This window comes from Octopus sinensis, linkage group LG1, assembly GCF_006345805.1.
Source record: "Octopus sinensis linkage group LG1, ASM634580v1, whole genome shotgun sequence".
Lineage (NCBI taxonomy): Eukaryota > Metazoa > Mollusca > Cephalopoda > Octopoda > Octopodidae > Octopus > Octopus sinensis.
Window position 1 is genome coordinate 11,180,207 of NC_042997.1, and position 57,974 is coordinate 11,238,180.

The window sequence follows — 57,974 nt, forward strand, 5'->3', positions numbered from 1 at the left end:
AGTTTATGAACCAATTACTATTATTCAGTAGAATGGAAGACAAGACATTCATAGGTCAAGAACAATATCTTCCAGTAGCTGCACAAACTAAAGCCAAGTGAGCCTCTATGTGGTCACACGAGCAGTTAGAAATAGCAGCCAAATTGTTCCCTAAGCATACTTCGTCTTAAAAATAAGAAAGACATTAGATAATGCAGTCCCAGAAAAACTGAGATGGCCACGGCTAGAACGCTTTTGACCATAGATCCACAAGATCATGGCTGACCTGAGCTAACAAACAACAACTGTAGCCAGTTACGAAACAAATTTAGTTTATCTTCGGACGCAACGCCTTATATCCACTACGATTCAAACAAGAAACAGGAACACATCATGTTAAAATTATTGTACAAAAAGCTTCTCTTTTTTTTTTTTTTTTCTTTCACACCCCTCTAAAAAATTAATTTAATTCGATTCCGTTCAAGTTATCGATGACGGTTCACTAATAACCGACAATTGAAATGAATTTTCGGGCAATCTTTCGTCGATAATGTGTAGATCAGCCAACAACAAATCAGGGATTTTTTAAAAATGCAATCAAATGATATTCCGAATCCCAACTACAGAACTACCTGTAGAAAAAAGTAAACAAAAACAAAAAAACGGTGTTTATGTTATCAAATAAAGATTAAAAGAAAGCGATAATAAAATCAAATATTTTAAAATATCACCATCAACAACAACGATAAAGGTTGTTTATTATGTTTGACAATAGAAAATATCTAAGGTGATGTTATCTATTGTACACACATTATATATATATACTATGCATGTGAGTATTTATATATGTATACAGTTAAATGCCGATACTATCGGATGACGTTTTAATTCATGACATTTAGCAAAGTGAAACTTATTCCAACGTACCGTATTGCAGCAACTGATAACAGAAGATACATTCTCTACAATTATAACAATAATTTCGAGGTTAACCTGCGAGTATCGGTAACGCAGAAAATTAGTTATCAGTCGAATATTAGTCCATGTTGCGCCTTGCTGGATCTTTTCATCCGAATGTGTTACTATGATAATCTTATCATTTCAAGTGTTTCTGTGCGCAAGTGTGTGTTGTGTGTGTGGTAATGTGTAGTGTGTGTACAAGGCCTCTAAAATAAATTTTGTAAAGCAGAAAAAACAAACGACATTCACCCACATGCCGGACGATGTCCTTTCGCACTTCAAGAGAACTGCGAGGTGGGTTTCTCTAGGAAGGTCCCCCATCAAATATTCACGGATTTTCTATGGCTCGCTGAGCCCTAGATCAATGTACATGCTGAACCTAAATTTTATAGGTCAGGCGCGCGAGTGCATGCGTGTTTGTGTTTCTGTTTGCAGGCGCGACGGTGTAAAGGCTAGCTTCCCAACCAGGTGGTCTCGGGTTCAGTCTGGGAAAGTGACCAGTGTGTATATATCAGCGTGTGTGTCTTGGTGTTTGAAGTGTGTTTGTCCTCCACCGGTATTGGTTTGTTTACGCCCCCCGTAACTTAGCTATTCAGCAAAAGTGTTGACAGAATAAGTAGCAAATTTATTTGTTCGACTAAAATTCTTCAAGGCAGTGCCCCCTGCATAGCCAGTTTAATTAAGGAAACAAGGTAAAAATGTGTGTGTGTGTGTGTAATCGACACTGAGATGTAGATGAATCGCACTTTCTTCCTCATATTACAGTTCTCCATATTACAAGCTATTTCGGTGCTCGTCTATCTATCTATCTATCTATCTATCTATCTATCTATCTATCTATCTATCTATCTATCTATCTATCTATCTATCTATCTATCTATCTCTCTGTCTATCTATGTATGTCGTTTTTGGATTTAGTTTGCAACATTCTTTATATGAATTCGTGTGTTGAAGCATATTTTATTGTGTCTGGGGAGAGTCATTCTCTTTTAGCGCCTTATAGTTTAACACACTCACTGGCAAAATTTCCACTCAACGGACAGAGTCAACAAATCTTGAAAAGGTTGAAAGATACAACGAACATTTTAGAAAAATAAATAAGTAAATGAGAGGAAATTTTACCGGTGAGTGTTAAGTTATAAGGCACTTAAAGAGAATGACTCTCCCCAGACACAACAGTATATATATATACAGAGAGAGAGAGAGAGAGATTTTGGGTTGGCAACTAAGTTCCCGCCGTTTTTTTTTATTTAAATTTTTTAAATGTTTAATAAAAAATAATGACTAATTATATACACACACTGTGCTTGAGGAGACCTATTGAGTCAAGTACATCAACATCAAAAAATTAAATGGAAATTGTAGTTGTGATACCTGTGCTGGTGGCACGTAAAGAGCACCATCCAAACGTGGCCGATGCCAGCGCCACCTTGACTGGCTTCCGTGCCTGTGGCACGTAAAAAGCACCAACCGATCGTGGCCGTTGCCAGCCTCACCTGGCACCTGTGCCAGTAGCACGTAAAAAGCACCCACTACACTCACGGAGTGGTTGGCATTAGGAAGGGCATCCAGCTGCAGAAACACTGCCAGATCAGACTGGAGTCTGGTGCAGCATCCTGGCTCCCCAGACCCCAGTCGAACCGTCCAACCCGTGCTAGCATGGAAAACGGATGTTAAACAATGATGATAATGATGATAATCAATAATGTATTCGCCCTTGCTGTTTACAACTTCTTCCCAATGTTCAACAAGATTTTCAATACCTTGTTGGTAGAAATCACCCGATTTCAACTTGAAAAATTAATCCAACCAAGCTCTCAATTCTGCATCAGTATTGAACGAAACTCCGCACAGAGCATTTGAAAGAGATCGAAAGAGGTGGAAATCCGTTGGTGCCAAATCAGGATAGTACGGCGGGTGCAGCAGCACTTCCAAGCCATGCATTTGAATGGCTTCCTTGGTCATATTGGCGATATGAGGGCGGACGTTTTCATGCAGCAGAAGAACTCCATGCTGCTGATTAGGTCTTTTCTCTTGAATAGCTGTGTTGAGTTGTTCCATCTGTTGAACGTAGCATTCTGCGTTGACCGTTTGGTTCCATTCAAACAATTTGTAATGTATAATCCCTTCCCAGTCCTACCATACGCACAAAATTGTTTTACACGGATGAAGATCTTGTTTCATGCGTGGTGTCGCTTCTTTACTGGGGCTAAGCCATTCTTTACGCTGCTTCATATTGATGTACAGGCACCATTTTTCGTTGCCAGTAATGATTTGGTAAAGAATTCGTTGCTTGTGTCCATGAGTTGAGCGGTGACAAGCAAGCAAACTAGCAAACATTGGGGCTCATTGATTTTTGTTGTTGTCACTCAAAGCATGTGGAACCCTTGCTCCATACTTCTGAACCTTTCCCATCGAATGAAGATGCTTCTCTATAGCAATGTGGGAGTATTCCATTTTCTCTGCCAGTTCCCTTGTCGTTTGATGAGAATTTTCGTGCAAAAATTGGTTTAATTGCTCTTCATCAAACTCCACTGGACGGTCAGAATGAGGTGCGTCTTTGAGGTCAAAATTTCCATTTTTGAAGTTGGCATACCAATCACGAGTGGTTCTTTCAGCTATGGCACCCTCTCCATACACAGTACAAATGTCACAAGTAGCTTTTGCAGCCTTAGAAACTTGATTAAAAGCAAAAAGGAGGTGTCGAAAATGCTCGTTTTTCTTAACTTGACATTCCATTTTAATGATTTGAAAATAAACAAAAATCAACTAAACTTAACTAGAAAGAAAAGATTCCAAAATGATTCAAAAATAGAATTCTCGAAAAAAATAGATTCCCAAATTTAAAAACGCAATAAATTCCAAAATTTAATAAAGCGGTGGGAACTTAATTACCAACCCAATATATATATATACATATATATATCATCATCATCATCATCATCGTTTAACGTCCGCTTTCCATGCTAGCATGGGTTGGACGATTTGACTGAGGACTGGTGAACCAGATGGCTGCACCAGACTCCAATCTTGATCTGGCAGAGTTTCTACAGCTGGATGCCCTTCCTAATGCCAACCACTCCGAGAGTGTAGTGGGTGCTTTTACGTGCCACTAGCACGAGGGCCAGTCAGGTGGTATTGGCAACAGCCACACTCAAATGGTGCTTTTTACGTGCCACCTGCACAGGAGCCAGTCCAGTGGCACTGGCAATGACCTCACTCAAATGTTTTTTCACGTGCCACCAGCACAAGTGCCAGTAAGGCGACACTGGTAACGATCACACTCGAATGGTGCTTTTTACATGCCACCGGCACAGAAGCCAGTTAGCCACACTCTCTCTCTCTCTCTCTCTCTCTCTCTATATATATATATATATATATATATATATAATGCAAATAATTAGAAAATGGAGAAAACCACAGATTAACCAACACGTCGATTGGACCACATTTATAACTTATTTTTAATACAAAGCATGACATAATAAAATAGATGACATAACATATCTTATGGTCGTTACTGATTGGATTGCCAAACTGCTGTCTATAAATAAATGCGAGAATAAAGCTCTTCATCTTCATAGGGCATTCGAATTAAGGCAACGGATCTTCACAGAGTGAAAAACAAGAGCATACTACACAAACAAAAGGCAGAAGAAAAAGGGAAGAAAACAATATGTTAAGAACAAATAATTACCATCAGGGTCTACAGAGTCAATAGGTTCCTACCAATGATGATGATGATGATGATTTACTGATAAAAACACCTTTAAATATTTATTTATGCACTTATAGATAATCTTTATGTTGTGTTGGTTAATAATTCACAAGAGTAAATAGGCAATAATAGTAGTAATGGTAAAACAATAAAAACGAGTCAAAAGTGTAAATTTGTTCCTTCAGTTCTTTTTATTTTTTCAGTCACTGGTCAGCAGCCATCAAATCACTCCTTGTCCTTATTTTATGTCTGCTCACAAATTCTGCCTTGTCAAGTGGTGGAGAAGCAGACACACACGCACATGCACACACACTCACACATACAACCCCCCTACCACACACTCACAAAACAGTTCTCCACACAGTTTGCGTCAAGCAAATTCACTCACCATGCATTGATCAACCCTTCCTTAGCTGTAAAAGGCATTTGCCCAAAGTATCATCTAGTAGGAAGGAACATGAAACCAATGGTTGCAAAGCTAGTACGTTAGCCACACACTACAATGGAGAATAATGGTATCTTTTTGAAAACGTTTTTCAGTCAACCCCAAAACACTCATGGTGGTACTATTGTGAATGACAGCAAGGTTGAGGCACTGGAATATGCTAAGCATCTTCAAAAGCAATGTACAAATAATATAGATAGATGTGATTCCAATTATGACAAAAACAAATAATATTGATTCCTGGCACCTGTGCCGGTGGCATGTGTAAAAGGATTCGAGCAAGGTCGTTGCCAGTACCGCCTAACTGGCCCCCATGCCGGTGGCACGTAAAGACCACCCACTACACTCTCGGAGTGGTTGGCATTAGGAAGGGCATCCAGCTGTAGAAACTCTGCCAAATCAAGATTGAAGCCTGGTACAACCATCTGGTTTGCCAGCCCTCAGTCAAAATCGTCCAACCCATGCTAGCATGGAAAGCAGGCGTTAAATGATGATGATGATGATAACTATTCCAAAATAAATAAATGTTATCTATTGTACTCTTTTTAAAAACATTTGATTGGCTTGTATAAACAAGAGAACCGCATTCATTATCTTTGGATCAATGGATCAGTTGACCTGTTTGAGCATCGATGTTATTAACTCTAACCACTTTCTCTGAAAATTGCTGTCCTTGTTCCTTTGCATCCATTACCCTGCATCAATAGTGCAGGCCAGTAATGCTGACACACCACTTTGAACAATATAATCAGAAGAGGCCTTGATGTGACTGGCTTCCCGTCACAACTGGAGCCAGTAGGTCTTGACTGCAGGGATGGTAAGTGCTCTGACAGAATAACCCTGTTCCCATTAGAGAGAAGCGAATCCCTAATTACATGAGCCTGACTGGCTGCTAGCTACTTCTGCTGGTTACCATTGAGACCTCAGGTGTTCATGGACTTTGAACTGCTGATATCCTCTGAAGAATCAGGAGAACAGTGGTCAAAAGATAAAGATCCCAGTGGCCTACCTAAAAAATGAGCACCCGCAAAGTGGGATGGCTGTTGCAGTGAGTGTCAGAGGCCATTCTCTGTAGCAATGTTTTTATAATTATGTCAGCAAGGCACAGCTGAACATGCCATTTGCCTCCTCCCACCCCATCTTTTATTGCTTAATCCCCTACCATTCTTTTCCTTTGTTTCCTTGGTGAATTCGTTTTGGGTTGTTATTTTTTGTTTTTGCTAATTTTGATCTTTTATACTGCTAATATTTTTTTCAATCTTTTCTTTCAGTGTAAATTAGAAAAAGAAAATTTGAAGGAGTGGGTGAACAAATTAAAGGGAAACAACTTTTGATATGATAACAATTTTTGCATCAGAAAATATATTCGTTGTTATTGTTTAGTGTCAATTCAACTGTGGTCAAGCTTATGATTTAAGAAGTTTCAACAGCAATCATCCCTTCTTTTACTTACACATTGTGCAACTAGAATATACAATCAATATGTCCATATTTTTAAGACACTGGGATATGATATAACTTTGGCTGGTGTCTAACTTTCTTAATAATATATTAAGAGACCTTCAAAAAATTACTAAAAACTCCAGATAAATATACACACGGCTGAAAGCGGGCTAGTGAAAGAATATTAAAAAGACCTCACGTTAATTGTGAATTGGTTCCAATTACTGGATTAAAACCATAAACTAGCTCTTTTTCCATTGTGAAAACAATACACGGGAAATATAAATACAAACAATTGTACATACCGTATAAAGCAGATTCACATACAAATATTTGCATTCATAGATCTAAAATAAGGCATGCATAGATCTAAGATAAGGGAGGGGGGAATTTCAAATTTTGTAAACGACAACGACGTGTATAATTTAATATATATTTTTATTTTTGAATAAAATTTTGCAGAGATACTTTTACGTCAAGGGTGTATATATAAAATTTTCACCACAAATTTTACCCATAAGATTTTCGAAAATTTTCACAAAAAATTGTCCGAAAATTTTCACTGAAAATTTTACCCCAAAATGGCTTTACATACTTTGTGATTTTGTCACCGCTGGCCTTCCATACTTTGTGATTTTGGCACCACTGGCTTTTCATACTTTGTGATTTTGGCACCGCTGTCCTTCCATACTTTGTGATTTAGGCACCGCTGGCCTTCCATACTTTTTGATTTTGGCACCGCTGGCCTTCAATACTTTGTGATTTTGGCATTTTCAAAATTTTTCAAAAATTTTCAGTGAAAATTTTTTTCCAAAATTTTCCCCAAAAATAGATCCAATATTTTCATCTAAAATTTTACTCGAAATTTTTCGAAAATTTTGACTTAAAATTTTACCCAAAAATTTTTCAAAAATTTTCACCGGAAATTTTACCTAAAAAGTTTTCGAAAATTTTCAATGAAAATTTTTCGAAAGTTCTCAACGCAAATTTCGCCAAATATTTCTCCAAAATGTTCACCGAAAATTTTACGCAAATATAGAATTATGTTATTGCTAAAAGTAGATTTTTATGTGGCTGCTTGCTATGTACATATAGAGTGAATTCTGGTTTACTACTACTGTCAACATGCCTCACCATCCACGATACACAAGATTCTGCTTTACACTTAACGACTATGACGATGTCGACGTTTATAGACATCAGCATATGGAGCATATTCGTCACGTTTTTCCCAAAATTTTCACCGAAATTTTTACCCAAAGATATTTTGAAAATATTTGCCGAAAATTTTCCCCAAAAATTTATCGAAAATTTTCACCTAAAATTTTGCTTAAAAATTTTTCGAAAATTTTCACCAAAACTTTTCCGAAAATCTTACACGAAAAATTTCCCCAAATTATTCCGAAAATTTTAACCGATAACGATTTAGACGTTTATAGACTTCAGCATATGGAGCATATTCGTTATATTGTTTATCGTAAATTTTCAACCGAAAATTGTTTAAAAATTTTTCACGGAAAATTTTCCACAAAAATAGATTTAAGTTATTGATAAAATTAGACTTTTATGTGGCTGCTGCTACTACTTTCTGTGTATATATAGAGTGAATTCTTGATTACTACTACAGTCAAGGTGCCTCACCATCCACGATACACCAGATTCTGCTTTACATTTAACAACTATGACTATGTCGAAGTTCATGGTTTTTCGAAAATTTTAACGGAAAATTTTACCCAAAACTTTTTTGAAAATTTTTGCCGAATATTTTCCCCAAAAGTAGATTTGTTATAGCTAAAATGAGATTTTATGTGGCTACTTTCTGAGTATTTATAGAGTGAATTCTGGTTTACTACTACGGTCAACATGCCTCACCATCCACGATACACCAGATTCTGGTTTACAACTACGACGATGTCGACGTTTATAGACTTCAGCATATGGAGCAAATTTTACACGAAAAATTTCCCCAAATTTTTTCCGAAAATTTTCACCAAAAACGATGTCGACGTTTATAGACTTCAGCATATGGAGCATATTCGTTATCTGGTTTTTCGAAAATTTTAACCGAAAATTTTACGCGGAAATTTTTGAAATATTTTCACGGAAAATTTTCCCCAAAAATTATTCGAAAATATTCACCGAAAATTTCACCCAAAAATAGATTTTTATATGGCTGTTTCGGCTGATTTCTGTGTATATATTGAGTGAATTCTGGTTTACTGCTACAGTCAAGATGCATCACCATCCACGATAAACCGGATTCTGCTTTGCAGTTAAGAAATATGAAGATGTCGACGTTTATAGACTTCGGCATATGGAGCATGTTCGTTATACAGTTTTTCCGAAATTTTCAACGAATATTTAACCCAATAGTTTGTTGAAAATTTTCACCAAAAATTGTTCGAAAATTTTCACAGAAAATTTTACCCCAAAATGGCTTTCCATACTTTGTGCTTTTGGCACCGTTGGCCTTCCATACTTTGTGATTTTGGCCCCACTGGCTTTTCATACTTTGTGATTTTGGCACCGCTGGCCTTCCATAGTTTGTGATTTTGGCACCACTAGCCTTCCATACTTTGTGATTTTGGCACCGCTGGCCTTCCATACTTTGTGATTTTGGCACCGCTGTCCTTCCATACTTTGTGATTTTGGCACCACTAGCCTTCCATACTTTTTGATTTTGGCATTTTCAACGTAAAATTTTACCAAAAAATTTTTCGAATCTTTTGAAAACATTTCCGACAGTAATTTTTAGAAAATTTTCACCGAAAACGATGTCGACATTTATAGACTTCAGCATATGGAGCATGTTCGTTATATGGTTTTTCGAATATTTTCACCGATAATTTTAACCAAATATTTTTCGAAAATTTTCACCGAAAATTTTGCCCAAAAATTTTTCGAAAATTTTACCCAAAAATAGATTTATGTCAATGCTAAAAATAGATTTTTATGTGCCTGCTGCTTTCTGTGTATATATAGAGTAAATTCTGGTTTACTACTAGTGTCAAGATCCCTCACCATCCACGATACACCAGATTGTTCTATACACTTAACAACTGTGACGATGTAGAGGTTCATAGACTTCAACATATGGAGCATATTCGTTATATGGTTTTTCGAAAATTTTAACCCAAATTTTTATCAAAAAATTTTTCGAAAATTTTACCAAAAAATTTCCAGATTTTCACCACGAATTTTACCCAAAAGTTTTTCGAAAATTTTCAGCAAAAAATTTTCGAAAATTTTCACCGGAAATTTTACCTAAAAAGTTTTCGAAAATTTTCAATGAAAATTTTTCGAAAGTTCTCACCGAAAATTTTCCCCAAATATTTTTCGAAAATGTTCACCGAAAATTTTACGCAAATATAGATTTATGTCATTGCTAAAAGTAGATTTAAACGTTTATAGACTTCAGCATATGGAGCATATTCGTTATATGGTCTTTCGTAAATTTTCACCGAAAATTGTTCAAAAATTTTCACGGAAAATTTTCCCCAAAAATAGATTTAAGTTATTGATAAAATTAAACTTTTATGTGGCTGCTGCTACTACTTTCTGTGTATATATAGAGTGAATTCTGGATTACTACTACGATCAAGGTGCCTCACCATCCACGATACACCAGATTCTTCTTTACACTTAACAACTATGACGATGTCGAAGTTTATAGACTTCAGCATGTGGACCCTATTTGTTATATGGTTTTTCGAAAATTTTCACGGAAGATTTTACCCTAAAATTTTTTTAAGTTTTTGCCGAAAATTTTCCCCAAAAATTTTTCGAAAATTTTCAACGAAAATTTTACCCAAAAATTTTCACAAAATTTTCACCGATAATTTTCCCCAAATATTTTTCGAAAATGTTCACCGAAAATTTTATCCAAAAATAGATTTATGTTATTGCTAAATATAGATTTTTATGTGGCTACTTTCCGAGTATTTATGAATTCTGTTTTACTACTACTGTCAAGATGTTTCACCATCACCGATACACCAGATTCTGCTTTACACTTAACAACTATGATGATGTCGACGTTTATAGACTTCAGCATATGGAGCATATTCGTTATATGGTTTTTCGAAAATTTTCACCGAAACTTTTCCCCCAAAAGTTTTTGAAAATTTTTGCCGAAAATTTTCTTCAAAACTTTTTACGAAAATTATCACAGAAAATTTTATCCAAAAACTTTGCGAAAGTCCAGAAATTTTTCGAAAATTTTTCGAAAATTTTCGCCAAAAATATTCCGTAATATTTCACAGGAAACTTTTCCCCAAATATTTTTCGAAAATGTTCACCGAAACTTTTACCCAAGAATAGATTTATGTTATTGCTAAAAAATGATTTTTATGTGGCTGCTTTCTCTGTATATATAGAGTGAATTCTGGTTTACTATTACTGTCAACATGCCTCACCATCCACGATACACCAGATACTGCTTTACACTTAACAACTATGACGATGTCGACGTTTATAGACTTCAGCATATGGAGCAAATTCGTTATTTGGGTTTTCAAAAATTTCAATGAAAATTTTACCCAATAATTTGTTGAAAATTTTCACCAAAAATTGTCCGAAAATTTTCATTGAAAATTTTACCCCATAATGGCTTTCCATACTTTGTGATTTTGGCACCGCTGGCCTTCCATAGTTTGTGATTTTAGCTCCGCTGGCTTTCCATACTTTGTGATTTTGGTACTGCACGTCTTCGATACTTTGTGATTTTGGCACCGCTGTCCTTACATACTTTGTGCTTTTGGCTCAGCTAGCCTTCCATACTTTGTGATTTTGGCATTTTCACCGAAAATTTTACCCAAAAATAGATTTGTTATTGCTAAAATTAGATTTTTATGTGCCTGCTGCTTTTTGTGTTTATATAGAGTGAATTCTGGCTTACTACTACTGTCAAGATGTCTCACCATCCACGATACACCAGGTTCTGCTTTATGCTTAACAACAATGATGATGTCGACGTTTATAGAATTCATCATATGGAGCATATTCGTTATATGTTTTTTTCGAAAATTTTATCCAAAGATTTTTTGAAAATTTTTGCCGAAAATTTTAACCAAAAATTTTTGAAAAGTTTTCAATGAAAATTTTTCCCAAAAATTTTGCGAAAATGTTAACCGAAAATTTTACCCAAAATAGATTTATGTTATTGCTAAAAATAGATTTTTATGTGGATGCTTTCTATGTATATATAGAGTGAATTCTGGTTTACGACTACTGTCAAGATGCCTCACCATCCACAATACACCAGATTCTGCTTTACACTTAACAACTATGACGATGTCGACGTTGATAGACTTCAGCATATGGAGCATATTCGCTATATGGTTTTGCGAAAATTTTCACCGAATATTTTACCCAAGAATTTTCCCAAAAACTTTTCGAAAATTTTCACTGAAAATTTTACCCAATAATTTGTCGAAAATTTTCACCAAAAATTTTCCGAAAATTTCCACTGAAAGTTTTACATAAAAATGGCTTCCCATACTTTGTGATTTTCGCACCGCTGGCCTTCCATACTTTGTGATTTTGGAATTTTCACCGAAAATTTTACCAAAAAATTTTTGGAAAATTTTCACTGAAAATTTTACCCAAAAATTTTTCCCAAAAATTTTCCGAAAATATTCACCGAAAAGGATGTTGGCGTTTATAGACTTCAGCATATGGAGCATATTCGTTATATGGTTTTTCGAAAATTTTTACCGGAAGTATTAACCAAAAAGTTTTAGAAAATTTTCACCGAAAGTTTTCACCAAAAATTTTTCGAAAATGTTCACCGAAAATTTTACCCAAAAATAGATTTATGTTATTGCTAAAAATAGATATTTATATGCCTGTTGCTTTCTGCGTATATATAGAGTGAATTCTGGCTTACTACTACTGTCAAGATGCCTCACCATCCACGATACACCTGGTTCTGCTTTACACTTAACAACTTTGACGATGTCGACGTTTATAGACTTCAGCATACTGAGCATCTTCTTTATATGGTTTTTCGAAAATTTTCACCAAAAATTTTAGCCAAAAATTTTACCCAATAATTTGTCGAAAATTTTCACCAAATATTTTCCGAAAATTTTCACTAAAAATTTTACCCAAAAATGGCTGCCCATACCTTGTAATTTTGGCTCCGCTTGCCTTCCATACTTTGTGATTTTGGCACCGCTGGCGTTCCATACTTTTTTATGTTTGGCACCGCTGGCCTTCCATATTTTGTGATATTAGCACCGCTGGCCTTCCATACTTCGTGATTTTGGCACCGCTGGTCTTCCATACTTTGTGATTTTGGCACCGCTAGCCTTCCATACTTTCTGATTTTGGCACCGCTGGCTTTCCATACATTGTGATTTTGGCACCACTGGCCTGCCATACTTTGTGATTTTTGCACCGCTAGCCTTCCATACTTCGTGATTTTTGCACTGCTAGCTTTCCATACTTTGTGTTTGTGGCTTTGCTAGCTTTCCATACTTTGTGATTTTCGCACTGCTAGCTTTCCATAATTTGTGATTTTGGCACTGCTAGCTTTCTAACTTTGTGATTTTGGCAATGCTAGCTTTCCATACTTTGTGAGTTTGGCACTGCTAGGTTTCCATACTTTGTGATTTTGGCATTGCTAGCTTTCCATACTCTCTGTGATTTTGGCATTGCTAGCTTTCCATACTTTGTGAATTTGGCAGTGCTAGCTTTCCATATTTTCTGATTTTGGCACTGCTAGCTTTCCATGGTTGGTGATTTTGGTAATGCTAGCTTTCCATATTTTGTGATTTTGGCATTGCTAGCTTTCCATACTTTGTGATTTTGGCACTGCTAGCTCTCCATACTTTGTGATTTTGGCACTGCTAGCTCTCCATACTTTGTTATTTTGGCACTGCTAGCTTTCCATAATTTGTGATTTTGGCACTGCTAGCTTTCCATACTTTGTGAATTTGGCACCGCTAGCTTTCCATACTTTGTGATTTTGGCACTGCTAGCTTTCCATACTTTGTGATTTTGGCACTGCTAGCTTTCCATACTTTGTGATTTTGGCATCGCTAGCTTTCCATACCTTGTGATTTTGGCACTGCTAGCTTTCTATACTTTGTGATTTTGGCATTGTTAGCTTTCCATACTTTGTGATTTTGGCATTGCTAGCTTTCCATTCTTTGTGATTTGGCACTGCTAGCTTTCCATACTTTGTGATTTTCGCACTGCTAGCTTTCCATACTTTGTGATTTTGGCATTGCTAGCTTTCCACATTTGTGTTTTTGGCATTGCTAGCTTCCCATACTTTCTGTTAGTCTCTCATTTGCAAACTTAAATCTTAAATATACATTAAGTATATTAAGATATGATCTACTGGTGGTCAGTAATTTAGTGACTTTTTTTAAAAAAGACTGTTATTTTAGCAGATGAACGTTTAATGTTGTCTAATTTCTTCTTCTGTTTGTTCGCAGCCATGACTATCATAATTAAAAATTGGAGAAAATAAGTTGATTATCATAATTTGTAAACAAGCCTTACAGCAATGGAATGTTGTTCAACTCAGAATTATTAAATTTGAGTGCAACTATCAATAGAAGAATATTTGGGGTTCTGCTGAAGCACAAAAAACACTGCAGTGTCAACTTTATATAAGTTCTACTCACAGGTTGCTCTCGTCTGATTGCTGGTCAACTGTGTAACTCCATCAAGAACTTAGTTTAGAAAAACATCAGTTCCATGTTCAAAGAACAATGTAATTTAATTTGATTTAATTTAATTTAATACTGTTCTACACCGATGTAACTGAATGTTGTAACTTCGGATGTATTGGATTTTTAAAAAAAATTGCTGTGTGCTTCGTTTGGAATACTGTGTGTGTGTGTGTGTGTGTGTGCGCGCATGTTTGTGTTAAAGCTAAAAATGTAAAAAAAAAATAGAACAAACTACGTTGCTTATTTTGTTTAATCAACCATACCAGCATTTTTAATATTGTTTTTTAAGTATCAAGTATCAATATGGATTTTCTGAAGCCTTGATTTGTACTTTTAAAAATCCGTGGGGGCAACCAGATATTTTCTACGGTGCAGCTTGATACTTTTGCCATACAACTACATATTCCTTGCGACACATCCAGATATCCTCATGCTCTGCACCACTAGAAAACCATTGTTTCTGGTATACACGAAACACATTACATTTCTATGCCTCATATATATCTAATCTACAGTTTCATTCAAGGATATTTTTTCTCTTTTACTTGTTTCAGTCATTTGACTGTGGCCATGCTGGAGCACCGCCTTTAGTCGAGCAAATCGACCCCAGGACTTATTCTTTGTAAGCCTAGTACTTACTCTATCGGTTCTTTTGCCGAACCGCTAAGTTGCGGAGACATAAACATACCAGCATCGGTTGTCAAGCGATGTTGGGGTAACAAACACACACACACACACACACACATATATATGTATATATATATATATATATAAATATATATATATAATATATATATATATATATATATATATATATATATATATATATATTATATATTATATATATATATATATATATATATATATATATATACATATATACGACGGGCCTTGTTCAGGTCTACCAAATCCACTCACAAGTCTATAGCCCGAGGCTATAGTAGGTGACACTTGCCCAAGGTGCCATGCAGTGGGACTGAATCTGGAACCATGTGGTTTGTAAGCAGGCTACTTACCACACAGCCACTCCTAAGAGTAAGAGACAGTGAGAGAGGTGAATATGTGTATGCGAATGTATGTATCTTAAAGATAAGAGTTAAATGCCAAATATATGTTATTATTAAGTTTATAATTTACGTAATATCGATCACATATTTAGAAGGTATTTTTAGAATACCCTCTAAAGACCACATCACATTTAAATCTCATGTGTCTTACATGTTTGCATCGTATGTGTTTGAAGACACCCATGTTTCTAACTAGGAATTTTTAATTATTTCTAAACCAAATATCCTATTGTACATAGGCGTTAAACCATGTTATATGCTTTTATATTTGTTTAAGTCGTTTTTTTTTTTAATGGTTCAGTATAAAAGAAACGGTTGTATCCATGACTTTCATAAGTTCTCTGCAGCAGATACAGTTCATACGGTTGGCGTTCTTGGGTTCTTTCTGAACAACTAACAGTTGACCACTGAAGGAAAGGCATGAACCGTTTAAATTTATCTTTCCATAAAGAATAGCTAAATTGAGCTGATGTCAGCACTGGGCTTACTGATTGGTTTCTCACTATCAGCAAGTATTATATGAGCTGTTTCTATACTCTTTACTCTTTTACTCTTTTACTTGTTTCAGTCATTTGACTGCTGCCATGCTGGAGCACCGCCTTTAATCGAGCAACTCAATCCCTGTAAGCCCAGTACTTATTCTATCGGTCTGTTTTGCCGAACCGCTAAGTAACGGGGACATAAACACACCAGCATCGGTTGTCAAGCAATGCTAGGGGGACAAACACAGACACACACACACTCATATATATATATATATACATATATACGATGGGCTTCTTTCAGTTTCCGTCTACCAAATCCACTCACAAGGCTTTGGTCGGCCCGAGGCTATAGTAGAAGACATTTGCCCAAGGTGCCATGCAGTGGAACTGAACCCGGAACCATGTGGTTGGTAAACAAGCTACTTACCACATAGCCACTCCTGCACCTATGATTTTTTTTTTTAATTCTACTGTAGTTCTCAGTTAATTATGATACCTTCTCCAAATTCAGCTTTAACCAGGTGGCACATCATGAGTCTAGTTGTAAACTCACATTGCCTGACTTCACTGAAACCATTCCACACTGTCTGCCTTGTGCCTCGCTCGTCTACCAAAGCATTTCATATTTTAGGCCCTTTTTTTTTCTATGCCAACTCTAAATTGCTTTCCATGGTGACTCACTTTTTGTTATCATGTCATTTAGATTAGTGGGTCACAACCTTTTTCAGCCCAGGGACCATTTTTTACTTGAAAAAATTTCTGGGGACCACTTCTTTTACTTTATGCTGTTCTGTTTTCACACTAAAATACTTAATGAAAAGACAAAATAGTCTATTAACAATTTAAAATTTATTTTAGCAAACAAAAGATAAAATTTTAATTTATTTTAGTAAACAAAGATAAACACAAGGTATCAAAATCATTTTTCATAAAGTCATTCATTTTTAGTCCATTCAGCTAGTGACAAAACCTTTCACTTTTCCAGTCATGGCTGCAGCTCCATCTGATGCAATGTTGATCAAATTAGTCAATGGAGTACTTTTATCATTAAAATACTGCATTACTTCATTGACTATATCTTCTCTATTAGTAGTTTCAGACAAACTTTTAATGAATAACATCTCATCCCTTATATCATCTTCATGGATGAATCTGACATAGACCAGAAGAATAGCTTGGTTATGAATTGTGTTTCTGACACAAGATATCATGATCAATTTTAATGAACTCATTCAGTCTTAGTCTGATAGTTCCTCTGCTGTTGATATCTAATTCATTTTTTTTTTCTACTTAAAATATCTCCAACAGCTAAAAATGCAGATTCCACTATCCATGATGTTTGCTTCTACATGTCGAAAAATATTTGGGTGTGATTCCTTTATCGATATGTAGGCAAAGACACCTTCTTTTTCACTCTTCTTCTCAGTTTCATATACTCTTTCAAATCCAACAACATTTCAGCCAACTCAAAATTTTCATCTCCTGGCTCATAATTTTCTAGGTCTACAAACCAGAGTGGATAATCCATCTTTAATAAATCATTGTATCTTCTCTCAAAGTCTACATGAAGACCTTCAAGATGGGCGATGCATGCAGCAATGTATTCTAATGTAGGAACAGTGATGTTAAAATTTTGAAATGATGCCAATATTTTTTTTTTCGAAGTTTTTTCCAAAATTTTAATTTCCCCATATACCCTTTTATTTTCTGAGAACAGGTGAACAAATCTGATTTTCTACCTTGCAGCTCTAAGTTAAGCAGATTCACTGTTTTAAAAATATCACTCAAGTAGAATATTTTTGATTTAAACTCAGAAAGTCTTTCCAAAATTTTCTAAGATATATCAGCTTGCTTCTTGGAGTTGTAATGAGTCATCTGACTCTTGAACATGAGAAAGTTGATTAATGGTTCCCACAAATTCTTTCAATGCTTCAGGCCTTTTGACAATCATCTTACTTCTGTGTGAAGAAATAGGGTTTTAAAATCTTCATCTCCACAGAATTGCGTAAAAAATCTATTATTCATTAGTTTGATTTGACAAAGTTAATTGCATGTATGGCAGTGTTGCGTGCTTCTTCAATGTGTCCTCCAATATTCTTAGCAACCAAATGCTGTCTGTAGATAATGCAATGTATATAAAAAATGTGAGGAGCAACCAATTTCATTCTAGAAACAAAGCCTTTCACTTTTCCAGTCATGGCTGCAGCTCCATCTGATGCAATGTTGATCAAATTAGTCAATGGAGTACTTTTATCATTAAAATACTGCATTACTTCATTGAATATATCTTCTCCATTAGTAGTTTCAGACAAAATTTTAATGAATAACATCTCATCCCTTATATCATCTTCATGGATGAATCTGACATAGACCAGAAGGATAGCTTAGTTATGAATTGTGCTATCATCAACCTGGATAGAAAAATTTGTCTTTTGGAGAATTTCCACAATCTTCTCCTCAACAAAATTAAACATTTCATCCATTCTTCTTGTAATTGTGTTATTTGAAAGTGGAATTGTACTCAGAGTATATGTAGCATCTTTTCTCAGAACTTCATTGCACAAGCTATCATGGCGGGCTTGACAAGTTTCTCACCATAAATCTGAGGTGCTGCAACCTTGGCAATAATTTCAGAGACCAAATAATTTGGTTTGAGTGTCTTTGTTTTTTCAGTATTAATCTTCTTTACAAAGTCAGGTAGTTTGATTGGCTGTATTTTCTTTTTAATCTCAAAATATTCCCTATCTTTACCAACAGATGATGGATGCCTTAATTTCTGGTGCTGTTCCAGCTTAACTTTCTTCATGGAATGATTAGTCATGATGGCATTGCATTCAAGACACATAGGTTTTGAGTTTACAGATACAAAACCAAATATGATAAAATCTTTGTAGTTCCACAGTTTTTGTCTTTTTAGCAGATGGTTCAGACATTGTTACAAATGATCTTTAAAAAAATAATAATAATAAATACTTTATTTCGATAAATTAAATCTATCAAATTTATTATTAAACGATATTGTGTAGTGATCTATTAAAAATATCAAATTTATCATGAAACTGTTGTAATTATAAAATTTAAATTCTTGATTGTAATATATTATTGATTATATATGATTGATTCTTAAGGAATAATTATTGAATTTTATTTTCTTATTATTATTCTGTCTTCATATAAATTATTATTAACTAACAGTGTCTTTATTATCGAACAATATTGTGTAGATCTTTAATAGCTTCAATTTTTTTACGAATTCTCTGGGGAGCACCGGTGGGCCCCAGGGACCATGTTGGGAATCAGATTTAGATCATGCTATAAGGTCAAGGATTTGGTATTAGAATATGGTTTGAGAATACGAGTGCTTCTTACAATCTCACTTGTACCTTTCAAGTGGATTTCGAAAGAGCATTCGTATTGCCAAACGCCTTAATGAAGGAGAAAAAGATAGCGCTCATTCCACTTCATGTTTTCTTCAGGCCTCCATGAATGGTAGAAGGAAAGAAGGAAGGAAGGAAGGATGGAAGAAAAGAAGGAAGGAAGGAAATTATTCTCAATCCAGAGATTTCATTCAACAGTTTGCTATAGAATGACCCCCTACTAAAAGCTGTCCCCCAAAAACCAAATGATAGTGTTAAACCGAGCAACAAGTGATGAAATAAAACTACCATACAAGAAATCAAAATGCAAAGCACCAGAACAAATACCACAAAACATTTCATCCGGCACTCTAACAATTCCACTAATCCACCAATTCACAATCAGTTACTTTATTTTTCCCAATCTGGAAAGGACGTAAAGCAAAATTGACCTCAGCAGTTTTTAACGCAGATCTGAAAACCGGATCAAATATTGCAAGGCTCTAATGACTGTCAATTTGCTATCTATAGCACCATCTGTTGTTTGTACCTTGGCTTTATTTAAATTTCTGCTTTCTCCTTTCTCACTCTCTTATTTCTTTATTGTCCACAAGGGGCTAAACATAGAGGGGACAACAAGGACAGACAAACGGATAAAGTCGATTACATTGACCCCAGTGCATAACTGGTACTTGATTTATCAACCCTGAAAGGATGAAAGGCAAAGTTGACCTCGGCAAAATTTGAACTCAGAATATAACAGCAGACGTAACACCCCTAAGCATTTTGCCCAACATGCTAACGTTTCTGCCAGCTCACCGCCTTCTCACTCTCTTAACGATGTTTGTATTACTGTTTTATTCCAATGCCAAATATGTTCTAGATTCGGTTTTGCTGCTATGTACACTTTGCCAGAGATGTCGTGCATGGTGTCAGAATATACTCCAACTGTACTTTACATCCACACTGATGAAAACCAGTGCTTGACCAAATTCAGAATCGAGTTCTTTTCTTTCTACTGGGTTGGAATATTCGGCTAATCATCGAGAGTTTTGATACTGTTTAAACTAGCAAATAAAAAACGTCTAGAAACTTTTTCAATCCACCCATCTCACTAAACTTCCAATGCTAATTATAACAACCATCTAGCATAAATTGGTTATTTTTACAGTAATTCCTCTGAGCAATAGTCGTCCATTCAAATTGTTAGCTATCCCAGTACATCACATGGATATAAAATTTTATTTCCTTGGTAGCTTTCCAAAAGTCTCAATATTTCAAATATTAAAGAGATAATGTTAACGCTATTTCTATCACCACCTTAGAACTAAACAACATATTTACTCGAATGCAATATAGAATTCTTTTTTTTTTTTTAATATATATAAATGAAAACCTCATTGAAAACCAAATCAGAAATAAGTTATTAAATGCCCCCTTGACAACTATATTTCCATCGGGACAACGGGAGTGTCTTTAAATGGTTACTCAATCAACAAATCTTCTTCAAACAACGTCTACAAAAGCGCATAGCTTTGGATTGTGCTGTCTGGGATGTGTAATATCTGACGTTAAAAAAATGAATTCATGGTTTCAAAACTTTTAATAATTATAGGTTTGCTCTGTCGAAGCCAACTCGGACCTAGACAATTAACAGCGTCAAAATGAACTTCAGTCACTTAAACAACGAGATCTTTTATCTCTTTAAACAGATTCATAAAGAACATCTAAATATCATTACTATCTACATCGGTTATCTCCAGCTGACATTTAAATTACAAAGGGCTATGATTTTTTACCAATCACACACGACAGACATATACCAGATACTGAACGGTAATAAAAATAATTAAAAAAACTGTTGATTTCAAGGTAGATAACTCTTAAATATGTTATGAATGTTATCTCCCCTGATAGTCTTTTTTTTTTTATTATTGGTGGCTTTTATTTTTATTTCCATTGTAATGGAAGATAAATAATAATAAAACATTAATTCTTCTGCATTTGCAAACATCACTCTTCGAAATATTTATTTCATGTTAAAATCAAAATGACTAGAAAATGCTGAAAAGGTGATCTACTTAACAAGGGTTCATGGAAAAAGAGCATATTCTGTCAGTTTCTCAATACAAGTTGCAATTGCGCTGTTCTCTTCTATTTTAAGTTGAGATTGTGTGTGTGTGTGAGAGAGAGAGAGACAGACAGACAGAAACAGAGACGGGTGAGGAGGGAATGAGTTAGATAGAATGTATGTGTGTGTGCGCACGTGGATGTAGGTATGTATAACTTTAAGAATGCTTCTATCATCTTTCGGATCTTTTCGGTTTGACCGGCAGTTTTAACATAATTTCTAGGTAACTAAAAAATTTTAAACTTCGTATACTGGTAGAATATGTTTATAAAACATCTTTTTCTCTTGGCTTTATTGAGAAAATTCTATAGTTTGTAAGATATTTGTTGTTTTTTTCTTCAATTTCTGCAATTTCAACCAATCAATGACGTCCACTGAGGTAAACAACATTCTGTGCCGTATGAAAATGTCCCTCGTTTAAGAAACAGATTGGGTTTATTTACATTTCTGAAGAAAAAAAGATACCCTTCCCCACCTCTAACCCTAAAATAGATTGAAATGCAATAGATCGATACTAGGATCATAATTATGGGTGACAATTTCATATGACACCGCTAGAAAAAAACTGCCGTTCAAACCGAAAAGATCCCATCTTTCCAATAGTGGCATCGTAAAAAAAATTTAAGTATTTATTTTTAAAACTCCACCTTGAGCCGGAAGTCCAAGCAGGACCGGACTGAAAATAGATGACGTTAAGTTCCTAGTTTACACCGGTAGCAGACAACTTACTCTCACCACGCGATTGGCAAAATGGCGGCTTCTGTGCGTGTTCTTCGTTCTGCCTTAACTTCTGCTGGTAACTTTTTCATTTATTTTTCTACATTTTCTAATCTAAAATAAATTATCACTTTGTTTTCTTTATCCTGAATTATGTGAGACATGTGATGTTCTCTGTTATAATCAGATTTCCTTATTAATTCGGTGCTGTATTTTTCTCCTCTTTATTACCTGTTCCCCACCGGTTGACCTTCATACAGGACATTCATTGCTTTTAATAATAAAGAAATAATAATAATCATCGACAGTGTATGGATTTAGTTGGAGGACCCCTTACAATTGCAGACTTTATATATACATTTAGTTAATATTTAAATTATGAAACATATAATGATTTAGTTATTAACTTTTTCATTTCAGTTTCCTGCGCATGGCCCGATTAAAAAAAGGCGAAGGTTGCCTGTGGGACAGCCTTCGACTTTTTCTCCATCCCAGGGGTATTGTGACAGAGTGTTCCAGCTAAATAGATAGATATTAGTTACTTGTCATTAAATGTCACTGAAAAAGAATTCATTTATACACTTAAAAATATCACTGATATATTACACTTTAATCATTTCTATCTTCTACTTATACTATTCCTTTTTAATTAAACTTTGAGGTAATTGATGCATTTTAGTCGCTTTTACAAATAAAAAAAAATCCCACATATTTCTTATCGAGGTATTAGTTATTTCGTGTTTTGATTTTACTTGTTACCTTACGAAGTCAAACTAGTGCTACCGGAATACTGATAGAAAATTAACTGAAGTATTTAGACTGTTAAATTCAAAAACGCAGTTTTCGGTAACAATACTCAATTAGTATGCAGTAAATTAAAGGCAGAGCGTACTAATAAAAATTACGCAGTAGTTTTTGAGTAATTAAAAAAAATAGGAAATTAAAGTATAAAAAACCGGAACGGAAATATAACGAAAAATACACGTTACTGAACGATATAGTTTATCATTAGCGTACCATATAAATACCTTGTGATATGTTGCTGCATCCTCTAAGTTCACATACCTATTTCTTTACTACCCACAAGGGGCTAAACAGAGAGAGGTCAAACAAGGACAGACAAACGGATTAAGTCGATTATATCGACCCCAGTGCGCAACTGGTACTTATTTAATCGACCCCGAAAGGATGAAAGGCAAAGTCGACCTCGGCGGAATTTGAACTCAGAACGTAGCGACAGTCGAAATACAAATGCGCATTTCGCCCGGCGTGCTAACGTTTCTGCCAGCTCGCCGCCTTTTTTTTTTTTTTTCTGAAATATATATTTCTTTACTACACACAAGGAGCTAAACACAGAGGGGACAAACAAGGACCGACAAACGGATTAAGTCGATTACATCGACCCCAGTGCGTAACTGGTACTTAATTTATCGACCCTGAAAGGATGAAAGGCAAAGTCGACCTCGGCGGAATTTGAACTCGGAACGTAACGACAGATGAAATACGGCTACGCATTTCGCCCGGCGCGCTAACGTTTCTGCCAGCTCACAGCTAATGGTATGTAAGTTCACATACCATTAGGATCAAATTTGATTTCCAATCGATTATATAAGTATTATATACTGAAACTTGATCCCTTACCCTATAAATAAGTGACCTTGTGCCAATATAAAAACAAAACAATATCTTAGGCCATATTGTCTATACATGTATATAAATATATATATATATATACTGGAGTAAACACATAAATGTGAAACAAGGTGGAAAAAAGAGTACTCAAATACCAGGGGTAGAGTAATATGCTTTATTTAAAAGCAGCAGAAATTCAACAAAACCTGTTACTCGGAGCTTTACGTTCCCATTTGTCGGACAGTTTTGTTAAAATTTTAACAAAACAGTCCGACGAACGGGAACGTGAAACTCCAAGTAACAGGTTTTGTTGAATTTCTGCTGCTTTTAAATAAAGTATATATATATATATATATATATATATAAATAAATGTGCCCTGTTAAAGCCTAGCCAGGCTCATGGGCCCGGTTTCTATGGTGTATGTGTTCCCCAGCTGGATGGGACGCCAGTCCATCACAGCGTTACTCATTTTTGCCAGCTGAGTGGACTGGAGCAACATGAAATAATGTGTTTTGCTCAAGAATACAATGTGTCGCCCGGCCCAGGAATCGAAACCACAATCTTACGATCATGATGCTGACACCCTAACCACTAAGCCATATACTCTTTTACTTGTTTCAGTCATTTGACTGGCCATGCTGGAGCACCGCCTTTAGTCGAGCAAATCGACCCCAGGACTTATTCTTTGTAAGCCCAGTACATATTCTATCAGTCTCTTTTGCTGAACCGCTAAGTGACGGGAACGTAAACACACCAGCATTGGTTGTCAAGCAATGCTAGGGGGACAAACATATATATATATATACATACATATATACGACGGGCTTCTTTCAGTTTCCGTCTACCAAATCCACTCACAAGGTTTTGGTTGGCCCGAGGCCCTAGCAGAAGACACTTGCCCAAGATGCCACGCAGTGGGACTGAACCTGGAACCATGTGGTTGGTAAGCAAGCTACTTACCACACAGCCACTCCTGCGCCTATATATAAATATATATATAGCTAGTGTACCTTTTTCTTATTTACTCCAAAAGGATTTTTTCCTTCAGTAAAATACTTATATCTTTTGTTGAAATAGCCCATCACATAAATTTATTGCTTGGTTAATCTACATAAATCTTAAATATTGATCAGAAAAGAAAATTTGTTTATCTTGTCAAGAGAAGCAGTGTACATGATCCTCTTACGGGGTTTCAGAGAATGGTGAGAGGGTGGAAAGTATCCTGAAACTGGCCTGGATGCTTGCAACAGAGTGTCCTCTGCTAAAGGCATCTAAGTTGCTAGTGTTATACTGGGTGGTACATTAAGTCTATGATCTAAGTAGGCCACTGCAAAAATTCACAACAAATACTGCCATGCAGCTGGTTCAACATTCTCACAGTTCCTCAGATTCATTGCCTTGGGTTGGTACTTTTATCAAACTCCAAAAGGATAAAAAGGCAAAGTTAATTTCAATGGGATTTGAACTCAAAATGCAAAGAGTGGAAATAAATAATGCAAAGTATTCTATCCACTGCTTAATGACTGCCATTTCACTGCCTTAATGCATTACTGTTTTTAAACCCTCCTAGACTAGGAGATAAGAATGTTTAAGTTAAAGACTTGCAAATGAGTTGGAGGTATGGTCAACAAGAGAATTCCTGGGTTTAAAAGTTACTGTACAGGAAGGGTTGGCAAAATTTGTAATATAACTCCAAGGGTGTGTGCTTAAAACACTTGCTTCCTAATCATTTAGTCTCAGGTTTAATCTTACTGTGTACCTTCTATTATAGCCTTGTGCCAACTAAAGCCTTGTGAGTGGACTTGGTAGTCAAAAATTGGAAGCTTATATATATACATAGGCATAGGAGTAGCTGTGTGGTAAGTAGCTTGCTTACCAACCACATGGTTCCGGGTTCAGTCCCACTGCATGGCACCTTGGGCAAGTGTCTTCTACTATAGCCTTGTGAGTGGATTTGGTAGACAGAAACTGAAAGAAGCCCGTCGTATATATGTATATATATATATATATATATATATATATATATATGTGTGTTTGTGTGTCTGTGTTTGTCGCCCCAACATTGCTTGACAACCGATGCTGGTGTTTTTACATCTCCGTAACTTAGCTGTTCAGCAAAAGAGATTGATAGAATAAGTCTTGGGGTCGATTTGCTGGACTAAAGGCGGTGCTCCAGCATGGCGACAGCCCCATGGCTGAAACAAGTAAAAGAGTATACATGTCTATGTGTGTTTTGTGTATCCTTGTCTTGACATCATATCATGGTTGTAAAAGAGCAACACTATCACACAAAACGATGTCCATTTCCAGTTTTCTGTGAAAAGCATACTTAGTGATGGGGGAAATATTACCTTGCCTGGAAATAGGTGTGGGCTGTCAACAGAAAGGGCATCCGGCTATAGAAAATCTGCCTCAACAAATGAAAAAGTAAATAATATATTCTTATTTATTTATATGTCCTGGGTTCAAATTCACTACAGAGATTTTGTTTTTCTGAGCAGAACACTTTGTTCCACATAGTCTCAGTCCACTTGACTTAGCAATATCTACTTGATATGCTTTGCCATCAGTCCTTTTACTCCATGTCACCAGATTTAAGTACTGGAATTTTAAAAGTCTGTAAGAGGTGGGGCTTCAAAACTATTGAAGAAGTGTTCTATCACAACAGAGAGAGGGCAGCAGGAGGTTTTTATGCATGTAATGTGAAATTTAAAAAAAAAAGAGCAGCAAATATAGTGTATTTGTTTGCAGGAGTACTTTTTAAAGAGCCCTTTTGTTTGTGGGGCAACAGGTAGGAGTGTTCTGCAAAGTTGAAGGAGTCACTTAGGAAGCAGAGGGCACAGCACTAATTTGTTAACCATGCAACAAATGGAAACCTCCTTTACTCTTCAGATATTCACTTAGCAGATGTTGTAGTGTACGAGTAAATGCATCTCAGCTGTTAACCCTTTTGTTACCATATTTTGGTTGAAAACACAGGCTTTGTTTCAATTAACTTATAACCCTTTCATTACTGTATTTATTTTGAGATGCTCAGTGTTTCTTTCAATTACTTTAAATATGACAAAGAATTTAGTAAAATAACTTAGTTATCATTAAGCTTGTGTTGGGAACATAAATTGTGACTAACGTTTGGTGGAAGATTTTAATTGAAAACTTATGAAAACAAGACATTTGTACGCCAGAGCCAGTTTCAGCCGGGTTGGTAACGAAAGGGTTAAAATAATACAGAATTCAGTAAAATAATTTTGTTGTTATTAAGATAGAGTTTAGGCCATAAATTGACATGGAATTTGGTTGGAAAGTTTTAATTTAGCTCACTTTAAAATATGAAGTTTGTGTTACAGAAACAGGGTGATCTCAGGTGTGTTGGTATGAAAGGGGTTAACTGAGTGACTTCCACCTTTGTTGTAAGCAGGATTCTTTGATTGTGCAGCTATGAGCGAACTACTTGGAAGTTTGTGAGTTAATTTTAGATTTTGTGTGAGGGGTATGCCTAATATGGGTGACCAGTCATCCATCTAACTGTTTGGCTGGATCAGAGGTGAAGTGCATTAACTGTTGAAAGTACTCAGCATAGAACTAGAGTAGCTCTGGTCAGTTAACTGGCTTGGAATACCAGAGAGTTTGGTGTTAGTGGATATAGTTTCCAGGCAAGGTAATATTTCCCCATAGCCAGATATTTTTTCATGTTGGACTGGAAAAGGACGACATCTCTGTGTATGGGTGTATTGTTATTGGGGATGAAGCTAAAGGTTTCCTTCAAAACTAGGCATTTTTTGCAGTGCAAAACCATCTATCAACCTGAAACACTGTTAAGTACCATACTGGTTTCACATTTTGACACAAGCCCAGCAGGTTTGAGGAAGGGTCTAAGTTGATTAAATTGACACAAGTATTTAATTGTTACTTATTTTGTCGATTGCAAAAGGATAAAAGGCAAAGTCGACCCTGGAAGAATTTGAACTCAGGATGTAAAGTCAGGAGAAATGCCGCTAAGCATTTTTGTCCAGTACAATAATGATTCTGCCAGCTTGCCGTTTTACTCTTAGATACCATATTAACTGCACCAATTTCATTCCAACATATTTTTTCATGATTTATGAGACACACACACCAGGATGGTTAAAAGAACATGAGATGAAAATGTGAAATAAAAAAGACAAAACAGACTTGGCTTCAAGATTTAATATCATCTATGAACCACTTATTTAACCCTTTAGCATTCAGATTATTCTGTCAACTGTAGGATAGGATAGGATAGGAGCACTCCGTCGGTTACGACGATGAGGGTCCCAGTTGATACGATCAACGGAACAGCTAGCTCGTGAAATTAACGTGCAAGTGACTGAGCAATCCACAGACACGCGTACCCCTAACGTAATTCTCAGGGAGATTCAACGTGACACAGAGTGTGACAAGGCCGGTCCTTTGAAATACAGGTACAACTCATTTTTGCCAGCTGAGTGAACTGGAGCAACGTGAAATAAAGTGTCTTGCTCAAGGACACAACGCATCGCCGGGAATCGAACTTACAACCTTACAATCGTCAGTTGAATGCCCTAACCACTAAGCCACGCGCCTTCACTTGTCAACTGTAATGCTTATTTATTCACACTGTTTTGAATTAATTATGCATTATCTTCTAGCTTTTAGCTTTTGATGGGGTAACTTAATTTTTAGAATGACATTGTAGGGTTGGTGTGTGATACCAGATCTGGGTCGTTTGAACATAAAACAGCTAGGATATTTTGGCTGGATAGGGCCAGTTTAAATGGTATAGGATTAATCAAATAATGATGAATGAGAATAAATTCTAAGACAGATTTCAAATATGAGAATGATGTCATCTTTGAATAGCTACCAAGTGAAAGAAAAGAACAGTTATACTGTTTTGTTTTTGTATTTAACAGTTGTATATTTAAGATCCTATATTTAAACAAACTTTGTTTATTCATATTTAATTTTATTTTATATATTTTAGGCTCCTTTAAGTCTACCTATCTTCCCTCAGCAAAATGCTTTACTGCACAATCTCAGGTCAGTATCTTTTATAAATAATTTTGATAATTCTAATTAATATTAGTAAAAAATATTTTAAATATACAATCCTAACCCTGTATACTATTTAATACAATTGGTTACATGTAGTAATTTCTCCACATTACACCATACAATATGTCATCCTCACTGGTGCTGGTGATACAAAAGAAAAGCATCCAGCCATAGAAACCATGCCAAAGTAGACACTGGAGCATTATGTAGTCCTTGGTCTCATCAGATCCTGACAAACTGTTCAACCCATGCCAGCATGGAAAATGGACATTAAATGATGATGATTTTTCACCACCCTACACCAAGCACTGCACAACACAATTTATTATTTGTTTACGTGTGATATTTTTATTGTATATGGTGCACTGTATCACATTTTTACATTTCACCACATATAAAACAACTGGGCTGCCAAATCTCCCTCAAATCACACCTTACTGTCTCAACCCTTTGGCATTTAAACCAGCCATCTGGCCCAAATATTAGGTTGTCCGGAAAGGTTGTGCTGATTTTTAAAGGAAAGAAAATGATCAATAAATACTTGCCATTACATTTTTAATCAACCAAATATGAACTATTTTGTTGCACAATGCGTCTCCATTTTTCCTTTCATGTGAAAATGCCCTCTTCCCAGAATTAAGGTGGTTTCATGGCAAAAAATTCCTTAAGGTATCTTTTTATGTCATCCAAGGAATTGAAATTTTTACCATTAAGACTATTCTGCAGAGACCTGAATAAGTGGAAATCCGAAGGAGCAATATCTAGTGAATATGGAGGGTGGGGTAACACATCCCAGCCGAGCTGCAGCAATTTTTGTCTGGTTCCCAAAGCATCAAGTGCTGAAAATGAACTTTCTTATCTTCCATTTTAAAGGGTTACAGAATTAACACAGGTTATAGGAACATAAACCTACTTCCAAAAAAAGATAGCTTAAACTGTACTCTAAATGGAGATGTAGTCAAATCCTATTTTATGGACTCAACTATGTTCTAAAATAAGTTGAAAGGTAAGCTACTATAAATTGGCACGAACTTTCCTGACAACCCAATATTTGACCAGTTCTATGTTCAAACTGTCCAGATATTTTACCTGTTCTGTGTTCAAACTGGCCAGATCTGACTTCTCACAACTACCCTACAACATCATTTTAAAAGTATACAATCACATCTTCAAAATCTCAAAGCTATGAGATAATGAGAACGTGTCTGGTCATGGGGAATTATTATATTTTTTGGAAACAAGTGAAGGATGGCAACAGGAAGGGCATGCAGCTGTAGAAAATTCATCTCAACAAACCCCATTCAATCATGCGAGCATGGAAAAGTGGATTTCAAAATGATAATGAATGATTCCTTATAAAGAGATGGTTATGGCTGGTGGGAATAATTTTGATCATAGCTTCTGATCAGTCGAATTTGACCTGGAGTTAAACAGTAGCAATAGGCTCAGAGGGATAAAAATTGATGTCCAACAGGATTTTAACTCAGAATTTTTAAAATGATGTGTCAATACTGCAAGGTATTTTGTCTGTGCTCTACAAACTCTATGCATACTTTGATGCCTGTTCGTTTTTTAATTTGTTTCTGTTCTGTTTCAGAATGAACGATGGTTCTCTCAGACGGCTCGCTTCTTTGCTCAACCTGTGAGTCTGAAAAAAACATTTGTTCGATCAAAACCTCACATGAATATTGGCACAATTGGTCATGTTGATCATGGGAAAACTACTCTTACTGCAGCCATTACTAAAGGTAAGATAAACCAAAAATTTCTATATTCATTCTCTTTTTTTTTTTCTGCACAGGCACAGGTATGGCTGTGTGGTAAGTAGCTTGCCTAACAACCGCTTGGTTCCAGGTTCAGTCCCACTGCATGGCACCTTGGGCGAGTGTCTTCTACTATAGCCTCGGGCCAACCAAAGCTTTGTGAGTGGATTTGGTAGACAGAAACAAAGAAGCCCGTCGTATATATGTATATATATATGTGTGTGTGTGTGTCTGTTTGTCCCCGTCCCGGCATCGCTTGACAACCAATGCTGGTGTGTTTATGTCCCCGTAACTTAGCGGTTCAGCAAAAGAGACCAATAGAATAAGTAGTAGGCTTATGAAGAATAAGTCCCAGGGTCGATTTGCTTGACTAAAGGCGGTGCTCTGGCATGGCCGCAGTCAAATGACTGAAACAAGTAAAAGAACACTGGTCTCATTCTTTTTTTTCGTATAATGTATATAGCAAATATTATATTTTAAGTTGTAAGATTTTGGTAAGCTTGCTTAACAATGTGGTTTTGAGTTCAGTCCTGCTGTACAGAGCCTTGAGCAAGTGTTTTCTACTGTAGCCCAGAGCTGGCTAAAACCTCATGCGTGAATTTGGTTGACAGACATTGAAACAAGCCCATCGTGTGTGTTTTTTGTGTGCCTTTGTCTTGACCTTACATATTGTTTGTAAATGAGCATCACCATTATACAATCAATGTTATCTGTTTCCACTCTTCTGTGAAGAACATATCTGGCCAGGGGTAAATATTACCTTACTTGGGAGTAGGTAAGGGCTGGTGACAGAAAAGGCATCCAGCTGTAAAAAAATCTGTCTCAATAAATTCCGTCTGACCCATGCAAGCATGGAAATATGGACATTAGATTATGATGACTGTATAATCTATCAGCATATATTGTAATGGAAGGCAGGACCTGATGGGAAATATCCACTTTGTCAAATGGATGGAATTCATTTAACAAGTAATGTAGCTGGGAGGTTCTTGTGTCAGACGTGATTGAAGTATTTAATGATATCATCATCATCATCGTTTAGCATCTGCTTTCCATGCTGGCATGGGTTGGACGGTGCAACTGGGGTCTGGGAAGCCAGAAGGCTGCACCAGGCCCAGTCTGATCTGGCAATGTTTCTACGGCTGGATGCCCTTCCTAACGCCAACCACTCCATGAGTGTAGTGGGTGCTTTTTACGTGCCACCTGCACAGGTGCCAGACAAGTCTGGCAAACGGCCACGGTCGGATGGTGCTTTTTACGTGCCACCAGCACGGAGGCCAGGCGAGGCTGGCAACGGCCACGATCGGATGGTGCTTTTTACGTGCCACCGGCACGGAAGCCAGTCAGGGCGGCACTGGCAACAGCCACGTGTGATTTACAGACAATAAGAAACCACTGGTTTGTGGCTTGTCATTCATGTTGTATACAAAGATGGGCACCAGTTCACTGGACCTCAGGAGGACCACAAAGAACAATACAACTACATCTGCTTTGATTGCTAACCTAACCTTTTTGTAGCCATATGCCAAATACACTATCTTTATGCTTCAATTAATTTTGAAAATAATCGAACGTTTGGAGGGATTTAGTTAAATAGCTTTATCATTAAATAGCTTCCCAGACCCCAGTTGCACCGTCCAACCCATGCCAGCATGGAAAGCGGACGCTAAACGATGATGATGATTGTGTAATGTTTATCCTCACTTAAAAAAGTTATGTTATGCTAGAACACACAATACTGCAGTTGTCACCATGAGAGAAATTCTCATATTGGCTTTTGGTGCAGATAAGCACTCTTGTTTAAAAATTCCTCAAATAAAATTATGATGATGGGGTTTTAACTTAAATATGAACTCTTTGAAACAGGCAGCTATGTATTTTAAAAACAGTGGTAGTCTCAGTTGCTTTAGTATAAGAATGAGGAGGTGCAATGGCCCAGTGGTTAGGGCAGCGGACTCGCAATCGTAGGATCGTGGTTTCGATTCCCAGACCGGGCGTTGTGAGTGTTTATTGAGCGAAAACACCTAAAGCTCCACGAGGCTCCGGCAGGAGATGGTGGTGATCCCTGCTGTACTCTTTCACCACAACTTTCTCTCACTCTTACTTCCTGTTTCTGTTGTACCTGTATTTCAAAGGGCCGGCCTTGTCACTCTCTGTGTCACGCTGAATATCCCCGGGAACTATGTTAAGGGTACACGTGTCTGTGGAGTGCTCAGCCACTTACACGTTAATTTCACGAGCAGGCTGTTCCGTTGATCGGATCAACCGGAACCCTCGTCGTCGTAACCGACGGAGTGCTTCCCCCCAGTATAAGAAAAAAGTGATATCTTGGGTCCTGTACACTGAACCCTGATTTTTCTTAAATGATAAACATTATCACATATCAAAAACAACTGTATTTTCTTTTCTTTTTTTAATATATTCTAGTTCTTTCCGTTGACAAAAATGCTATTTTCAAGAAATATGAGGAAATTGATAATGCACCTGAAGAGAAGTCTCGAGGAATCACCATTAACGCAGCCTGTATAGAATACCAAACAGAAAACCGTCACTATGGTCATGTTGACTGTCCTGGCCATGCAGATTATATCAAGGTAAGCATATAGTTTACTCTATGACAGCTGTTACAAATCATCATCATCATTTAACGTCCGCTTTCCATGCTAGCATGGGTTGGACGGTTCAACTGGGGTCTGGGAAGCCCGAAGGCTGCACCAGGCCAGTCAGATCTGGATGCCTTTCCTAACGCCAACCACTCCGTGAGTGTAGTGGGTGCTTTTTATGTGCCACCGACACAGGTGCCAGACAAGGCTGGCGAACGGCCACGCTCGGATGGTGTTTTTTATGTACCACCGACACAGGTGCCAACTTACCATTTTTTTTTTTATTATTATACTAGCAGTATCGCCCGGCGTTGCTCAGGTTTGTAAGGGAAATAACTATAAAGCATTTTTAGAGAGTTATAGCCAAAAAATAGCAAAAAAATGGAAAAAAAATGATGGTAAATTTTTTTTTGAGAGTTAAAAAAGGTTGAGTTGTGTCCCCTAGACAATCTGTGGTTTGTGTTTCTGATTCTCGACCCCATGTTGAATTTATCGATTTTTTTCAGAACTGGGGGAACTTTTCAAAATTTTCGCTGCGTTAGTTTTGAATTATGACATTGGGCTATGTGTGCGTCAAGTTTCATCAGAATCGGTTGAAAGCCGTGGTTAGGGTGAGGGTACAAGCAAACAGACACACAGAAACACACACAGACAAACTGCCGTTTATATAGAGAGAGATTATGTAATTGTTGTCCTGTATGAATTACGTATAGAGTTTGTTTTTGACGTGTCTGCCAAGCTATAGCTAGCAGAGTTATGTAGCTTGGTGAGGATTATAACTTCGGCTGCCAGATCAGTCCTGCATGTACAGACCTAAAGCCAAATCTACTGCATTTAATGTTTAATATAGAAGTCCATTTGAAACTTTTACTGTTCTTGATCTATCACTCTGTTTAACACTACCACCTGGCCTTTGGTTGCCTTTTACATTGTTCAAACTGTTGCTAGCAACTGAGTCAGGACTCCTGCCTTGAAAAATGTTATGGGCACAACTCTTTGCCTAATTATGTCAAAGAAAATTGAATAACTTTAATAAAAATAAAAGATGAAATTTTTTAAATAGTTAAATTAATAAACTTTTTTTTTGTCTTGCAAGTACTTGATGACCCTATCAGTGCAGGTGCCACTTAAATGCACTCAGTTCACACTGTAAAGTGGTTTGTGTTCAAAAAGGCATCCAAAAACTTGCCAAAACTGACATCGCCTGTGCTTGTGCCATGTAAAAAGCACGAAGTCCACTCTACTGAATGGTCTGTGTTAGGAAGGGCATCCAGCTGTAAAGAACCTGCCAAAACAGTCACAGAAGTCTGGTACAGGCTTCTTATTTCTTTGTTGCTCACAAGGGGCTAAACATAGAGGAGACAAACAAAGGGATTAAGTTGATTACATCGACCCTAGTGCGTAACTGGTACTTAATTTATCGACCCCGAAAGGATGAAAGGCAAAGTCGACCTTGGCGAAATTTGAACTCAGAACATGAAGACAGACAAAATACCTATTTCTTTACTACCCACAAGGGGCTCAATATAGAGGGGACAAACAAGGACAGACAAATGGATTAAATCAATTATATTGACTCCAGTGCATAACTGGTACTTATTTAATCAACCTCCGAAAGGATGAAAGGCAAAGTCGACCTTGACGGAATTTGAACTCAGAACGTAGCGGCAGACAAAATACCGCTAAGCATTTCGCCCAGCGTGCTAGCGTTTCTGCCAGCTCACCGCCTGGTGCAGGCTCTTGTGAAACTGTCCCACCCATGCTAGCATGGAAGGCGGACGTTAAATGATTATGTTGTTGTAGCTATATTTTGTATATAATTGCCATATTGTATAATCCTACATATTGCCATATATCTCACAAATGTTTGGTTCATTTTTTTTACTAATCCTCTTCCACAGAACATGATAACTGGCACAGCTCAGATGGATGGTGCTATCCTTGTAGTCGCTGCCACGGATGGTACTATGCCGCAGACACGGGAACATTTGCTTTTGGCCAAACAGGTTAGTAGCTCAGGTTTGTGTTTGTATGTGCATGTGTCTTTTGTAGCAATTTTTATATTTTATTCTGGTTTTCCATTAATTTAATTCTGCCTTTCCATTACACCAATCTATTAAAACTATAAAGATTATTATAAGAGACACCTATTAGGCATAATCAATTGGGGTTTTTTGTGGGGGTGGGATTAATCCAGTATTTTATTTAAATATATTCTTTCACTTCTTTCCTCTATCTTTCCTCAGCACTCTGTCCCGACTATTTCTTTACAGTTCTATACTCTCTTTCATCCTCCTCTTCTCAACTTGGAATAATTTACTTTTACTTGAAAATAAATAAGGATCTGCATCAGAAGGAGCATCCATCTTCCTTAAGAAGTCTCATCTAACCCATGACAGCATGATAAAAATGATGATGACAGCAACGACAACGAGAATTGTGTATGCGTGTTGTTTAAAACATTTTAACTAGTGATGATCTTAGTTTAATGATAGAATTATCTTAAATCTTTCAGATTGGCATTACCAAACTGGTTGTCTTCATCAACAAAGCTGATGCCGCAGATGAAGAAATGTTGGAATTAGTAAGTATTTTTTTGAAATATATTCATGTTGCTTTTGTGGTTTTGCTCTTAATCAGCCTTGACCAAAGCCATTCTGGATGAAACCACCCCATTTCTTTGTATTTCTAATATTATATTTACTAATATATTTTGTGGGGGTGGGAGTAAAATTTGGCTGCTATTTCAAGCAGGTTTTTCAACTGCATAGAGACTCCCTCTTGTTGGTTGTGTTGTTATATGCAAATCAGCTTTGGTTTAACAGCCCTACATGCAAAGCGCATGGCCCAGTGGTTAGGCTATTGCACTCAAAATCACTAGATCCTGGGTTCAGTTCCCTGACTGGGCGATGCATTGTGTTTTTGAGCAAAACACTTCATTTCACATTGCTCCAGTCCCCTTTCGATCAATGGGGATTGATGGCCTGCTCGCTTAGCCAGCAGGGTGGTGTTATTTGAAGGCTAAAACTATGCAAAAGTGCATTGTGACCAGTGATGGGTAACAACATCTGATTGACTCAGTGACTGAGTCAGTCAAAAATTAAGTATTTTGTTTATGTGGCACAGTATGAGAGACAAGCTATGATCTGCTAACCTCCCACTTGTTACCTAGCATCCTATCAACTGATGCCATAATATTCTGATAGAAGTAATAAGAAAAAGAAAATCAGGTGTGTTAGTAGGCAGGCATGGGCTTGTGGTTAAGAAGCTTGCTTCTCAACCATGTGGTCTTCGTTTCAGTCCCATTGCACTGCACCTTGAGCAATTATCTTCTATAGTGCTAGGCCAACTAAAGCTTTGTGAGTGTTAAGGTATATTCATGTGTCTTATCTGCCTGTTTGTGTGTGTATATGTTGGTGGCCCTCTCAGTGCTGGTGCCACGTAAATGCACCCAGCACACTCTGTAGAGTGGTTGACATTAGGAAGGGCATCCAGCCAGAGAAACCATGCCAAAACAGATAATGGAGCCTGGTGCAGCCTCTGGCCTTACCAGCTTCTTTCAAGTCGTCTAACCCATCTCAGCTGTCTATGATAAGAAAGACATTTAATCATTCAGGTAAACATGCTCACGATCAAGCCTGTCAGGGGAAACTGTTGCTCAACCTACAAAAAATAGCAGTCAAATCTCCAGCTCAGTCTCTCCTCTATTTCTTTCATGCATGCACACACACACACACACTGCCTCTGTCAATATTTAACCCTTTGATATTTGTTTAATTTGCTGTTCAACACCTGTCAAAAGATTATCCAGTAATTTCTGTCACCATGATTCTTTAGTTTTTTTTTTATTTATGTAATTGTTTTCCTTCTACACCTGTAGGTAGAGATGGAAGTTCGTGAATTACTGAGTGAATTCGGATTTGATGGTGATGAAACTCCCGTAATAACTGGTTCTGCTCTTTCTACCATTGAGGTAGGTTTGTATTCATAACATTCCTGTGTACCTTCAGTTTCTATCTGCTCTCTATTTTATATTACATTGTGGGTATATCAAACAGGATAGCATTTTTGTATCATTTTTTATATGGATTTTATTATATTATTATAGTGGTTGGCATTTGGAAGGGCATCCAGCTGTAAAAACCATGCTGAAACTGACTTCACCTGTGCTGGTGCATAAAAAAGCATTCAGTCCATTCTGCAGGGTGGTTGGTGTTTGGAAGGGCATCCAGCTGTAAAAAGCCATGCCAAAACTGACCTCACCTGTGCTGGTGCATAAAAAAGCATTCAGTCCATTCTGCAGGGTGGTTGGTGTTTGGAAGGGCATCCAGCTGTAAAAAGCCATGCCAAAACTGACCTCACCTGTACTGGTGTGTAAAAAAGCACTCAGTCCATTCTCCAGGGTGGTTGGTGTTTGGAAGGGCATCCAGCTGTAAAAAGCCATGCCAAAACTGACCTCACCTGTACTGGTGTGTAAAAAAGCACTCAGTCCATTCTGCAGGGTGGTTGGTGTTTGGAAGGGCATCCAGCTGTAAAAAGCCATGCCAAAACTGACCTCACCTGTACTGGTGTGTAAAAAAGCACTCAGTCCATTCTGCAGGGTGGTTGGTGTTTGGAAGGGCATCCAGCTGTAAAAAGCCATGCCAAAACTGACTCACCTGTATGGTGTGTAAAAAAGCACTCAGTCCATTCTCCAGGGTGGTTGGTGTTTGGAAGGGCATCCAGCTGTAAAAAGCCATGCCAAAACTGACCTCACCTGTATGGGGTGTAAAAAAGCACTCAGTCCATTCTGCAGGGTGGTTGGTGTTTGGAAGGGCATCCAGCTGTAAAAAGCCATGCCAAAACTGACCTCACCTGTACTGGTGTGTAAAAAAGCACTCAGTCCATTCTCCAGGGTGGTTGGTGTTTGGAAGGGCATCCAGCTGTAAAAAGCCATGCCGAAACTGACTTCACCTGTGCTGGTGCATAAAAAAGCACTCAGTCCATTCTGCAGGGTAGTTGGTGTTTGGAAGGGCATCCAGCTGTAAAAAGCCATGCCAAAACTGACCTCACCTGTACTGGTGTGTAAAAAAGCACTCAGTCCATTCTCCAGGGTGGTTGGTGTTTGGAAGGGCATCCAGCTGTAAAAAGCCATGCCGAAACTGACTTCACCTGTGCTGGTGCATAAAAAAGCACTCAGTCCATTCTGCAGGGTGGTTGGTGTTTGGAAAGGCATCCAGCTGTAAAAAGCCATGCCAAAACAGACACTGACACCTGGTGCCATCTTCTGCCTAGACAGTTCCTGTCAAACCATCCAACCTGTGCCAGCATGGAAAGCGGACATTAAATGATGATGATGATTATAAGACACTTCGTTTCACATTGCTCATGTTGAAATGTAGATCAACGAAGTACCATAAAAACTTTTCCACCCTCTAGCTGTCACATCTTCAATGTTCCACAGGGTCAAGAGTAGGAGGGCTGAAAGGTTGTGTCTCTGCCCAGTAGCTACATGAGCACCTAAAGCAGTTAGCAAAAGCATGGTACATACTATCAAATCATACTCAGTTCTGAGTGACAGCTGTAGTGGCTGTATGTTGCAGGCAGTCATTGCTGCATGGTAAAGAAATTTACTTGTTGCCTCGTAAATGAATTTTGTATTGAATTGTGAAAAATGTAAGAGGTTTGTAGCCTCGTGAATGTAATATAAAAGAGCGATGTCCTCGGGTAAGCAGCGATCGGCAGGCATTGCTTGTTGCCCTCATTTATCATCATTTTCATTTGTCATTTCATAACATTATGTCTATGTCCAGCCCGTAGCTTCCCTTCTGCGTAAGGCCTTTATGGCCAATATAATGAATAAAAGAAGTTTACTTCCCAACATTGTGGCTTCAGCCTCAGTACCCTTCTGCATTGCACTTGGGACATGTCTTTTATGTTATATCCCTGGGCTGACTGAAGCTTTGTGAGTTGTTCTGGTAAGCAAAAACTGAAAGAGGCCTGTTGTGTGTGTGTGTGTGTGTGTGTGTGTTGGTGACCCTGTCAGTGCTGGTGCTGTGTAAAAAGCACCCAGTACACTCGGTAAAATGGTTGACATTAGGAAGGGCATCCAGCTTGAGAAACCATGTCAAAACAGACAATGGAGCCTGGTGCAGCCTCTGGCCTTACCAGCTTCTGTCAAGTCATCTAACCCATACCAGCATAGAAAACAGGTGTTAAATGTTGTTGATGATATGAAACAGAAATATGTATGTGTGCGTGTTCATGTCACCTTGTCTCGACATCATACATTCGTTTCAGACAAGTGTCCTTCATTTCCAGTCTTGTATGAAACATGACTGGCTATAGGGAAATACCCGATATGGAAACAGGTGAAGGTGGATGACAGGTAGAGAATTTAGCTGTAGAAAATCTCTCATTTAATTCCATCTGATCCATGCAAGCAAGCATAGAAAAGTGGATGGTGGTAGCAGGAAGGGATCATTTAAGAGATATTTGGTTGCTGTTTCTAGCAAGTTGAATGGCCATATACAGGCTCTCTCATTGATTCATTATTTATTGTAATGTTTTAAACTGAGTTTGTCTTATTATAGGGCAAATCTCCTGAAATTGGAGCTAATAAAGTTAAAGAACTACTTGATGCCGTTGATTCTTATTTACCAACACCTGAGAGAGATCTTGATAAACCCTTCAACATGTCCATTGAAGGGACATACTCCATTCTAGGTATGTACTGTGTAAAGTTCTTTGCTTTGTTTTTGTTTTTTTTTGTGGGTAGTAAATCAGGCAGGGAAGTGGAGCACCCTTTGTGCAGTTAGTAAGATCTATGATAGCAGCTGCATAGCATAGAATCACAATGTATGACAAAATGTACAATGAGGTATCAAAGAAGACTGAAGGTGGACATAATTGAGTTAGAGTACCTCTAGGTCCCCCACTTAGTATTTGATAACATTAAAATTCTTTACATGCATCAGATTCTACTAAAACTCTCAAACAACTATCCGGAAATTTGCAACCAAACAAACAGTCTGTCAGCCACTTCGGATATCTTGTATATCTTGCCTTTCTGAGCATTGACAAACTGAAGTTTTTTTAGCATCTTGCAATTCACTGGGTAGAGACCCACAAGTGTATATACCATCTTTCTACCATCATAGGTGCCTGGCTTAGTGGTTATAGGGTGTTGAACTCATGATCGTAAGATTGTGGTTTCAATTCCTGGGCCTGGTGACATGCTGTGTTCTTGAGCAAAACACTTCATTTCACGTTGCTCCAGTCCACTCAGTTGGCAAAAATGAGTATTCTGCGATGGACTGGCGTCCCATCCAGGTGGGGAATATATCCGCCATGGAAACCAGCCCTTATTAGTTGGCATGACTTCAGAAGAGAAATTTTATCTTTTTTTTTTTCACTATCATTTTGAATTTAGTGTCACTACATCCCACAGCCATGCTTATAAAATCAAAAAGCAGCACAATGCTTGACTTTCGGAAACGTCTTTTTATATTTGGAATTGTTGAAACCTGGAACTACTCCGATCAGTCGTTAACTATCAAGACACTATCCTTCAAAAAGTTGACACTTCCCACAATCCACCACTATTACTCTTAACCCACCTTATATTCTTTTTTGCTTTATGTTTTTGATTTTTTGCTTGTTCCTTTTTTCTGTTTTAACCTCTGTTCTCTGCATACACCTGAGACATGGCAGAACTAATTTATCGCTGTGGCATAAGTTAGTTGTGCTTGAGCAGATGCCAGCCAGGTAGGGTTGGCGATATATGAATACAAGTAGCAACTTCTGCTCAGCAGTGAAACTTGCTGATTTTGAAGGTAATGCTAGGACTATTAAAGAAGCATTATCTACAAACTGGTTATAAGGACTGGAATGACATTTCTGTAATTATATTGAAAGAGCCTCTAAGGCTTTCTGCTTTGTCAAGTTTTTGAATGTGTTATAATAACCAGTATAACATTTTTATCAGATACTAGCAGTATCGCCCGGCGTTGCTCGGGTTAATAAGGGAAATTACTATATAAGCATTTTTAGAGATGTAAAGTATAATAGCCATCTCAATATGGCTAACCACAAAGGGTGGGGTGTTACTGTAGCTATTTACGTTCTGAGATTTAATAATAAATTTTTAGAGAGTTACTTCCCTTATATATGCCAAAAATGCATTAAAAATGGGAAAAATTGATGGTAAATTTTTTTTTTAATCGTAGACTCATCGTAGACATGCGCTAATACACCTGAACGACAAACCTGCATGATGCATCTTATCAAGTACAGCAAATCACGACATCTCCTGTCCCCTTGTCATTTTCCTCAGTGAGGCCCAGCATCCAAAGATCCTTTTTCACTACTTCATTCCATATCTTCCTGGGTCTACCCCTTCCACAGGTACCCTCCACAATTGTAGGGTAGGTGTGAGAGGTCAGATATAGCTGGTTTTTATGCTGATGGGTTAATGCTGTTTTCTGTCTTTTACCCTTATCTGATGATATGCAAGGCACCTAAACACTATCTTTATATATAAAAGTGAAGTTGTGTGTCTGTCTCCTACGATTTAGATTCCTAACTACTCCCACATTTTGTGGTGCAGTTTAACCAAAACTGGGTATCTTATAGTCGTGATTCATATCGAGCCCTTTTGGGTATTAGCGCACGTCTACGATGAGTCTACGATTTAAAAAAAAATTTACCATAATTTTTTCCATTTTAATGCATTTTTTTCGCTATTATATAAGGGAAGTAACTCTCTAAAAATGTCTACGATGAGTCAACGATTTAAAAAAAAATTTACCATAATTTTTTCCATTTTAATGCATTTTTTTCGCTATTATATAAGGGAAGTAACTCTCTAAAAATGTCTACGATGAGTCAACGATTTAAAAAAAAATTTACCATCATATTTTTTCCATCTTTAATGCATTTTTTTGCTACTTTTTGGCTATAACTCTCTAAAAATGCTTATATAGTTATTTCCCTTACAAACCCGAGCAACGCCGGGCGATACTGCTAGTATTCTATAAATTCATTATTGTTAATTTAATATTTAAGACTTGAATTTTATCTGATTTATTCACTTGTCTCCAAGGTCGTGGTACTGTTGTCAGTGGTCGATTGGAAAGAGGTGTGTTGAAGAAAGGAGATGAGTGTGAAATTGTTGGCTATGATAAGAAAATCAAATCAACTGTCACAGGTAAGTTTCCAATTAAAAATTCAAGATTGAAGTTCTTTTTGATTCAAGTCTCACAGGTTCCTCGTTTTAATGTTGGACAGAAACGATTTCACTTAATTTTTTAACCTTTAGCTTTCAGATTACTTTGTCAAATGTAATGCTTATTTCTTCCTGTTGGTTTGAATTAATCATGCATTATCTCATAGCATCAAGACTTCTATGATGTGATTGTTTCTTTTTAGAATAGGGTGCGTGTGGGTGGCTAGATCTGACCACTTTCAGTAGCAGAAATATTTGGGCTGGATATGGTCAGTTTAAATGCTAAAGGATGATGTAAAAGTAAAAATAAATTATGACCATTACAATAGTTTTGACCAATTTTTTTCTGTTTTGGAAAGCTAACTTATTAAAGAATGATGGAGCAAAATTTCCTAGGGATGCTTGCTGCATGAAAACTTAATAGTAAAGTGAATGTTAGCATATTTGATGTAGTAAATCAAGAATTTTTTTAATTATTTGAAACTATACACTGTGTGATGACATCAGTCCTTATTTACATAATTAAGCCTGATAAAATAAAGCTTGGTTGCAGGAAGGACAGCCCCCAAATTTTAATTACAGAATGCTGTGAGAATGTGAATTCAGTCTGAACTCAAGGTTTAATTTAGATCTCAGGTTGTCCCCCCTGCACTTTTTTTTTCTTTTTCTTTTGCTACCATATTCAATCATCATCATCATCATTTAACGTCCGTTTTCCACGCTAGCACGGATTGGACGGTTTGACCGGGGTCTGGGAAGCCAGGGCTGCACCAGGCTCCAGTCCGATCTGGCAGTGTTTCTACAGCTGGATGCCCTTCCTACGCCAACCACTCCGCGAGTGTAGTGGGTGCTTTTTACGTGCCACCTGCACAGGTGCCAGGGGGGGTCTGGCATCGGCCACGATCGGTTGGTGCTTTTAACGTGCCACCGGCACGGAAGCCAGCCAAGGCGGCGCTGGCATCAGCCACGTTCGGATGGTGCTTTTTATGTGCCACCGGCACAGAAGCCAGTCGAGGCGGCGCTGACATAATCTTTGATCTCATTACTAAGGGTGTGGTTTCTGTTTATTACATATAGTAGTGTCCATTTTACTGTAAGAAAAAGTAAATCCTTTTCAAATGCCATAAGACATTGTTTTGTTGTTTTTTTTTCTCAGCGGTTTTTATATATCCAATTTTCCATATTTACAATAGTAGTCTCTCTCTTTTTACTCTCTTTTACTTGTTTCAGTCATTTGACTGTGGCCATGCTGGAGCACCACCTTTTTTTTCGAGCAAATCGACCCCAGGACTTATTCATTGTAAGCCTAGTACTTATTTTGCCGAACCGCTAAGTTACGGGACGTAAACAGACTAGCATCGGTTGTCAAGCAATGTTGGGGGGGGGCAAACATGGGCACACAAACATACTCACACACATATACATATATACGACAGGCTTCTTTCAGTTTCCGTCTACCAAATCCACTCACAAGGCTTTGGTCGGACTGAGGCTATAGTAGAAGACACTTGCCCATGCAGTGGGACTGAACCCAGAACCTTGTGGTTGGTAAGCAAGCTACTTACCACACAGCCACTCCTACGCCTAGTGTAGATTTCTTTAAACAATTTTTTTAACAACTACATATATAATTCAAACCAGGAGTCTATAGAAGGGAAACATCAAGTTTTTGTTGGTAATGGGTTGCTAGAGTAAGCAGTTTATTTTTTTTACTTAGAGGTAGGCTTGACAGAGGCACAGACTGGCTATGTCATTTAGAAGTTTACTTCCTGACTACATGGTTATGGGTTCAGTCCCACTGCATGGTACCTTGGGCAAGTGTCTTTTACTATAGCTCCAGGAATTTGCAGCAGAACCAATTTTCTAAAAGTGTAGAACTTTAGTCTTTAGGATAGGTTTGTCACATCCTTGGTATGTTCTCTAGTAGCTTGTGGATTTCAGAATATGTTGTACCTGCTTTGTCAAATGTGACAAAATTAATTTTTAATATCCATGTTAACATAGAAACTATATTATCTAATCTGATTATCCATGGTTTAATTTTGATATGTGCAACCATTTTACTGTATATTGTGATGGTCAATATGCTAATAATAAATACATGTACTGTTTCTATTTCACTTCCTTTATTAATCAATTCATTAAAATTTAACCAATTAAATAATCAGTTGATTAATTGTTTGGTCAATCAGCTAGATTTGTCAGAGGCCTTACATTACCGCTCAAGACCTTACCAATGATATTCCCTCTCCACTGCATTCACTAATAATAATGTACCCTCAAATTACACAACTAATAATAATAATAATAATAATAATCCTTTCTACTAAAGGCACAAGGTCTTAAATTTGGGGCAAGGGTGATAGTCGATTACATTGACCCGACTACTCAACTGGTACTTAATTTATTGACCTCGAAAGGACGAAAGGCAAAGTCTACCTCGGTGGAATTTGAACTCAGAACATAGCAACAGCCAAATTACAGCTAAGCATTTTGTCCAGCATGCTAAGGATTCTTCCTGCTCGCCGCCTTAATGTCATCATCATCATCATCGTTTAACGTCTGTTTTCCATGCTAGCATGGGTTGGACGGTTCGACCAGGGTTTTTGGAAACCAGGAGACTACACCAGGCTCCAGTCTGATCTGGCAGTGTTTCTACAGCAAAATGCCCTTCATAACACCAACCACTCCATGAGTGTAGTGGGTGCTTTTTACGTGCCACCAGCACGGAAGCCGGTCAAAGTGGCACTGGCATCGGCCACGTTTGGACGGTGCTTATTTGCCACTGGCATGGGTATCACAACTACAGTTTCCATTTGATTTTTATTTTGATGTTGATGTACTTGACTCAATAGGTCTCCTCAAGCACAGCAGGTTGCCATACGATCCAAGGTAAGCACAGCAGGCCGTCCTGCGATCCAAGGTGCTTTGGATGGGCTGGGGCTGCTATGTGAAGCTGGTGCAGGAAACCACCATGAACTTGCGTTATTATAATAATAAAGTGAAATAGAACCAGTGCATGTGTTTATTATTGACATCATGATCATCTCAAGAGAAAATAAAAACCTGTTTCAACACAAGTTCACAGTAAGAATCTTGCAACCCAAATACAAAAGTAAAATATTTACGCACAACTTTGTAAGCTTTAAAAAGCTTCTTGTACATCGCCATTTAAATATACATCTTGACAGTTTGAATCCTTTTTCAAACTTTTTAGAATGAAGAAAAAGTCATAATAAATTTGCCATCCATATTCTATATTTCTAAATTCTATACAATTTTAATTTCATGTCTTATCTGAGATACTGGCCGAAAGATGGATATCTGGAAATTTTTTTTAGGATTCCATTTTCCTTCATAAAATTTTATATGCAGCTTTGAAAAGCACAATTTTCTCTTTTTTCAATGTCGTTAAGAGCATGTGGAAGAAATCTTCATCATCATCATTTAAACATCCGCTTTCCATGCTAGCATGGGTTGGACGATTTGACTGAGGACTGGCGAACCAGATGGCTGCACCAGGCTCCAATTTGATCTGGCAGAGTTTCTACAGCTGGATGCCCTTCCTAACGCCAACCACTCCAAGAGTGTAGTGGGTGTTTTTACATGCCACCAGCACGAGGGCCAGTCAGGCAGTACTGGCAACGGCCATGCTCCAATGGTTTTTTTTACATGCCACCTGCACAGGAGCCAGTCCAATGGTGCTGGCAACGACCTCACTCGAATGTTTTTTAATGTGCCACCAGCACAAGTGCCAGTAAGGTGACACTGATGCATTTTGTGCAAATAACCTATTTAAAATGCAATATATCCTACATTTTAACAGCAAATTTACAAAGTGTTTTTTTCCCCTTTTTGTTCAGCAGTATTAATCTATTTATTTAATTAACTCCATTTTCCCATTCATGTCCATCAATTCACCGTTTATTGTATTTTTTTCAGGAGTGGCTGTGTGGTAAGTAGCTTGCTAACCAACCACATGGTTCCAGGTTCAGTCCCACTGCGTGGCATCTTGGGCAAGTGTCTTCTGCTATAGCCCCGGGCCGACCAATGCCTTGTGAGTGGATTTGGTAGACGGAAACTGAAAGAAGCCTGTCGTATATATGTATATATATATATATATATATATATATATGTGTGTTTGTGTGTGTCCCCCTAGCATTGCTTGACAACCGATGCTGGTGTGTTTACGTCCCTGTCACTTAGTGGTTCGGCAAAAGAGACCGATAGAATAAGTACTGGGCTTACAAAGAATAAGTCCCGGGGTCGATTTGCTCGACTAAAGGTGGTGCTCCAGCATGGCCGCAGTCAAATGACTGAAACAAGTAAAAGAGTAAAAGAGAGAGAAAAGAGAGTATACTATGGATATATTTTTGCAGTGAATTGATGGTGGTAAACTTCACTGTAATCTTTCCCATCCTAACATGTCTGAGGTGCTTTTCCTTTTGCTAGCTCTTACTTGTTTTACAGGTTTCCAACCAATAATGCTATTTTCACAAATGTTCGTTATAATCAAAGGTGTTCAGGACTACAGTGTTCACTATGTACTTCATTTTGATGATGTTCTTTACTTTATATTCCACAGGTATTGAGATGTTCCATCAAACTCTTGGTAAAAGTGAAGCTGGAGATCAGCTTGGTGCATTAATTCGTGGAGTGAAGCGTCATGATGTTCGACGTGGCATGTGCCTCTGCAAACCTAATACTGTTAACATGCACAATAAAATTGAAGCCCAGGTAAAAATTATAAAAATACACTTCATTTTTCAAAAGAGAGATTATTTTGTTTGTCTTTTTTTTTTGTGTTGTTACTGCTGTGGATTAACAGAATCATTAGAGCATCAGACAAAATGCATTGCTGTATTTAGTTACAACTCTTTACATTCTGAGTTCAAATCCTGCTGAGGTCACTTTTGCTTTTTATCTTATCAGATACCAGTGAAGTATTAGAGTTGATATAATTGTCTAACCCCAACCTACTCTCAAAATTACTGGCCTTTTGCCTAAATTAAAAACAATAATTATTGCTGTTGTTCTCATTGTTGTTGTCAAATGCAGAATGAATGGGTTCCTTATGTGTGAGTCTGTATCAGCAACAGGTGCTTGCTTGGCACTCTGTTTGTTATGACAATGAGGGTTACGTTTGATCCTATCGAGGGAACAGCCTGCTCGTGAAATTAATGTGCAAGTGGCTGAGCACTCCACGGACATGCATACCCTTAAGATAATGCTTGGAGATTCAGTGTGACACAGAACGTGACAAGGCTGGCCCTTTGAAATACAGGTACAACTCATTTTTGCCAGATGAGTAGACTGGAGCAACATGAAATAATGTGTCTCGCTCAAGGATACAATATGTCACTGGGAATTGACCTCATGACCTTACGATCATGAAACAAATGCCCTAACCACTAAGCCATGCACCTTCACACTACTACTTCTTCTTTTCCTTATTCTTATTATTATTATAAAAAGATAGGTTCTGAAATTAAGAGACTTGGTAGATAACCAAAGTGTTGTAATTTTTCATGCCAACCGCTCTTCCTTATCCATCATCATCATCATCATTTAGCATCCGCTTTCCATGCTGACGTAGGCTGGATGGTTTGACCGGAGCTGGCCAACTGAGGAACTTCCCCAGTTCCAGTTGTCTGTTTTGATTTGGTTTCTATGACCAGATGCCCTTCCTAACACCAGCCACTCCACAGAGTGTACTGGGTGCTTTTTACAGGGCACTGGCATGGATGCTTTTACGATGCAGAGGCACATGTGCTTTTATGTGGCACCGTATATATTTGTTTCCAAAAAGGTGATGGTTTACTTGTTGGAGTGGCAATTCTTTGGTAGCTAATTACACAATGATTGTAGTAAGGGTTAAATTTATAACCTTGTGGTGTATCATCTAGCATACTGTACTTTTATGTAAATATTTATTATTATTATTATTATTATTATTTAAATTTATCATTCTAGGTCTATTTATTGACAAAAGATGAAGGAGGGCGTTCCAAACCATTTACAAACTATTTCCAAACACAGATCTTCAGCCGAACTTGGGACTGTCCAAGTTTTATGTTGTTAGACCAAGGTAAAGACATGATGATGCCTGGTGAAGATGGGAAAGTTGTTTTCAACCTCTTCAAAAAAATGGTAAATTATTATTATTTTATTTTTATTACTCTTTACTCTCTTTTACTTGTTTCAGTCATTTTGACTGCGGCCATGCTGGAGCACCACCTTTAATCGAGCAATTTGACCCAGGGACTTATTCTTTTGTAAGCCCAGTACTTATTCTATCGGTCTCTTTTGCCGAACCGCTAAGTAACGGGGACATAAACACACCAGCATCGGTTGTCAAGCAATGCTAGGGGTACAAACACAGACGCACAAACACAAACATACATACATATACGACGGGCTTCTTTCAGTTTCCGTCTACCAAATCCACTCACAAGGCATTGGTCGGCCCGAGGCCATAGTAGAAGACACTTGCCCAAGGTGCCACACAGTGGGACTGAACCCGGAACCATGTGGTTGGTAAACAAGCTACTTACCACACAGCCACTCCTGTGCCTATTGTTATTATTATTATTATTATGTTTTGGCTTTGCTTTAATTTATACAAGCTGTACCTAGGTCGCCTGATTATTATTAAAGGCAACAAACTGGCAGAATTGTTTGCATGCTGGGCAAAATGCTTAACGGCATTTCATCCATCTTTACATGCTGAGTTCAAATTCTGCAGAGGTTGAGTTTACCTTTCGTCCACTCCAGGTCGATAAAGTATCAGTTGAGTACTGGAGTTGATGTAATCAATGAGTCCCCTCCCCCAAAATTTCAGGCACTATGCCTATAGTAGAAAGGATTATTATTATTATTATTGAGTGAGAGAGCAGTGCATGCCACCAAAGTGACACTGGGGTAAAATATACAAAGCCCAGTATACCCATGACTACTCGTCTGATGAGGGTACACCAGGCACATGCATCACAACCATCTGTGTGCAACATGGTGATCTCATATCAAGATTAACAGGGCTGGCAACAAGAAGGGCATCTGACCATAGAAAATTTACCTCAACAAATTCCACAGAAAAATTGTCCAGTTGCATATATATATATATATATGAGGCTTGTAAATATGGTAAGAATGTGAATGGGCAAACAAGCAAAGTGAGGAGAAAGTATGGAAGTTCACTACAAAGGAGTTATTTGTATCCTTTCCCAACCTTAACACTCTGCTGAAAAGTGGCAAAGAGATGGACTCCAACAATGAACACTTCTCAAAACACAGAGGAATGCACATGTACCGTTTTTACCACATGTCTCTGAGAAGAATTACATTACAAAATACATATTTGTGGATTACTAATTCCATGAGCAGGTTGTCCTGTTGACCAAACAACTGAATATTTCTCTATTTCATTAAATTTGCCTCAAGGGCAATACAGCTGGATACCTCTCAGTGAATCAAAATTCGCTGAGATCCATTTACTTCAATATATTTGTGTGTGTATCAAATAGGTAGAGATGAGTTTGTGGTTGAGAAGTTTACTTCCTAATCACATAACCTCATGGTTTGGGGTTCATTCCCATTGTGTAGTACCCTGGACAATTGTCCTCTACTGTATCTCCAGGCTGACCAAAGCTATATGAGTGGATTTGGAAGAAAGTTCTTCATGAGTGTTACTCTCATACAAGCCATGTTATTTGTTTACAGTTTTCTATAAAAACATGTCCAGCCATGAAGAAATATTACTTAATTTGGAAACAAATGAGAGTTGACAGCAAGAATATTTGCTTCAACGAATTCCATCTGACTTAAAAGAATGGACTTACAAAATAAAAATGATCGTTATGTGCATGTGTGTAAAATAAATTGTTACAATTTTAATATAAATGATAAGCATTATATCAATCTTACCATTAATTTGAAATGGAAAAGAGAAAATAGTTTATTTATGTATGTATGTGTTATTTACTCTTTTTTTATATTTTCTTTTGTATAATGTACTAACACTATTTCCTCCTTTTCTTTTTCTACTCCGTCTTGTTCTTCTCATCACCCTATCCCTGTTTGCTGTTATTTTAGGCACTTGAGAAAGGACAACGCTTCACATTGAGAGCATCTGGAGTGACACTTGGATTTGGCGTAATCAGTGATGTTCTGGCTGATTATGACCCAGCAGAAATGGACAAGAAAGTACGGCAGAAAGACAAATGAACATTATAAGATCGAATGTGGATGATAATCATTACAAAATACAAAGAGGGGAGATGGATGACAACTCAAATAACAACTGTTTAGGATATCATTTTTCAGTGTAGTGTACACCAAATTCATTAAACATTACAATAAAGTTTGATTTTTTCTATAAACTAGTTATATAAACTATGTTTTGTTTTTATTTCTGATGATGATTATGATAATGTTCTTTGGCTCCTTTGTTTCTTGTTCCAGCTTGACCAGAATCCGTTATTTTAAATTAAAAACCTTGCCAATAAGAATGTCTTTATGTTGTTTTTTGATCAGCTAGAAACAGCAATTGAATCACCCACAAATCACATCTTACTGTCTCAGAAAATCAGAAAATAATTAGGTCACGATAGATTGTGTAGTTCTGAATACAATATGCCTTTAAAAAATGGGATGGCCACAACTGGAATGACTTTAATCTGGATCAAGCTGATTTGGGATGAAACAATAACTTGAGCTAAACAGGAGTTGACTCTAGGCTATCATTTGACTTGCCAGAAATAATCAAATTTCTTCAAAATTACATCCTATTGTCTTAAAAAAAAGAATGGCGAAAAACTATTTAATCTCTAAAGAAATTTTATATTCCTTCTCCAGTAAATGTACAATCTTGTATATTTACTTTGAGATGAATTCATTACATCAGCTAACATTGTAAAAATTATTCTTTGTTGATAAGGATCGAATAAGACAAAAACAGAAGGTAATGGCAAACTTCTGCTGACTCTTTCACCATAACTTACTCAAACTTTCCTCTTACATCTAGCAGCTCACCTGTGACAGACCAGTGTCCCATCCAGGTGGAGAACCTATATGCCAATGAAACCGGGAAACTGGACCTTATGGCTTGAGAAGGAACAAACAACAATAGAGGCTGTGGATCAGCTGCAATTGCTGCTTGTCCAGTGACAGTATAGAGGTTCTGATGGAATAATATCTGGCATTCCTTCGATATAACTTGACTTCGGGTATTTCCATGACAGTTGCTGAAATGGGAGGAAGACGAAAGCTAATGGGTTGTGTGTGCGTGCTTATTCTTGTTGATGCATAAACTTTGATTCTGTTTTCTGCTTGGTAACTTGCGGATTTTACATACACGCATGAAGCAGGTAAGAACAAATATGTAAGGTTCAGAATATGGCAAATGCCTGATGGAGGGATTTTCTCTTGGTTGCATGTCGCTGTATGGATTTTTTTTCTTCAAGTTTAAAATGAGACATTGCTGGCATAATTTCATTATATCTATATTTCACAACACATAAAAACAGAACGGACACAGACAAGAACAAGCACACACACACAGACAACTATCACGGAAATACCTGAAGTCAAATGTCAGATGTTTCAATTTTGTTGAGTTATATCGAAGGAATGCCCAATATCTTCTATATTTGAGAATATACAATGTGTTTATAATGCTGTTTTTCAATATAAGAGAGACATAAGGCAGCAAGCTGGCAGAAATGTTAGCACGCTGGGTGAAATGCTTAGCGGTATTTTGTCTGTCTTTACGTTCTGAGTTCAAATTCCACCGAGTTCAACTTTGACTTTCATCCTTTCGGGGTCGATAAAGTAAGTACCAGTTACGCACTGGGGTCGATGTAATCGACTTAATCCGTTTGTCTGTCCTCGTTTGTTTGCTCTATGTTTAACCCTTTGTGGGTAGTAAAGAAATAGGTATTTCATCTGTCTTAATGTTCTGAGTTCAAATTTCACCGAGGTCGACTTTGCCGTTCATCCTTGATAAATTAAGTACCAGCTGCGTACTGGGGTCGATCTAATCGACTGGTCCCCTCCCCTCAAAATTTCATGTCTTGTGTCTAGAATGGAAAAGAATATAAGAAAGACACAATATTGGTTTCAAATTTTGTCACAAGGCCAGCAACTTTGGAGCAGGAGATAAGTTGATTACATTGCTCGACTGGTACTTATTTTATCAACTCCAAAACAATAAAAGGCTAAGTCGACCCACTGGCATTTGAACTCAGAACACGAAGTTGGAAATATAGCTACTGAGCATTTTTTCTAGCACGGTAACAATTTTGCCAGCTTGTCACATTACTTTATGCAAAAATACTTCAGAGATTGTTATTTTAAACTTAAAGATAAATTTCTGAATCTATAAATATAATTATTTGCTATGTTTTCTAAGGAATATTGAGGTATAAAAAAAAAAGATAAGTACTTAAAGCATATATATATATTTTTATGTTCCCTAGAACTCAGCCAGAGTTCAACTCAGTTTCCATAATGTGCAAGGAACTCCTCTGAACAGGAAGCCAGTCCACTGTGGGGTTAACTTCCCAGCTATTGCTGAAATTCAAGCACCATCCGAACGTGTCTGATACCAGCGCTGCCTAACTGGCGTCCATGTCGGTGACACGTAAAAAGCACCAACCGATTGCGGTCATTTGCCAGCCTGCTCTGGCCCCTGTGCCAGTGGTACGTAAAAAGCACCACTACACTCACGGAGTGGTTGGCATCCAGCTGTAGAAACACTGCCAGATTAGACTGGAGCCTGGAGCAGCCTCCTGACCTCTCAGACCCCGGTCGAACCGTCCAACCCATGCTAGCATGGAAAATGAACGTTAAACGATGACGACGACGACAACAACGAACTGGAGCAACATGAAATGAAACATTTTGCTCAGGAGGAATCCGGAAATTGAAATCACAATGTTACAGCTATGAGTACATTGCCCAAACCACTGGACCATTCACTTCCACTCTTAATTCATTTAGCAGAGTTTATTAATTTATTAAAGTTAAATAGGTGCAGGAGTGGCTGTGTGGTAAGTAGCTTGCTTACCAACCACACAGTTCCGGGTTCAGTCCCACTGCGTAGCACCTTGGGCAAGTGTCTTCTACTATAGCCTCGGGCCGACCAAAGCCTTGTGAGTGGATTTGGTAGACGGAAACTGAAAGAAGCCCGTCGTATATATATATATATGTGTTTGTGTGTCTATGTTTGTCTCCCCAACATCGCTTGACAACCAATGCTGGTGTGTTTACGTCCCCGTTACTTAGCAGTTCGGCAAAAGAGACCGATAGGATAAGTACTAGGCTTACAAAGAATAAGCCCTGGGGTCGATTTGCTCGACTAAAAATGCGGTGCTCCAGCATGGCCGCAGTCAAATGACTGAAACAAGTAAAAGAGAGAAAGAGAAATATTTACTAGTTACAAGTTTCCTGAGCCTCAAACATTTTTCAAGGCTACTGGTATAAAGTTCAAATTCTTAATATGCATAGAAGTTATGTCTACCTTGATAACTTCAGCCAAGCTTGGCTAAATTACTATAATTTATATCATCATTCCTGCTATAAGTGAGTCTATCTTTTTTTGTTGCTGGAAGGGTTTCTTTCTGTTTATTCTCATGTCTGTACTTAGGCACAGGCTAATGCCTGTTAATCTCAAAAACTGCATCCTTCAAAACTTCAATGCTTCCTGAGATTCGCCAACACTACACCTGATTTTCTCCCCTCCATACACAAGCAAGCATATATCTGACTCATACACTGCTCACTTTCCAGACATTTGTACATTACTGCATATTCTTTATACACACTTTTGACAAGTTGTGGTGCACCTGAGCATTGTATACAATAATTTCATTATTATTATTATCCGTGTCCGTTGCCAGCCTCGCCTGGACCCCGTGCCGGTGACACGTAAAAGCACCATCCGTTCGTGGCCGTTTGCCAGCTCTGTCTGGCACCTGTGCGGGTGGCATGTAAAAAGCACCCACTACACTCACGGAGTGGTTGGCGTTAGGAAGGGCATCCAGCCGTAGAAACACTGCCAGATCTGACTGGGCCTGATGAAGCCTTCCAGCTTCACAGACCCCAGTTGAACCGTCCAACCCATGCTAGCATGGAAAACGGACGCTAAATGATGATGATGATGATGATGATTATTATTATTATTTTAAAAGAACTATTGCACAGCTAGACAGAGGAAAGCATCTTTCTGGTTTGTTAATGTAAGGCTGCCATTCTCAACAGAGAGATAAATTTTATCTACTGATACCTCCTCTTCAGCAAAATACATGTTCTTGTCTTCATATTTGATACCCATGTTTCACTACCAAACATTATCACACACCTTACACATACTTCCTATTCTCTGCCTTTTATCCAGAGAAAGAAATACTTTGTTGACAACAGAGGAAATATCTTCTGACTTTCTTATTGTAGCAACTACACTTTAATGAGCAAATACAGGACCTTCTATATGGTTGTTCAACATGTAGAATTACAGTCAAATATTCCTCAAATTACATCTTACTGTATCATCAGATAAGTGATTGTCACAGCTGGAATAATTTTGATCAAAAGTTTTCTCAATAACAGCTAATTTAGTGACCTGCAAATATCAATAAAACTTTCCATGAGGCAGGTAAACATTGACAGATTTGCTTTTAACTTCTTAAAAAAAGTATCCCCACCCTTTCTCTGTTAGAGTTGGTTATTCCCAAGACAAGATTACTTGAAGTTTGTTGTTGCTACTCTTAGAACAACTTTGAATGGTTTTAATAAGCCATCTTAAGTTTCACAATGTTCATCACACAACAGAATAATAGTAAGACGTGGGAGGGGGAAAGTCAGAATAATTTTTCAGATTGAGAAATACCTAAGTAATTGTTTTTTTTTTTCAAAGCAGAGAGAGAAAGAGAGACAGACAGAGAAGAGAAAGAGAGAGACAGACGGATAATGCTCGTCCACACACTTTCATATAAAAAGTGTATTTGTTTCTTTGTATGTATGCATCAAACTTTGAGAGCACAAGCCGACTACAGAGTAACTACTCGACCTGTTAGCATCCAAATACCCATCAAATCTACCTTTACTCTATGAACTAAGGAGGGATACGTTAGATAAAAAAAGTCTAGAATACGTTATCTGAATATAAAATACGATAGTCATAAATGGAATGCTTTTATTATAGGTCTGTTTGGTCACAGCTTACTTGCTGTTAAACAGCTTAGGACCTAAGCCTTAGGTGGTAGAGCCACTGCGTGAAGCCGCCACTCACAGTAGCATGTCTGCTTGAAATATCAACTAAATCTTGCTTAAGTGTGGTAAGTAGCTTGCTTACCAACCACATGGTTCCGGGTTCAGTCCCACTGCATGGCACCTTGGGCAAGTGTCTTCTACTATAGCCTCGGGCCGACCAAAGCCTTGTGAGTGGATTTGGTAGACGGAAACTGAAAGAAGCCCGTCGTATATATATATATATGTATATATATATGTGTTTGTGTGTCTATGTTTGTCTCCCCAACATCGCTTGACAACCAATGCTGGTGTGTTTACGTCCCCGTTACTTAGCAGTTCGGCAAAAGAGACCGATAGGATAAGTACTAGGCTTACAAAGAATAAGCCCTGGGGTCGATTTGCTCGACTAAAAATGCGGTGCTCCAGCATGGCCGCAGTCAAATGACTGAAACAAGTAAAAGAGAGAAAGAGAAATATTTACTAGTTACAAGTTTCCTGAGCCTCAAACATTTTTCAAGGCGACTGGTATAAAGTTCAAATTCTTAATATGCATAGAAGTTATGTCTACCTTGATAACTTCAGCCAAGCTTGGCTAAATTACTATAATTTATATCATCATTCCTGCTATGAGTGAGAGTCTATCTTTTTTTGTTGCTGGAAGGGTTTCTTTATGTTTATTCTCATGTCTGTACTTAAGCACAGGCTAATGCCTGTTAATCTCAAAAACTGCATCCTTCAAAACTTCAATGCTTCCTGAGATTCGCCAACACTACACCTGATTTTCTCCCCTCCATACACAAGCAAGCATGTATCTGACTCATACACTGCTCACTTTCCAGACATTTGTACATTACTGCATATTCTTTATACACACTTTTGACAAGTTGTGGTGCACCTGAGCATTGTATACAATAATTTCAATATTATTATTATCCGTGTCCGTTGCCAGCCTCGCCTGGCCCCCGTGCCGGTGACACGTAAAAGCACCATCCGTTCGTGGCCGTTTGCCAGCTCTGTCTGGCACCTGTGCGGGTGGCATGTAAAAAGCACCCACTACACTCACGGAGTGGTTGGCGTTAGGAAGGGCATCCAGCCGTAGAAACACTGCCAGATCTGACTGGGCCTGATGAAGCCTTCCAGCTTCACAGACCCCAGTTGAACCGTCCAACCCATGCTAGCATGGAAAACGGACGCTAAATGATGATGATGATGATGATGATTATTATTATTATTTTAAAAGAACTATTGCACAGCTAGACAGAGGAAAGCATCTTTCTGGTTTGTTAATGTAAGGCTGCCATTCTCAACAGAGAGATAAATTTTATCTACTGATACATCCTCTTCAGCAAAATACATGTTCTTGTCTTCATATTTGATACCCATGTTTCACTACCAAACATTATCACACACCTTACACATACTTCCTATTCTCTGCCTTTTATCCAGAGAAAGAAATACTTTGTTGACAACAGAGGAAATATCTTCTGACTTTCTTATTGTAGCAACTACACTTTAATGAGCAAATACAGGACCTTCTATATGGTTGTTCAACATGTTAGAATTACAGTCAAATATTCCTCAAATTACATCTTACTGTATCATCAGATAAGTGATTGTCACAGCTGGAATAATTTTGATCAAAAGTTTTCTCAATAACAGCTAATTTAGTGACCTGCAAATATCAATAAAACTTTCCATGAGGCAGGTAAACATTGACAGATTTGCTTTTAACTTCTTAAAAAAAGTATCCCCACCCTTTCTCTGTTAGAGTTGGTTATTCCCAAGACAAGATTACTTGAAGTTTGTTGTTGCTACTCTTAGAACAACTTTGAATGGTTTTAATAAGCCATCTTAAGTTTCACAATGTTCATCACACAACAGAATAATAGTAAGACGCGGGAGGGGGAAAGTCAGAATAATTTTTCAGATTGAGAAATACCTAAGTAATTATTTTTTTTTTTCAAAGCAGAGAGAGAAAGAGAGACAGACAGAGAAGAGAAAGAGAGAGACAGACGGATAATGCTCGTCCACACACTTCATATAAAAAGTGTATTTGTTCTTTGTATGTATGCATCAAACTTGAGAGCACAAGCCGACTACAGAGTAACTACTCGACCTGTTAGCATCCAAATACCCATCAAATCTACCTTTACTCTATGAACTAAGGAGGGATACGTTAGATAAAAAAAGTCTAGAATACGTTATCTGAATATAAAATACGATAGTCATAAATGGAATGCTTTTATTATAGGTCTGTTTGGTCACAGCTTACTTGCTGTTAAACAGCTTAGGACCTAAGCCTTAGGTGGTAGAGCCACTGCGTGAAGCCGCCACTCACAGTAGCATGTCTGCTTGAAATATCAACTAAATCTTGCTTAAGTGTGGTAAGTAGCTTGCTTACCAACCACATGGTTCCGGGTTCAGTCCCACTGCATGGCACCTTGGGCAAGTGTCTTCTACTATAGCCTCGGGCCGACCAAA

The 57,974-nt window shown here is 37.6% G+C and overlaps 1 protein-coding gene and 1 long non-coding RNA gene across 2 annotated transcripts in view; one reads left to right on the forward strand and one right to left on the reverse strand.

Annotated features, from left to right (window-relative positions):
* Nucleotides 1-1,167, reverse strand: part of LOC118765972 — a 5,284-nt gene extending 4,117 nt beyond the window's left edge. The window contains exon 1 of the long non-coding RNA XR_005001891.1: nucleotides 907-1,167. This is a non-coding gene — a long non-coding RNA (uncharacterized LOC118765972). The remainder of the gene's footprint in view (nucleotides 1-906) is intronic.
* Nucleotides 1,168-21,915: 20,748 nt separating this feature from the next.
* Nucleotides 21,916-50,636, forward strand: LOC115212141 (elongation factor Tu). Its single transcript, XM_029780985.2, has 12 exons — nucleotides 21,916-22,065; nucleotides 28,604-28,659; nucleotides 30,272-30,422; nucleotides 32,865-33,031; nucleotides 34,942-35,046; nucleotides 35,556-35,624; nucleotides 36,921-37,013; nucleotides 39,613-39,745; nucleotides 42,123-42,227; nucleotides 46,831-46,982; nucleotides 48,219-48,395; nucleotides 50,337-50,636. Exons 1-12 carry the CDS (start codon nucleotides 22,020-22,022, stop codon nucleotides 50,466-50,468), a joined length of 1,386 nt encoding a protein of 461 aa, XP_029636845.1. The 5' UTR covers nucleotides 21,916-22,019; the 3' UTR covers nucleotides 50,469-50,636.
* Nucleotides 50,637-57,974: the final 7,338 nt, after the last annotated feature.

Bases quoted from the DNA above. Each gene is read 5' to 3' on its own strand.
- LOC115212141 (XM_029780985.2), top strand. From the start codon at position 22,020: ATGGCGGCTTCTGTGCGTGTTCTTCGTTCTGCCTTAACTTCTGCTG. The intron at 22,066-28,603 runs GTAACTTTTTCA...TATATATTTTAG, and splicing joins TTCTGCCTTAACTTCTGCTG to GCTCCTTTAAGTCTACCTAT. The intron at 33,032-34,941 runs GTAAGCATATAG...CCTCTTCCACAG, and splicing joins GCCATGCAGATTATATCAAG to AACATGATAACTGGCACAGC.